The 72,089-nt window shown below is 37.7% G+C and overlaps 2 protein-coding genes and 1 long non-coding RNA gene across 4 annotated transcripts; 1 reads left to right on the forward strand and 2 right to left on the reverse strand.

Moving 5' to 3' along the window:
- Positions 1 to 8,720: 8,720 nt before the first annotated feature.
- On the reverse strand, positions 8,721 to 10,188 carry LOC146588752 (uncharacterized). The gene is made up of 3 exons (XR_014897381.1): positions 9,508 to 10,188; positions 9,032 to 9,074; positions 8,721 to 8,928 (listed from the first exon to the last, which is right to left on the reverse strand). It is a non-coding gene; the product is annotated as an uncharacterized LOC146588752 (long non-coding RNA).
- Positions 10,103 to 42,853, forward strand: NRDE2 (NRDE-2, necessary for RNA interference, domain containing). Of its 2 annotated transcripts, none has more exons than XM_085317558.1 (14): positions 10,103 to 10,257; positions 17,100 to 17,208; positions 19,240 to 19,461; positions 21,108 to 21,257; positions 22,767 to 23,226; positions 23,427 to 23,829; positions 27,318 to 27,451; positions 29,954 to 30,077; positions 32,602 to 32,798; positions 33,442 to 33,828; positions 34,979 to 35,907; positions 38,271 to 38,409; positions 40,552 to 40,623; positions 41,884 to 42,853. In XM_085317558.1, exons 1-14 carry the CDS (start codon positions 10,179 to 10,181, stop codon positions 42,007 to 42,009), a joined length of 3,531 nt encoding a protein of 1,176 aa, XP_085173684.1. In that variant the 5' UTR covers positions 10,103 to 10,178; the 3' UTR covers positions 42,010 to 42,853. The 2 variants fall into 2 exon arrangements, with proteins under 2 accessions (XP_085173684.1, XP_085173685.1); XM_085317559.1 differs by having other exon boundaries at positions 32,623 to 32,798.
- A 1,603-nt stretch (positions 42,854 to 44,456) lies between these two features.
- On the reverse strand, positions 44,457 to 53,206 carry PSMC1 (proteasome 26S subunit, ATPase 1; the record flags this gene model as incomplete). Its single annotated transcript, XM_085317639.1, has 11 exons — positions 44,457 to 44,777; positions 45,513 to 45,667; positions 47,014 to 47,165; positions 48,770 to 48,959; positions 49,108 to 49,204; positions 49,325 to 49,453; positions 49,662 to 49,847; positions 50,453 to 50,577; positions 51,895 to 51,991; positions 52,826 to 52,879; positions 53,171 to 53,206. Coding segments are annotated over 11 exons (1,356 nt in total), but the record flags the coding sequence as incomplete, so codon positions are not given.
- Positions 53,207 to 72,089: the final 18,883 nt, after the last annotated feature.

Below are 72,089 nucleotides of genomic sequence, written 5' to 3' on the forward strand. Positions count from 1 at the left end.
AAATGAAATGGAAGTTGTGAAAATGGTCCTAGGGCTCATAAAAACCCAGCAGCTTTGAACAAAATTGACGAGTCAAGAGAAATTATATATATGTATATATATATATAAATAAAATTATAAAATAGGATATGTTTTATACATATATGCATATATACATATATATCTTTCCGTTCACACCCTGAAGAAGGTACCTGGGCATTCAAATTATTCAGGTCTAGCCTATTTTATTGCACTAAGAACTAAGTATGAATTACCATCACCCTTGCTGCTTGTCCTAATACATTTTATGCATGTACAGCAATTTTACCAGCTGTCTGAGCCAAAAGAACTGGCTTTTATACAATTTGATGGGTGTAGAAATACACTGAGGAACAAGTGAGGTGAGAGGTAAGTGTATGGAAGAAGCATGGTAGTGCCTTTGAGGAAAGATCATAAACATAAAATTAATGTCCTGTCTTATCTACATGAAAATTAAATTTCATGGTGCTATTATACTGCTTACCAAATGTACTTGTCTATACAATCTCCTCTTCTCAAGGTTGTGCAACATATTGTTGACTGTCCACAAAGTGGCTGCTCTTTAGAAGAATAATTGCAGTGTATAAAAGGACTTTCACTGCTAATCAGATAAAGAGTGTTTCTTTTTAATAAATACATAATTGATTAGTCTTAATACCTTATTATAACTTAATTATAACTTAATGGTGCCATCCATAATTTAGGTATGTTAAGTTGGTATTCTTATAGGCATCATAATCCTCTGTGTGCTGAAAGGAGAGTAATAGTTCAGGATAGCAGTATGCCCATTCATGATATTGCAGATTTTTTTTTACTGCATGTATATCAACTGGTTTTAATTCCTGTCAGATCGATGTGACATCAATCGGCATTCTGTCAAGGAGATGACACTGCATACAACTCAAGCATTATTCAAATTATCCAATATTAAAACTTATCACTACCAGTAATGGATACCTATGTGATATTACTTACAAAAGTGAAACTTTMTAGCAAATTCTGGAGGAAGGTTTGCTATCTTGCTCGCAGCTAAACTAATGAAATGAGTTTAATGGAATTAGTTTTGCAGTGCAAAAAGACATAGTACAAATTATAATCTCCCACAAGTATTTCAGCTTGGTTGTTGGTAAAACATGGGGATGAAGGAGATTTCTGAGGTTTAAAAGAGATTCAGAAATACACATATACAGATATACAGTAGAAAACTAATACCAGTAGAGCCCAGATAGTTGTGCAAGTGGTAAACAAAGCATTTTTTTTCACTGAGCACAAACTGATGCTATTTTAGACTAGTTTTAGGTAGGTAGCAATGGTGGGGAAAGACCTGGTTGCATATATATATAWAAAAAAGAGCAGTTACCCTTTTATTTCCGTTTGGATAAGTCCAAATGAAATGGGAGTATAAACAAAGCAGCTTCAATAATTAGAACTTTGGAGGATTTTTTCATTCCAGAATAAAAAATTTTGGTAGACATAGTAATTGATGTAGTCAAATGGACTGAATATATCAGAGACTTAAACATGACAGAGATATGGAATTTATCTCAGAGGTACAAAAAATATCTGGAATTTACATTCCGAGTATAGAAGTGAGTAATCACCTCAACGGTGAGAGTAGAAACAATAAAAGGGCCTATAAGGAGTGGAGAAGGGAAATGAATGATGGAATGAATGAATGAAATGAAGAAAGCTATGACTTGGAGGCTTGGAGGTGCAGGTATCAAGGAACATTTTGCCAAACCTAAACTTGATCTTGCAAGAGTAAGACAAAAAAATAGCAATATAGGTAAAATACAGGTAAAAATATATATATAGATAAAAAAATAAAGGAAGGTCAAAGGTGAGTTTTTTGTTAGAAAAGAATATATACATTCAGAAATGAAAAGAACCATGACTTGGAAGCTAAAGTAGAAGAGCTCAGCTTGCTCAAATGGGGGAGCATTACTGAYTAATGAAAGCAGTAATGCATGAAGTTTTATGTGGCAGAGATTTTAATCCATCTCTTACATTGCAGTGAAGCTATATAACAAGAAAGAGCCATCCTGTTCAATCTTTTTTTTATAAACATTTAATATATTTGCAATTATTCTATCTAGTCTACAATAATACACAAAGCTTTAAAACAATTTTGAAGAAAATGAACAATATGGATATAAACGGAAGATAGGATAACTCTCAATACAAGTTTATTAAAGGTAGATCACGAGTATACTTTAATAGTAACAGAACTTTTATAGATGGAAACCTGGTAGATCCAACTGATTTTATCTCAGTAAAGCTCTTGACAATGTAGTACTTGTGAAATTGTTCGTTGAAATGGGAAGTAGTACAAGAAATGTTGGGTAAATTACAGACTAAAAGAGAGATGAGAGTGGGTCTGTACAGAAAAGAGAACTATGAAGCTGGAGAAAGGTTTCAAGTGGAGCTCTTTATACCAGCATTTAGACCAATCTTATTTAATAATGGCAAAGGAAAAAAAATGGAAAAAAAGAATGTGCTAATTAAACTTGCCAACGACAAAAACTGAGGCGCCTTGTCCACAAATAGCTGTATTAAGAATGTCCTTCCTAGAGAAGGACTGGTGACCTAGCAGCCTGGAGTCATAGAAGTAAATTTAATAGAAAACACAGGACCATGTCCTTAGTGGTTGATAACAAGATTTTCTGATAAAATAGGGGTTTCATTCAGGGGAAGTGATAGACTGGAAATGGCAGAGTGTAATAAATGATCAGAGTCATTATAAGTTGCTAGATAAATGCAATCCTGTGGAAGATTTTCAGTAGAGATTGAGAAGTATGATGCCTTTCTGTAAAGTATCACTGAGTCTGGAATACAGTGTACAATTCTACTTCTGATTGTGAACTGAAAAAAAGTACAAAAGGTTCAGTGGATTGGACAACAAATCTTATGAGAAGAAGTTTTAAAATTGCTTAATGAAAGAAAGGCTAAGTGGCATATAATTACCGAATGTGCGCAGAGTACATGCAGGTAAACACTCTGGGGAAGGAAGAGCTATTTTAAGCCACAGGAAAATGCTGGCAGAGATATAAATGGATACAAACAGAGCATGAACAAAATTAAACAGGAAATCAGGATGCTTCTGACCATCAGAAATCTGAGGTACTGGAAGTCTTTTACAATACAAGAAAAGTCCAATAGATTTCAAAATTTTGCCTGAGCACAGGCTAATGAGAAAACAGAACGGATTTCTCCCAGAATAAATGAAACCCATGGGAAATGCAGAAGGATTTCTGATTGCTTCCAAAGGAATGKATGGATAACAGAACACTGAAAATCCTTTCGTTGTTGACAATGCTCATTTATTTAAAAATGCCGATTATTTAAGCATGCTAAATATTTTTCATAGGCTGCATTCTGGAAGTCTTATCAGGGAGAGTATTACCTCTCCCCCATATTAAAACATCTGATTCTACAATCCCAGTACGGAAAAAAAAATACAATAACTGGAAGCTTCACCTGTGGCTTCTAATGAAGCCACAAAGCCATCTCAAAAGGGTGCAATGAGTTAAATGTTTTCTGTCTGAATGGCATGCAACATTTATTTGTTTGGATTTGTGAATAAAAGGAGTATGTCAAGTGTATTTTTCTTACAGGAAGATCTATTCCTGTGTTATTTTAAAAGGAAGGATTGTGGGCCTCCTGGGTACAAAATAGAAAGGTGAGAAAGATGGGATGTTTTTATTGCAGGAATCAAATTAAAACTTCTTGCCTCTGTTTCTCTACAAAGAGCAACTAGATAAAATTGCATTTTGGATCTATGGGGAGTTCTTATCATTCAGAATTTTTTAAAATTGGATCTATAGTCTTCACTCTGAGAAAGCTTGTATAAAATGCTAGCGGGGACTTTTAGGAAACAGAACGTTCTCCCTGTGTCTACAAAATACCTCCTTTCTCTGCTGGGCTTGATTGTGTTCCCACTGAGCAGCAAAATTCTCAGTAAATGCAGTGGCAACAACATCTAGACCTTTGTTTTTTGTCATCTACTTACAAATATAATTTATATTCACATTTTCATTCATACACATGCAGTACATCTAAAAATAGAAGTCTGAGGTTTATGCCTAAAACCCTAACAGGCCTATCCAGAGCATGTCCTAGAAGCTGAGGTTTCTCATATTCATTTGATTATTTCTGTTTTATTTTATTGAAAGGTATACATATATTTCATATACAAATACAGAGTCAATCTGACTATAAGTTTAATTCAGAGTTAAAGGCCAGCACTGCCTTGCAGCTTGAATAATACAATGAAAAAATCTTCCTTAGGGATTTTGAGTGTAGAATCAGAATGTCTATCTGAACTGAACCAATTATCTTTATTGCATATGTCCATCACAAAAATACCTGTAACACTTCAGCTACCCAGAAAGCATTTGATACAATGCTTATCATAACTGAAAATTTTACAGACAGAACTTGGAACAGTAAATGAGTCACCAGGTTTGTTAAAATAAAAAATTAGAAAGATCACTTATAAACTGGCCTGATAGCCTTTACAAAAACAGTAGCAATACTGCATATATGAAGATCAACTTACATAGGCTTATTTTCTGTTTAATTTTTCCTTTTGAAGGAAAATGTATGTACCACTTCCATGTAATTTTATATCCCTGTTTTATTAATGATTTAGAGTGCAAAGATTTTATTCATGTACTATTTAATATATTGTAAGAAGAAAAAGGCAACAGAATTCTGTATTTTCAATGAGCAATAAGATTTTCAAAATCTCTGCATAAAACACTCTAGAAATTACATACAAATTGACCTGCACAATGGGATTACTTTGAGGGTAAAATATGACACATTGAATTTAATAGCAGTAGTATACAGTAGTATACAATATCCTCATCTAGGATACTAAATGTATATATAATATAATATATAATTAAAATATGAAGAGAAAGTCTTTGAATTGTGTTGCTAAACATGAGTCACTTCCCTTCCCTTTAGAAATACAATAGAAGCATTTTGAAAAACAGATTTAAAATTATTACACTTTTGCATTAAACTATGTTCAGTTTTGACCTGTCAGTTTTGGAGACTGAARGAACAATATTAAAACATTTAAGAAGAAAATTTTTTTAAGAGATCTTCTTGAGCTTCACCTGTCAAAAAATAACAAAAGCATGAGATGATGGTGAGCTCCTCTCCACCCTACGAAACATTCCAGCTGCGTTATGCTTGATGCTGGCAGCATGAATCTGCCTGGGGAGGGACGAGAGCTCACTATTTGGGAGCTGTGATTGTTGGTTCACTTCTGAGCTCCGTCAGTTCTAGTCCTCTTCCTCACTGGGGAGCAAAGGCAGGGGTGGGAAGCAGAACCATTCCTCTTTGAAGAGGAATGGACTGGGGTGAATAGCTACATGGACCATCAGGGCATCATTAAAGATCGAAACCTGTGATGTCCTGTGTGTTCCTGCAAGGGATCCTCTCTTCCTGACTGTTCTGGTAACGAGGCCTGCTGCARGGTGGTGCTGGGTTTACCAGTCTGACGGCAATGTGTAGCACCTGGCAGAGCTGAAACTAGAGCTGTCACATTTCTGCTTGYTGAATGGGTCTCAATAAAAGAATTGCCCCTAGTAAAATTACTCCRTGGACTTCAATATGTCTGAGTAGCATTGGCACAAACAAAAGGGTTTCTCGGTGAAAGAAACCTGGTAAGACAAAGGCTGGAAACTTGGCACACTATCAGAAAAGGAACTTGTGTTATTAGAAACCTCATTGTGTCTCACAAGTCTCACTGCAGAGACCTATGTAATGTTATACAATTATAACATCCTCCTTTTACATTTCCCTATTTCTCTTACTGTTGGAACATCACAGAAGAGTCATATTAAAAACACGTGTTTTCCTATTAGAATAAGCTGCATAAACATTCTTACAATAAAAGTGCATCACACTATGCTAGTAGATTGGTACATGAGACTTGATAAGGCTGGTGGAACAAAGTGGAAGCCTGCTAATCTATCCCATAGAAGCGGTTCAGAAAAGCCAAAGATAATGCATATAAATAAACCCAGTCACCCCTCTAGCTCTGTAGTCTACATTAATTTCCTGTCCTCCTTCATGCAACTTATACTTACAGTCTTATAAATTTTTACAGTATTTTAAGGACAGTTTTTTCTTTATATCTGTTCAACGCAGCCTTTACTCAAAATTGTTGCATTTAGTGCTTTTAGTGTTTAGTGCTTTTGTTCAAGATAACCATGGTATGTGCTGTAAATTACAATGTTTACAGCACTTTCACTGTAAGGCTTGTGCTGCAAGCCTTTGCATATGAAAACAGGCCCTCCTTTGTAAAGAGGATGGTCTCTTTGTATCTTCTAGTGAGATAAACCTCATCCTAACACAGACTCCTAGATCATCAGAGTGGAAGAAAGAACTTCACTACAGGATGTACATAGAAATAGAAAATAGAGAAAGCCACAAAAATATGAAAGAAATGAAGACGTGGTATCATGGGCTGCTGGTAGCATGGGCTCATGGAGTGAGGGTGTGGAGAGCATGAGGAAGGAAAATTTAAGTGTCTGAATCCAAGACAAATGKCCTGCTGTGGCCCTTCAGGCCCTAGTGATGGAGCCCAAACTGCTCCAAGTGGCACCTATATCCTGAAGTCTGACTCACAAATATCTATTAAAAATTTTTAATAGTATAATGGTTTGATGAGAGATTTTTTGCCTCCAAAGAGAATGTTATGATTTTTGTCAAAAAATACAAAATAATTCAGGCTCCAAATCAACTAAAAATTATCACCAGCATTTAAAATTTCAGTAAATTTTTCACAAGTAGCAGGGTGACTTAGATAACAACATCTTTTAGCAGCTATGTACATTAGCCAAAAATAAGGCTTTTCAAAGAAAAGAAATTCTTGAAAAGCTTTAATATTAATTACACCAGAGTTGAATACCCTAAATAGGTAGATACAATACTAAGAACAAACTCAGGTGTTTTGAATAATACGTTATAAAGCTTGCCTTGTTAATAGGAGAAAGTCACATATACAGCTGCTGTGTATCTCTATAGCTATTGTAAAAGGCTTGAAGATTTGCCATAATTAGGATAGAACTGAAGTAACAAAGCTGTGTGTTTCATCTAACTTCTTTATTTTAGGTGGCAGATACCAAAAGGTATTCTGGTCGGGATCTTTAGTAGACTGAAAAAAAAAAAAAAAGGTTTGGCTCAACTCAGCTGAGGCAAACAATATTTTCATTAACATATTTATAATAGCACTTTTTGCCTATCTTCCTGTGAAATTATTGAAATGCACTGTGCAGGGTTTTATGACAAAACCTGCAAAATAAAGCTTGCTATATATGGAGCTAAATATTTTAAAGACAACTATTTTATCAGGATGGGCATTGCTCACTCAGTAAGTCAGAAGAATGTCAACACATAAGATTTTATAAAGCTGATTTTCACTAATGATAAATAATAAACAGTAAATATAAAATCAAGTTTCACACAAATTTAACTTCCACTTCCAATAATAGGAAATATTGCCTTCATGAAGTCAGTAGTAGTGCTCACTATACATTTTTTTGATATCATAATAATATGAGCATAGCAACAACAAAAAAGCCCTTAATTCCTCTTTTTTATTTAATAATTATGGCTAATGTCCAGGGATGCAGGACCTGAGTCTTTATTTAGGATTATTAAAAACTGTTCGGTCATTTTACTCACAAAAAGCATATTTTCTCTTTCCGTATTTTCTTTGTTGAGAAATTGTCAGATACCATCATTATGAATAGCTGAGACAATATGAATAATGACATTTCAACAAATAAACTGAATGGTTTTATCATGAAATCCACTTAGTTTATCCAGCATCTAGAGTATCAGTATCTTTAAAGGGCTTTTGAGTCTGGTTCGAACATGATTTTCTATAGACTGGTGGTAGTTTTCCTAGTGCTGAGGTTTATAGAATAAACACACATTTCAGTACTTATTCAAATAGGATTATAACAAATAGTTCCGTGAGCAGGAGTAATGAAGCTTGTTCTGACTGAACCTTTCCAGTTGTTTAGGCTCCTGTATTTTGGTTTTATATTGTTCAGTAAGAACTGCACTCACTTTGGAGTTTTCCCCTCATTGAAAACGGTGTTTTACGTTGCCAATTGTTTTCATGGAAGTTGTAGGAATGTAACAAATTAACCTCCTGTTAAATCTGCCTGAAACTGTTAATGAGTTTTAAAACTATTGGAAGAAATTAAGACAGGCAGCAAGGAGGACAAAAATTCACTCAGGTAGATAATAATTTAAGTTTTCTCAGGAAAAAAGCTAAAAATTGCATATAACAAGATAAGGTTTAAATACTTTTTCTGAAATTGTCTCTTTAGAGTTTAGCTATATATTTATTGTTAATGTGATTATTTTAGAATTTTCGGTATCAGCTTTAAGCAGATATTTATTTCTGCATATTATGTATTTTCACATTCTAATATTTTATTTCAAGGTTGACAGATGTTAACAGACTTGAACAAAAACAATGCTATCAGAATGTAAACCTGAATTTTAAAGCAAATTCTTTCCAATTTGGTTATTAGGCCCTTTTCCTTTAACCACACCCTTTTTTGTGACTTCCAGTCTATCAGTATTGATGACTCCTCTTTTCTTCTGAATCCTCTCTTTTGTCCTTATCTTCTTCTCTCCTGCTGATAAAAATGAATAATCTTTTCTAGATTAATAATAGATTAAGTTAGGAAACACAGATTAAGAAATAGTTTTCTAAAGGAAGGAGGTTACCAGCAGAATTGTACAGGATGTGACTGTTCAAGCTGTACAAATAGTTTGTGGCAGTGAACGGAGATTTGACAAAGTTTGCGAATGGTACTAAAGTACTCAGGATGATCGAGTGGAAAGCTGACTGAAGAAGGGTCTCACAGTATTCTGCAAGCAAATTATAAAATGACTGAAAAACCAACTTGCTAAATGCGAAGTGCGTACACGAAAAAATAATACAATAACAATACAAGTAACAATAGTTACTTACTATCTTTTGCCACTCAGGAATGAGCTCTTAAGAGACATCGTAGCTGAGGAGAAATACAAACAGAATCACCAGAAGGTATTATGAAAGGAATGGAGAACACGCTAGGGTCATTATAATTCCCTGTCATACATAAATCCATTGTACACCTATACCTTGATTGCTGCATGAAATTCTGGTCACATAATAGTATTAATGTAGGAGTTAGAAACTCCAGATAAACTTGACAAGGACAACGGAATGGCTTTGATACACACACACACACACACACACANAAAAAAAAAAAAAAAAAAAAAAAAAAAAAGGCAGATTTTTCAGCCCAGGAAAAAACCTAAAGTGGACACATATAAAACTACGTGGAAAAAGTGAACAGGGGCTTTAGCTTTTACGCACAATGCAGTAATTAGGCACTGGGCTTGAGACAATTCATACAATCCAATCGCAATTCATACAATGTGCAATTAAAACGTGGAACATACYGTGAAAGAAGGCCATTAGTATAAAAGTGATTATTATTTTTCCAGTTCCTTTATGGAGGGCGGGCTCMGCGATGCTATTAAGCACAATGAAAGTGCGGTGGCTGTCGCCTCTGGTCAGGAAATACTAGAGCACTGACTGCGAGAGGTGAGAGGGATCACCAGKAGGAGTTGCCCCGCCATTTGTTCCCTCTGCCCTCGCTTTTGAGGCAGGTTGTCTGGCTAATTGACCTTCAAACTTATGTGGGAATAGAGGAAACAGAGATAAATGGAGTATGACCGAATGGAATATTCTCTTCTTTAAAAATCTGAGCAATCTGCTCCCGTGGGAAGTTTCCCTGGGGAGTCGCATGAGGAAAACTGGGTGGGCACAAGGCAGGCCCACTCTGGCTGTGGAGTCCCAGTCTCCCTTCTCTTCTCCGAGGGCTGAAAAGGAGTTTCCTCCCCCAGTCCTGGAAACCCCTCAGGGATCGCGGTGGAAGGAGCAAGGTGCCTGGAGGCCCGGGACAGGGCACCGCGCCCCCCGCCCTAGCAGGCAGCCGCCCTGCCCGCCGCCATTTTGGGAGCTGGGGCGGAGGGACTACACCTCCCAGCGTGCTCGGCGCCGCGGCGCCATCTTGCACGGCCGACCGGCAGGGTAGGAAGCGCAAGTGGAAGTGGCGGCAAGCCGGGACATGGCCCTCTTCCCGGCTTTTGCCGGTGCAGCCGAGCTGGGAGAGAACCCAGCCAGCAGCAGCGAAGGCTCCCGGAGAGGTAAGGTCCTCGGAAGGCCCTCTTTCCTCCAGCAGCGCTCCGCGGGCCGACACTCGGGAAGTCGTTTCGCAGCCGCTCGCCTCCACGCGGAGCCCCCTTCCCCGCGCCAGACCTTCCGCGAGCCTTTCGCCTTCTTGCTGGGCGCGCTGACGGGCCTGCTCCGGCAGCAGCCGGCTCGCCCGCCCTCCGCGGGGACGGCCCGGCCCGCTCCGCCCCCGCGCTGAGCGTGATGATGATGATGATGATGATGATGATGATGATGATGATGATGATGATGATGATGCGGGCGCGGCAGCAGGCCCGTGGGCAATTCCTGCGGAGCGCGGCGGGCGCTGCCGTTGGGGCGCAGCCGTGAGGGCATCGCGCACCCGCCGGCAACGGTGCTTTATTTGAGATGCCGTTGAAGGCTTGGGAACTCGGTGCATGTCCGGGTCGCTTTTCTGCTTGGCCAGATCCGTACAGTTTTGCCTCTGAGTCTTAGAAGTGTTATGTAGGGTGCTGTATGCTTCATTTCAGTCCCTTAGCTGCTCCTCCCMCATATCCAGTGTGCAGTCATATACGTGCGTGTGCATGTATGTGTACACTAGCACATGTTWGATATTCATGTATAAGCACGATCCTTTTGTGTTCTCTAGTAAGGTGGGCAAATCTGAAATAGAACTTGGAATGTATTTGTTATTCTGCAGTACATGCTACTTTCCATATGAATAAAGATAYAGCTCAGGATAAAGTTACTTTTTGTGATGTAAATTTTGGAAATAGGKATATCTCTGTCAAAGTGGTGTTGGGTGCATACTAACTTTGAAAACAAAGATAACTCATAGTTGTTATTTATGTGGTGGAGAAGGTTTAATTATTTTATGCAGAAAAGAGTTTTTTTCCACTAGCCTTGCATAACTTAGAAAATACTGGGTTTTCTTAACTACCTTACTTGCTTAATAATTACTAAGCCAAATTTCAGTTGTAAAGGATATTTTTTAGAAGGTTATGAGCAAGATTATGATTCAGTTTGTTTTGGCTATCATGTTTGCTTTCTAGCAAGCTATACTGTATTAAATGAAGAACCCTGTTTGCACTCTTACCAAACTCTAAGGTCTCCACTCAGTCATAACATTTATTTCTGTTGGGAGATGGCTTTTGGTTTGCAGTCCTCTAGCACCCTTATGTCTGTTTGTCATCTAGACCCCACAGCAAACAAAAATTACAATAGAACTATTTGTGTAAGCTGAATTTCCTGTGTATGTGGTCTGCTATCAGTACTGTGAGTTTTTGAAGCCTTAGGAGTACAGGATGGTGGTTGCTTCTTCCCATGTCCTAACTAACCAGTTCTGGATTTTCCCCCAGATAGTATTGTAGCTGTTGGTACTCACCCTGCCAGTACAGTCATTTTAGCYATATTGGGGAACCTTTCTGGTAATGACACTTGGTGCAAGGAATAGTGGACGTAATAAGATCATACACCACAGCTTTTAGGAAGAGAGGAGCTGCTGTGCCAAGCAGAGGTACAGTAAGACTTCTATAGCAGTGGAGACTTTTGCTTATAATTTAAAACTCTGGGAATTAAGCCTTTAGATTTGTTATGCAAATTCTATGTCACAGAAAAGAGGTTAAGACTGACTTCCAGATAGAGGTTCCAATTATTAGCTCTGTTTCTTGAGTTATTTTTTGGGTCCACTGGAGGCTCTTCATAAGAGTATTATTGACAGAACTTTAGGGAACATCACTTGTTCATTTTATGTTTTAGCCAATATTGTGCTTTGTTTTTAACTACCACATTTCCTTGTAAGTTATAAAAATTAAGTATTAACTTAGAACTGCATTTGTGGTGGCATATATCAAATTTCACACATTCAGCTTGTGAGAACTTGAGAACTTGACTGGCAATTCTGGTATTTCTCTCTGATAGATGATTCTCAGAGCTGATATGAAGCCAAAGTCCACAAGAGACAGAGATTATGTTGTTTTTAACGTGATATGCAAAATTGAGGTGCCTTTTTCAATCATTCAGGGCTGTTTTGTAGTGTTATAAAATCTGAAGTAATAACATTCTGGCCAGATTTCATTCTTTTTATGTCTGTTCCTCTTAYAAACTTTCCTAAACTATTTATAAATTAAGTGGTATCTGAAACAGAAGTACTGCWGCACACTTGCTATCTTAGTAGATTGCTGAGTTGCAGCCACCTCTAGAGTACAAAATAATCTCACATATGTTTCCTTACAATGACATTGTCAAGCTTAATTTGTTTTTGATGAGATAAATTACAAATTTATTAGTAGCGCTGATGAACAGAGCGATGGTAATAACTAGCTTCATTGATGGTAAGCATTATGCACAGCATTATTTACAGTCTGAACTATTCTATAGTTAGGATGTCAGAATGGTTTTTACTGAAAGGAGATTTTCAGGATCCTGAAGAGCAGGAGAAGGTATTGCCTAACTCTTAAAAATTGCCTTTGTGGATGTACACTGTAAATCTTTTTGGGCTTGGGAAGGTATACAAAGAATGCCACTGGACTGCTTCTGCTGTTGTACTCATGAATGCAGACAGTAGAGTAGAAATAAAGAATGCAGGCATTTTATTGCAAAAGATCTTTAAGAAYGTAAATCTTGTCTCTGCAAATATTAAACTCTTCAGACATTTGACACGAAAAAATAGTTGAAAACAAAGTAGAAAATTTTAAAATTAAGAATGCATTTTAATGTTTGAAATATTTGTATCCAGCTAACTGATTCACTGGAGATTATTTACCAGGAAGTTTTGACTTGCCTGTTGTGTAATGGAGAAAAATGTTCAGCTCTTTCCAGAGTATTAAGTCACTTTGATTAAATTGTTCAGAAAATACTGTAGTTGGAGGATTCTAAACATTTCCCTGGTGTGTCCACAGAGGCATATTGACTGTGCTACAGGGGTTTGGCTCTTGCAGTATGATTCTTCAGTATTTTAAAAAGGCAATTTGATTTCATCTGCTCAGGTAGAACCAAGCTGCAGGCACAGCCGGAGGATTAATGTTTGACTCTGTTTCTCAAGGTCAGTTTTCCTTTGTTGAGGACCTAACAGTAATTGAGAATATCAAAAATATGCTTATGCTTACTGTTGTAAGCATATCGTACTAAGGTTAGCGGATGACTTCACCTGTGTAAGGAAATAACAAACTTTCAGGTAAACTTAAGCCAGAAACGTATTTTAAAAGTTTGTTAATAGCAATTTATGCTGACAATACATGTTATTTTCCTATTTTTAAKACCAATTTCCTCTGGAAGTGAATCTGGCACGTGCTTGCTGTGTATCCCTCTGCCAGTCAACTTTCCAACATCTCTCCCTCAGGAGTTTTAGCTCTTCCATCAAATTTGTTGTGAGTGGGAGAGAGGAGTGGCAAAACTAAAGGAGGTCTGTGAAAATCTCCATTTGTTTAGAAAAAACAAATCTAAATAGCTTTTTTTTTCATAATTTTCCAATTTTTAAAGACTGAAATTTCTAGTCCTGCTAAGGATCTATTTCTTCCTGTGGAAGTTCTTTGGAATTACAGTGCCTCAAGGTTAAGGCTTAAGGTTAAAAAATTTAACATATACTTTGGTATGCAAAATTTTCTCCCTAATTTTTTTCTGCCCTGTCTCTTAAGTGTTTAAACTGTCAAGTAAAATAGAAAAATACACTTGTATGCATTAATCTTTGCAGGACCTAATATTATGCTCTTGAAATCAATGAAAAGCCTATTTTGGCACCTACTGTGTTTTATAAGACTTTAAATCAAGGTCCTAAATGTTAGGCATATCTTTGAAGTTTTTTTGTAATGGTTTTGAAATTTTCAACTTTTGAATTCTGAATTTTGTCACCAACAACTTTGTATAATTTAATTATTTAACTTCGTTCTACTTTTGCTTAGTTTTTTTAAAAACATGTAAAGTAGTGTTTTATTAAAAAGTGTTATTAGTATTAATGTGTATAGGGTCCATTTGAGCTGTAATTCTTCATTCAAATCATATAAAAATATAAAACCTACCTTACAATACATACTTGTATTTCAGCCAAAATAAATGTTACTGAGAAATGAGTTATTACACATTACATAGGGAAACCATAATTTATTAAGAATAAAAAGTAGCTCTGAGGCTACAAGGAATACTTCTGTATCTGAAGGTTGTTATTAGAGATCTGGTCAAATACAAATTAAATATGTATAATACATYTTTGGAATAGATGCAATGATTTTAAGGAGGTCTGTCTGGCTAATAAGTTCTAGTTTTGTTCTGTCAGGTCATATACTTTTACTTTAGTGACCCTGCCAAGCAATAAGTATTTCTGTTTTGTTGTATATCTGAGTGATATTACACAAATCAGAAGGAAATCTTCTCTCTCTTTTTTTAAGAGTATTAAAGTTCTTTATTTCTATAAATAAACAAAAGGTCGTATGCACAGATTGCTCTAGATTTACATATGTGCAACTAAACTCAATACTGGGTAATCTGGACCAATGTACTTGCTCTGACTTCATCTATATTTAAGGAAGACTAGAGTGCAACCAATGAAAAAATATTTCAGACATACAGTTTGCTCCTGTGTTCCTTTACACCACCACTTCATTATGAAAATGATTAGAAATAATTATATATATGGAAGATATATATATATATTTAAATCAGAATCACATTAGTCTCAGGTATAAGGCAGAACTCTGCGGAGTGACATTTGTTGAATTAATAACTTGAAATGATTATGCAGTTACCAAGTGTATGAATTTTTTGAATTTGTGTGTATTTTGAATTGGAATTGCTGCAGAATTACCTGTGAAAAATATTTTGATATCTCCTGGAAAGTACTAAATACAGTTCTTCTTAGAAATAATTCTGATTGTAGGTTGGTTCTTAATATATTCCTTACAGGAACTAAATAAGAAATTAGCACAACACTTCATTCCCCAATAGAGTGAATAATTCTTTTGACAGGTGAATCAGATATTGCCTGGAAATTATCCAGCATAAATCTCTTACCTTTAAGCTCACTGAATGCTTTGGAAAAATGCTCTGTGGTAGATTTACAGATTAAAAATCAAAGACACTTACTTAAAATGAGGGGTTCTGTGATAGGATAGATTATTTTACATTAAATTCAATTAAATAATGGATTTTTTAAATGCTTTTAAATAGACAAGTAAGGATCATGGTTTTAAGTTCAATTTTAATCTAATTTTGCATTAATATCCTTAAAGTGTTTTCCTAGAGAACAAAATGATTATTGTGATGATCTGCAGTGAAGTATAGCGTTTGCCTTAGATATGTCCATTCTGGTTGCTGGGCAGAGGGATACAGAAACTATGCAGCTGAATTTTTATTTACTAGACTATATTATATGTTTTGATGAGTTGAAGAGTAATGCATGACAGTGTCCTATAGCATACTGGTTGGAGTACTTCTGGGAAGTGTCTTTTGGTCCTTGCCACTTCTCGTTCCTTGAATTGTGAGCTCTTTGCTGCACGCAGATCCAAGTTCACATGAGACGGGGAAGGTCACCCCCACCAAGGGCCCTGTATTCTCCGACAGCTAGGCCAGTCCCTTGGGAGACGAGGACTGGAGCTTTGCTTGGTGATTCTTACTACTTGATGAGTTTAATGTACGGTAACAAACTGTTTTGCAGCCTGCTTCATTTTAAGTCCATTTGTGGAAAACGATTCAGGGACATGAGACGGAATTTCTGAAAGAAATACTTCCAAAGGAGGAGAGAGATTTGGCTTGGCAGACAGTGAGTCCATGCTGTCTAAGGATTAGAGGTCAGTGTAGTCAAAAGCATGACAGGAAGATCACTGAGGCAAAGATGATTGTAAAGAACATGAGGAACAGGCAGGGAGACAGTTTATTCCTGTTGTTGTCTCCAGTGGTGTGGCACCTGAAGGGCTGCAGTTGAATTCTGTGCCTATGCTAAATAACCTTTCTTGTGACTGCAGAAAGCTTATTATAAACTATTCTAGAAGTGAAATCTCTGTGAAAATTTTTGTAGATGTTTTAATATCAGTAAAATTATCAAAATCAAATTAGCAAAAAATACCCCTTCCATGCCCTATCAACATTTAGATGATGACCTAAAGGCTTCAGGTGTAGAAGTAAAATGTTAAATGCTAACTAATATATCAAAATTAATGTCAGTTAGTTTTTTTTTTCTTTTTYGTGCTATGTAAAAAGATTAATGATATTTCAGTGGTTAGAGAACTGAGAATCTAGTGATATATTGTAACCTTGTAACCTTATATTAAAAAAATGATAGGGATACCCATTACTTATACGAATTCTCAATAAAATTGTGTTAAATATTTTCCATACAGGGAGTGAAGTATATTTTGTAATTTTTGTATATTTTTGTAATTTATTACATTATTAATGTAATAAGGTATAATGCATTCACTAACTACGTTTCTCCATTAATTAAGTCCTTCTGTAATTTCTTCAATTCTGTTGTCCAGATTGGGGTCTTTAAAAAAAAAACAAAATCTCCTCAGTATTCATGTTTACCATGTAAACTATGGCAGCAAATGAATCATCCTATCTCTTTCTGGTATGAACTTCTAAATATTATGGTTTAGGGGGTTGTTTGTTTTWWTTTYYTTTTTTTTCATTTAAAGCTTAGATTGATGTCATGGGATGATTCTAATCTCCCAGTGTTTTACTTTGTTGAAATTCAGTAATTTGCTAAATTGGAAATTTCATGGGAATTTCCAAAATGCTAATCTATCACAAATGACTTAGTGACGTTTGCTGTGAATTTAGCTGTCTGCTAACTAGATGAATTTCCACCTTTTAGACAGCACAGCAGGCTACTTTGTATTTATCTCACATTTTTCTTTATCTGCAGAATTGGACTGGCTTAGTAACCCAAGCTTCTCAACAGAAGATGCACTATTAYTGCATCAGCGCACTACAGAAGCTGCAAAACTCACCCCTGAAAAATCACCACTAATAAGGTAGAATATATTTTATTATCTTTCTAAATAGCCTCGTTCTTATTACCTGCTTATCTTTTGTTATATGTGATCAAATTCAGGAACTTTCAGTGCTGCTTTTCATTTCACTGTTCACTATTTAAAAGGCCCGAACTCAGTCATGTATAACAGTATGAATAATGCTTCCATGTCCTTTAACTTAAAATAATGAGAGATTATACTTACATAATTACATTCCCATTTTCTTTTTTGCACAGCTGCATTTAAATCATTGTTAGTTTGACAGGGAGAGGGAACTGAATGATCATGATTCTTCATCACTTTTGAATGTCCTAAGTGACCCTTGAAATAACATAAAGATTAAGTATCATCTTTGTGATTTCTCTCTGAAAACCAGTTCAATCGGCCATTTTGCAGTCAAGTATAGGAAATTTTTTACTTTTCTAAAACTAGCTGAATATGTGAATTAATGAAATATTGCATATATAAAGTTGTGCAGCAGCACAGAACATACTGATCACTGAAGTGGCTGGTTATATTCTTTTACAAAAATGAGCTTTAAGCAGGCAAGCTAACTGAAGAACTGGTTGTATTATGCAACCTTCACTAGGTGTTATACTCTACATATCTAGACTATAACCAAGACTTAATAATTAATGGCATCAAGTTTCAGCTGCAAAGTTTGGAACCTTAATTAGATAAATTTGTATCAAATAAAGCCTATTTATGTTGACTGTTGCTTGTAGTGAGAGAAAATATTTTTGTAATAAAAATCACAACTGAATACAACTTCCATATGCCTCTTGTGTTTACATATACATATACTGTGTGAATGAATTTTTTTAATCAGTCATTTTTCTTTAAATATATTCAAGTTTTTAGTATTATAAAACTAAGAAATTCAAAAATTACGCTTTAAGTGGAATGTTATATAAAAACACTTCAATCTTTGAAAAGGAATTTGTCAAAAGTGTACAGAGAAATGTTTGATTTCTCTTTTTGTCTATTACTAGCATACACTCTCAGTTCAATTAAAAGTAGTAATTCCACAATGTTGGGTATAGGGCAATGTTGTTCATTTATTGTAAGACATGCTGATCGCTTCTCCTGTGGCATCTTTATTCCTAGTACATTTAAACAAAGACACTGGTTTATGCAAGACTGTCTGTGGATGTGCTGAAACACAGCACAGCTTCTGAAACAATGCATTTTCTTTTGCTAGTGTATTACAAATGTTGAGCCTTGCCACTCCTTTTCTTTACTGAAATATTCCCGAAAATTTCAGACACTGTTTAAAATGAGTTTCTGTCTTAGTTAATGGGTTAGTTATATTGACTCTTAAGCAAAGACATCCATCATTCCAGCTGATCATTATTATGAGAGTGTAGGTAGCGCATACAATGAAATGCATACTTTTTTGCGAAAAGTAACTGTTCTTTTTCTTTGACTTTTTGATAAGTTAGTTGTCTGTTATGTAATGTTTGTTATTACATTATTATATGATAGCATGAATGCTGTAGTCACTCAAACTGGTTCCTTGAGAGATAAGAGTTGAATATTTAGTCTGAAAATGGTTTTAAAATACATTTTCAGTATTTCTTAGTAAATCATGAAGAATCAGGGAAAAAGAATGCAGACACTTGCATTTTTTCTTTTGCAGGTTACCCTCAAAGATTTCTGATCTTTCTAACTTGGCCAGACTTGGCTTAGCAAAGTTGTTAGGAACTCCTACCAGCTCAGGTTGAAAATCAAGTTGTCCTCTAATTTGGTGACAATAACAGCTGGATATTTATGCAGTTCACACATCAAAATGTCTTCAACAGTTAGAACTTTTTAGTACTGGTAGTCAATAATTCCAGAATCTGAAAAAATAAAGATGATTTTCATTTAATGCAGTTTTATATCCCATATGTAGTATGTGTTACTGTTAACTCTCCAAAAATATAGGGAGAATCAAGGTAAAGGGTAAAATGACTGCAAGCTTTCTTAAGGTGATTTTTTTAATAGTTTTACTACTTAAGTATTTAAGGATTTCTTTTTTTTTCCAAGCAGGAATACTTCAAGATCAGATCTGTCAGGGGAAAGTGATACAGATGAGACTGTAAACAAGACAAGTAAGAGAAGAAAAAAGAAGAAAAAGCATCACCAACATAGGAAAACAAAAAGGAAAACCAGAGGGGATTCCAGTAGCAGTGAATCAGACCTTGACTCTAAGTGCATCAAGGACAAAGCCACAGGACGTGGCAGAAATCGTGAAAAAGAAGCAGCAGTAAAGTATGTACTTATTAGTATAGTGCCAGATGTAAATCCAGTGTGTTCTTCTATCGGTCTCTTCAACTTAGTGAATTAATTTTTTCTAAGCTTTGTGTTAGTAAACCTGTGTTCAAAGCAATAAAACTGAAACTAGAAACACTTGTTCAGTCATTTCTGAAAAATTATGACTAAAATATGCTGTGAAGTATTGTTCTTCAGGACAAAACAGGGAATGGCAATAATGAAAAAAATTTTAAAGACCTATAGAGTCTTGTTTTGAGTATTTTGTAAGCTTCTGGTTTGCTTTCATGGGCCTTTGATTAGCTGAAAGAGTTTGGAGAGGGATTGTATTTAATATTGTTCTTCATTAATATGAAAGACTTAAAAGGCAACTATATTTGCCTTGTAATAAATAACAACTTCCTCTTCACAGTTAGTTTCCTTTTTCTTCCATATTAAGACAAACTTACATGAATTTAACATTATTTTCTATTACATCCAACCTTTAGCCATTTTTTTGATATATGCTGTGTGCTTCGTACGTTGTATTCATGTGACATGTAAATGGCTATTTGAGTGTCTGAAATTGTTTTATTTGATTTATTTTGTTAATTCCAGGAACTCTAAAATATATAATTAGTGGAGATGTCATTTTTATATGGAATAAGGAAATAGATTTCTAGTGACCAGTGAGGTCTTTGAGCAAAAAAAGAGGTTGTATGAATGCACTGAGTGTTCCAATTTCCCATATGTAACTCTGCATTTTTTTTTTCCTTCTCTTGAATTTTGATCATCTCATTCAAAGTGTCCCAGTCTAGATGCAGATTCATGGAAATTCTCATCCACTTTCCATATAGGTCACCTTTCCCTGTTTTTCATCATTTTGCGTATTTTAGCAGCCATTTTGCCTTTCTCTGGTTCCCTGGTTCTTGATATTTGTTTAGTATCAGCAGCTTTGGCTGTGATTCACAGCACTGCTGCTGCTCCTGGGGAAGGAGTGAGAATTTAGTGGCACTGAGAAGTTGTTGTTACAGCTGGGAGTACTTCAGGCTGGCCTGGACTTCACCCTGGTTTTGTGCTTTTCCCAAGGTAGATTCACGAGGAGTTGAGACTACAGGCTCACAGGAAGGTATTTATGCCCAGGGCTGATAACATTGTTTCCCTGTGGAACAGGGAAGCTGTAGTACTCTTTGGAACCTGAGCCACAAATCTCTGTAAGTGCAGTATGTCATGTGAAATTTTAGAAAGCTTCTCAAAACTATAAAACTCGACTGCATATTTGGAACATGAATTCAGATGAGGAGTTCAAAGTATCCTATAGTTCTTAGGCAGATGGCAAGTTCTGCTTAAATAATTTCTTTAACTATAATCTATAACCACTTTCTACTTTATACCTGTGCATTTGATAAAAAGATTAGGCTTACCATTTTAGATTATAGTTTACCAACCAATTAATTGATTAAACCTGGTTATTGCCTTAATCTTGGAAGTCGTGGAAATGCAAATAGTCTCTTTAGTGTATTTCCAGTTTGTCAACAAGCGAATAACTTTGCAAAAATAGTTCATGTACAATGACTTTGAGTAAATTACTATGAACTACAGAAATGCAATACTTTCTGGTTTTGTAAATGCTGAAATATTTACAAAATATTTCTCCTTTTCTTCAGTCTAGATGACAAAACATCAAATCTTACTAGCAATCGCTTTATTTGGCTTGATGATATCCAGGCTTTCACAGCAGAAACGTTCAGAATAGACAAGAAATCAGATCCTGCAAACTGGGCCTACAAATCTCTGTATCGAGGGGACATAGCAAGGTATAATATGTTGGTTTGTACTTGGACTCAAGCTATCTCAGGATTCATTAACTTCAGTCTGATTGTGAAAAGTTTAAAATTCAGATTTTTATGTTGAAGATGAGAGAATAAGAGCGACGATAACAAATATCTGAGTAGCTTAGGTCAGAATGTAACTTTATATTAGATGGAAATACTTTGAAAGTCAAAAGATCCCATGAAATAATAAAGTGCATCACCTTCATTTTTCTAGAAGTATTTTCTATGTAGTAGCCTGTGGGTGTGTGAACTTACAGAACTGCCATTTGGAGATGGCAGTATGGGACAGATCAGAAAGCATGGATTTGAGGTCAGAAATCTCAGATTCTGTTCTAGCTAATATCTGGGCAACTATACTTTCTGATCTCTTTATTGAGCTATTTGTGTCTAAAAGGGAAAATGAAGATAAATGTTTCACACTGTATTTGTGAGATTTAATAACTTAAGCGGTTAAAGATCCTTGCGTGAAGGTGCAAATACTTTTTTAGCAAATGGTTTGGTGTTAGATCACTCGAAGTGTTTACTCAAAAAGTATATTTCTTGCATAAGTTGCTCTATTTCAATTGATAATAGATGAAATTACGTATTTAACATCCTTGGTGGGATACAGTATTATTATTCTTCAGAGCACATATCCATGCAGTAACAGAGAAGCCCATCTAAGGGAACRTGCACTTGGCTTATGTATTATTTGTGCCCACCTTTTTCTTGATATTCTTAAGGAAAAAATGTTTTGTTTATGTTTAAAATGTAATTACTTGAGGAGGGGATATTTATGGGGCTTACTTTTAGTAGTGTATATACCTTTGCAGTGAAATAGCCTGGTTACAGTTCATTCCAATTTCATGCCACCTTCAGATTCACCTATTGTTTGAGATAGAAAGTGTTACTTTAGAATTGCACRTCACTGTTTCGGTCACTGAAATTACATTTTTGGTGGTATTTTCATTTGTCAGTCCTTAGGATTACTGTGGACTTTCTCTTCGCTCTTATTCTGAACTCTCTCTCTTTGTCTTCCTCTCAGTTCCCCTTTCTCCCCCCCTTATTGGCATATAAGATAGATAGACGCTTAGGGATATAAAAATGTATTACAGGACTGAACTACTAGTGTCTGATCAATCAATTTAAGCTAATTTATCTAAATAGAAGCCCTAAATGATATTATGTCTATTGTGCTTTCTCCAAGTTTATCTAAATGACAAGAATGGCTTATAATGATAGGAAGAAAAAAATAYTTTTCCTATGCTAACATATTGTTTAAGTCAGAGGAAACATACTATGATACTAAAAATTCTGATGATACTTAAAAAAAAAAATATTTGGTGCATGTCTTAAGAAAAAGATACGACATTGTTCTTCCATTCTAAAGCTCTATGTGTACATTATGCGGGTCAATTTGAATTTAAATACTCCATTCAATCTTTCTTTTGAAAAGAAGGTATCTTTTCTAAGGTGTATTTTAAAAGATTTAACTGTATTTTTCCATATAAGATATAAAAGGAAAGGAGAGTCCTGTCTTGGCATAGATGTGAAGAAACAGTGTATAACTTGGGCCAGTTCTGCGTCAGAAAAGAAGCGATCACAGAGGCAACCTGAGCGCTATTTCACAAAGAACAATGTGAAGATGCTGAACACAGATGGGATTCCTGTTTACAATAAAAGTTCTCCATCTGACCCCGCTGCTTATATACCAGTTTCCCAAATAGAAACTGATGATCCTCCTGACACAACAGAAGTAAATCCTCTTGGAGTTTATGATCCATCTACTACAATGTGGCTGCAAGGAAAAGGGTGCAAGAGTACAGACCTTGAGCCTGTGAAGGAGCAGGTGTTCCAAGAGCCTGGGCTAAATACTAACTCCATTCTAATGTCAAAAGTAGAAGAGCATAACAAGAAGGTCAGAGAAAACCCAAGAGATATTCATGCTTGGATGGAGTTTGTTTCCTTTCAGGTATGTTTCTGATAGACCTGGTTACTCATGATGTCCTAATAAATGCAAGAACGTTCTATTGTACTTTCCTTTGTTTAGAACTATGTATCTTTATGGGTAAAGAATGAGCTGTTGATTCATTTTCACAAGTAACAACGTTCTTCTAGTGATCCTACTAATGATTCTTCCTAATGCTGTCATAATTTTTGTTTTATTTTAAGGATGAATTAATGAGAGGACCTAGCCCTTATGTGAGTAAGGGAGAACAGGAAGTAAGAAGAAAATCACTGAAGTTAATCTTGGAAAAGAAACTAGCTATTTTAGAGAGGGCTATTGAAAGCAATCCAAGTAATGTTGATCTGAAACTCGCCAGGCTGAAGCTTTGCACCGAGTTCTGGGAACCACCAGCTTTGATCAAAGAATGGCAGAAGCTAATTTTCTTACATCCCAATAATCCAGACCTGTGGAAGAAGTATCTCCTGTTCTGTCAAAGTCAGTTCAGTACCTTTTCTGTTTCAAAAATCAATAGTCTCTATGGAAAATGTTTGACTACATTGGCAGCTGTACGTGATGGTAGTATGGTATCACATCCACTGCTGCCTGGCACAGAAGAAGCTATGTTAGGTAAGATTCTTTTTATTTATTTCATATTAGGATCAAAAAGCTCTTCATAGGAGTTGACTGCCTTCTCTATAAGAAAAGATTTTCCTCTGTATTATGTGAGATTTTTATTCTCAAGATGTTTGGCATCCTGATTATTTAGCTGAGAGTTAAAGCAATTATTCCAACCAAATAGCAGATGCTTTCCTTCCCCAGGAGAGTTTGTGATATAACATTTGGTAAAGTCTAATGTGGTGCTGCACCATTTACAGTACAAATATCAAGGCTAGAGAATTGTAGCCAACACCAGGGAGAGGTGCTTTTATCTTTGAAAAATTTTTAATAAATAATGATTGGCTTGTGAAAGAAACAATTATCTCTTGTTCAGAAGTTTAATACTTAATCTGGAAAAGAGAAGGGTAATGGAAAGTCTGATGTGAAATTTCCTTGAAAATCTCTGTCAGTAGATTCAGAGTTCTAAACTGTAGTACTGTGTGATGATCTCTTTTGTATTTATTGCATACGTGTATTTACAATTTATATTTTATTATATAATTATCCCTGGAAGGAAAATAAGTCAGATGGTTAGGATGCTGGACTGCATCCAGGGAAGAAATGGGTTCGTGCTCAGTTCTGGTACAAGTTTTAGATTGATTTGAAACCAAACAACTTAAGTTAAATGAACTGAAATAGAATAGGTTATCTACCTCAAAGGATCATTGTGATTATTAATCTATAAAAACACTAAGGGGGAAAACATTGGTGTCACCATGAGTATGGATTTTTTTGGAGTATGGGTATAGTTCACCTTTCTTCATATGTGCTGTGCAGTTTGAGCTATAATATCTATTATGCAATATCCAGTCTGGACTTAAAGACTGAGTTGCTGGGTTACCAGTTAATTTCAAGTCAGATCTCTTACGGTGTTCATTCAATTCATCTTGGATCAAATACTGAAAAACGTGCTATAAAGGAAAAATCTTGTGCTTGCAGGGAGAGATTGGACTGCCTCTAACTAATTCTACCTTCTCTGATTTCTGACACTTAAGCCACTCCCTACACCAACCACAGTGAACGTTTCTCAAGACAAATGTATTATTGAGCCTTTATTTCTCAGACAAGAAGGATATTCGCGTGCGTTTGTTTTTCTCTTCACAGAACATAGTTGGCTTACTTAAATACTGATTTTCTGTAGGATCCATATTTGATAGAGTTTTCAGAAAACTTGTTTTGTTTCTTAACAGTGTATAGGTTGAAATGTACATGTACTTTTGTTTCTGTTCACTCTTACTTTCTTGTTGTATGTTAACACTACAATGATTTATTTACACACATTTTTGGTTTTTTGTTTAGAATTCAAATAGTAGGAATGGGGAAACTTCTGTTGGTCTGGTATTTTTTTTTTTTTTTAATACCTCAACTATCTATAATTCTTGGGCTAAATTTGAACTGATCGTGTCCTTTTACTGATTAGGAAAATTACCAAATTTTCTACTCAAATATATGATGTGTTTCACAAATTAATTATGAAGGGAGTAGTATTGTAAATGCATGGTAGGCTTGTATCTTCAATCTTTAACAAAGTGTAAGAGCCAATTTTAAGTAGTGGTGGACTATGCCATCTAGTGTTTGATACACTATTATATTCTTGGAAACTTATGGATGGTTTTAAAAACATGAAATTTGAGAAAGCAAGTAAAWATTGTTTAAAAAGTCTAGATCAGTTTTTATTTCATAATTTTTGATATCAATTTTAATATTTTAAATTTACTAGGTTCTGTTATTGTAAAGTAAATAGCAAAATTTGAGAATGATTATTTTTCTATGGAAAAGCATTGTACTTTTCAAATTAGAGCTACTGCTTGGGGATAAAAATCCTTATCTGTTAGGTCAGTTCAGCTGTAGAAGTGTCACAGCATTGTGGACTGAATGAACTATGCATTCATGCTGTTTTCAGCTTCTGCCATCAATTAAATGCTGATTTTTACATTTCTTCAAATGTAGCTGTGTTCAGTTYTATCATGTGGAAGATCAGTTGCTTCAATTATTTTTAATTTCAGTTTGGGAGCAAGTACTGAGAGGATATTATATTCATTCACACTAATTAACATTATCTATTGGAAGGTAAGAAACTAGGAGAGGACAAAATTTTCAATGGCAAGTAGATACTGAAATTGATGGGGAAGGTGTCTAAACTGGTTAAAACACTTTGCAAGATTGTGTTAACACTTATGTCTACTTTTTGTTATTTAAATATCTTTGAAAATCTCCCTGATTCTTGGTAATCAGAAGAAAAACAGTTCGTTTTTAGGAAATGCTAGCAAAATGCCTAGTTCATATGTTCCAGTTGAATTCAAACTGTTATGCCTATAAGTCTGACCTAAATCTGAGTACAGAGTAAAAGGAGTAGAAGATTTGCCATTTGCTGTATAAACAATAAAATGATCATCACAATCAGTTGATGCTAACTTATGTATGTTGTTACATGTGTGTACCTATGCACTTAAATTTTCCTGGTTGGCAAAAATAAGCCTCAAAACACAAAGCATTTTGTAAAGAAACAATAGCTTCCAAATAAATATTTTCAAAACTATTAAAATTAAATGAATTATTTTTATCTTAACTTTAAAGAAATTGTTTTTACAAATCAGTTATGATTTAAAGTACTTTGCTTCTAAAACAAACAATTTTTTCTTTAAGACTTGAATGTAATTTGAAGTGGTGGAATATCTCTGAAGTTTTCTTCAATTGCCTAATAGAGGTTCTTATAGTATTTTTATTTCTGCACCTTTTTTGTTTGAAATGAAATTGGAAATATAGGAATTTACATATGAATATATAAATAAATAAACTGAGGCTGTGTTTCTCTTTGTAAATTGGACCTTGTGACTCAGTGTATAGTAGGGATATAGCAGTGATTACAGAAGTACTTTGTTGAAGAACAGGGATAGGGCTCTCCTCTACTCTCAAACGTTAATACTTTGGCCAAAAGAGCAGACTTCTCTTAACTGAAGTCTTGCATAAAGGAAAAGGGAATGACAATTGGAAGGAGAATGCTTTATTGCCAAATATATTGCCAATATAACCATCTCATGCAAAAGTAAAGCAAAAAGTATTTGTTGTACTGACTTACTGTTTGAATTGTAATAAGGCCCAGCATCTCCAAAGATGCTGTGACTCCCTATGACAGAGGCTGGATAAAATGAAGTTGAGAGTCCTACATATAACTTGTATTCATCAACAAGTGCAATACATGTGTGCCATGAATTGGGCACATATATAAAAAGTGGAAGATCTGAAAGTTGATTAAACTGCAACAATTCTGACATGCATTTGTGACAATTACTCCATGTTTAGTCCTGGGTTTTGGTAACGTTCCAGAACGGCTAAGCTCCACAGCAGTTCTTGCCAGAGCATGTATGTTGTTTGTATATTTATGAACTGTAACAAAACACTTTGCAACAAAATTTCTGGTGAAATATTGAAATTTTAATATCTCCTTTATTTTACAGCGATATTTCTTCAGCAGTGCCATTTTCTGAGACAGGCTGGCCATTCTGAGAAAGCAGTGTCTTTGTTTCAGGCTCTGATTGACTTCACCTTCTTTAAACCTGACAGTGTAAAAGATCTGTCAACAAGGGGACAGGTAGCAATTTCCATTTAAATGGCTTTATGTCCTTGTGCATTACAAAGAGTGTTACTAAAAAAAAAAAAACTGTTGATGAACTTTTAAGGACAAGAGATAAGATTTTTTGAATTGTAACTTACTTTGTGGTTCTTTGAGGTAGTCCCAGCATTTTTCCATTGCAGAGAAATGCTTCTGTAGTGCCAAAAGGCCATTTCTACTCTATATAATGGAATAATAACCAGTCATGTCATGTCTTGTTTCTTACTAATTAAAGATGGAAAAAATTCTACTGGCTGATTAAAGTCTGTCTCCTACAGTATAGTTTGAACTACTGTCTACTGTGGTATACTAGTATTATCTATATAGTTAGCACTTTCCCTGCATTTTTTTCCATAAAATTGCTGATTTTGTTTTGTTACTGCTGTTGATAGAGAACTGTAATCAATTTCTGCTTCAGACAGTAGTTGCAACCAGTTTTTAGGTTCTCCATTGTCTATTTTCAATAATTCTTTGATAGCTACATTAGGAACACCATCACCCTTTAAAAATGTCTTTTATTTGTCCCGTGAAATTTCATTCAGCTTATTCTGTTGAAGTATTTAATGACTTTTTTCTTGGTTTGCTCAGAAGTTGGAGGTGCACCCCAATAATAGTTATTTAGCATTCAGAAAGCAGACAGTTGCCAGTGTAGCATCATCCATAACCCACTGAATTCTTGGATGCTGTTTCTTAATGAGAGGTAGGGAGGGGAATCGGTTAGGCACTTGAACTACTATATAATACAGAAACTGGGCCGAATTTCCTTTCATTCTCTCACCTTCTTTACAAGTAACCACTTCTGAGACTCAGCAATTCCTTGCTCTTTAGATTAATGCTGCTGCTCACCAGTTGAGTAGTCCTATAGTTTGAATAGTAGTATGTCTTTTTAAAGAGCCAAAGATTCAGAGTTCAATCATAATTATGATGCTGGATGGTAGTTTTGGTAATTACATAAATGCACCTTGAGTTATGGCATGCAATTATTTGAAAGAGTGTAACATCTGTATGTTTAAAAACTCTTAATAAGGCARGATGGCAAAGAACTTTGATTAAAAGGGTATTGTTTAGATTGGAAGGTCCAGTTCTTGAAAATAGGAAATTGCCAATTTTACAGTTGATTGTACAGCTTAATTCTGCCCTTTTACAGAGACTTTATGACTCAGTCTTGAATTACCTGATTCCTTACTGTTTTCACAGTTCACCTTTACACATGGTGTAAAGAATAAATCCATAATGAGCAGATATAGGTTTTTCAGTTGCTGTAAACTTCGCATTTTCTGATGCCTTGATGCTTGATTTTTCTTAATGTAAATTTTGTTGTTAATATTTATGTCTCAGTCATATCTCAATGCTAAAGCCAAGGTCTGTGAGCCAGCAGGAGAGAGAGGTTGTCATTAGATATAAGTATACACAAAGTGGGGGAGGAATTGATTAATCCAAGGATAACAGTTTGCATACAGCTAGTGACATCGTCAGGACTAGAACCCTGAACTTCTGAGTCTCTGGAAAGGGCTGTCAAGCTATTGATGAAATCCCTTACTGATCTGTTCCACTTCTCAGTCCACTCAAAAGTTATGCCCAGCTGTAGCATCTTGATTGACTTTAGGTGTATGATCATCTAAATCATCATTCCATTAGCCAAATTCTTCATAGTTCCATGGAGATCGGGGATGAAGCAAAGGAAAGATTGGGAAGAGGGGAGATCTGAGTTCTGAAAGCTACATCGTGGGGGCTTTGGATGCTTATCTTTGAAGGATCTGCCATGGCATTTGGCACAAAAGTCTTTTGCTTTCTTTAAAGCATCATACCTTTTAAAAATAATCTTTATTTTCGTAAGAAGAGCTGGTGATGATTCTGTTGTGCCACAGCCACAGTTGTTGTTGTTGCAGATTCTTAAGCAGCATCTGACAAGGTCTTTAGATGCAGAAGCTGCACGCAGTTGCAGATTACAATGCACTTAATGGAACAGGAAAATCCCTAAGTGACAAACATGTCTTTTCCTCAGACAGAGCTTGAGAAGAGAGGGACTTTGTGTCATTTTGAGGTTTTTTTCCTTTTTTTTTTTTTTTTAAGCTCAACACTGACATGTTAAACTGCTTACATAGCAGCATAAACCTAATGGGTGTTTTCATTAAATATTTCTTCTGTGTGTTTTAAAAGTCCATTACAGTGCTTCAATTCGCTTTTCTTCACCTCAAAATTTGCACAGTACATTCAAACTCTTCATCTTGAGTAGGTGTTCTCATGTGCACCTGCTTTGGATTCTAATGCCCATAACTACTTACGCTCTTTGATATAACCTGATACGGGACTGAAATACATGACCCAGAATTGTCTGAAATTTGTTAAATGGCCATAGGGTCCCTTACCCAATGTACGGGAAAAATGAAGCACAGTTAGTGTTTGTACAAAATGATTCCTCTCTGTATGTGGCAATTTTGTTTTTTATTTGTTTATTTCCCCCCCCCCCCCCAACAACAGGTGGAATTCTTTGAACCATTTTGGGATAGTGGAGAACCTCGAATTGGAGAGAAAGGAGCAAGAGGCTGGAGCGCATGGATTCATCAACAAGAAAAGGGTGGCTGGATAGCTGTAACCAAGCCTGGTATGTCCATATCAATATGTATAGTTATTTTTCATGTGTCCTTCTAAACAGTTTATTTACAACGATAGAAGCTGTTTTCTCTCATGCTTTTGCATTACAAGTTTTCAAAAATATTTACAAAGATAAATTATATCATAATTGGGAGGAAAAGCATCTGTTTTCTGTGTTCCGTGTGCCATATTGTTCATGGAATATTGTTGCCCTTTCCAGTGATTAAATTTGAGAGAAGGGATGGCGTAATCCCCACTTTGTTCTGGAAAGACTAGAGATATGAGCACTGCATTGAGACCTGTGCCTGTCTGTGGCGAAAGAAAGCTACTATCCCTTAGATCCTTTTTATCATATTGATGGAACAGTTGGGATTACAGTCTTAGATGATAGTGGCCTCAAGGATTCATAGTTTCACAGAATCAGTAAGGTTGGAAGGGGCCTCTGGAGATCATCTATTCCAATCCCCCTGCTCAAGCAGGGTCACCTAGAGCACGTTAAGGTTGCATCTAGGTGGGCTTTGAATATCTCCAGAGAAGGAGACTCCACAACCTCTTTGGGCAGCCTGTTCCAGTGCTCTGTCACTCTCACAGTGAAGAAATTCCTCCTCAYMTTCAGGCAGAACTTTCTGTGKTTTAGTTTGTGCCCGTTGCCTCTAGTTCTTCCGCACGGGAATACTGAAAAGAGTTTGTCCTCATCTCCTTGACACCCTCCCTTTAAATACTTAAAGACATTGATAAGATCCCCCCTTCAGTCTTSTCTTCTCCAATGCTAAAGAGGCCCAGCTCTCACAGCCTTTTCTCATAGGGCAGATGCTCCAGCCCTCTGATCATCTTTGTAGGCCTATGCTGGACTTTCTCCAATAGGTCCGTGTCTCTCTTGTACTGGGGAGCCCAGAACTGGATGTGGTTTGTCTCTGTTTCTAAGAATAAATATCTAAAGAGTTCAGTTTCTTACAGCAAACAGCACAGTAGAAATAGGAAGAAAACCTTTCCTTTCTCTGTGTGACACAGAGAACAAAGTAGTTGCTTCTCCACCTGGCTGGACTGCTGCTGGCATAGGGGAATGTGCAGAAATGAAGGCTCTTGCCTCAGCAAGGAAAATGGAAAATGCCTCCTGGCTGCTTAGTTCCACCCTGCCGTATGGTCTGCAGGTGTCTGACCTTCCCTTGACCTCAAAGACTATTTCTCAAACAGATATGTCTTGAAGGGGTGCAAGGGGCTGGAACACATCTGACCAAAGATAAGCCAGTGTTGCTTTTGCTGCTCCTGCTGCAGTAGCAACTCCAAAGGAGTTAAGTTCTGCTCTGCTTCTAGTAAAGCAAGGAAATGAGAAATGCTTCTCTGCTTCCCTTTCCCTGGGCCAAGATGGAATTTTCTTGCCACTAAACTGGAGCTGAACAGCAGTTCCAGTGTTGATGGGTATGGACTCTTGGGCAGATCCAGTGTATATGATATCAATACTTTTCCCATTGGTATGCAGTGGTATGGTTCCTGAAAGTTTGAAAGATTTGACAGTCTTAGAGATCTGATTAGAGATTACAGCTGATTATTGGTTAGAAATTGTAGAAATATTCCTATTTTTCTTAGCAGAGCCGGCTGAAGGAGAGGGTATAGATCACAGAAGACATACAGAAATAAAAAATGTTGCCACCATCTGTTTGTCTTTGTTTTATGTGAAATTTGGGGAGCGTGAGTGTTTCATCTCTGTTTATTGCAAGTGTGAAGAAAAAGAATTTGGAAGTGGTGCAGAAATGGCTTAGTTAGAAGAATAATTTTTTTTTCAAAAAATAGTGTAGGTAACCATAAATCTTGAGGACTTTTTCTGAATAGCAAGAAAAAAGAATGTGAAAAATCTCTACCAGCCTTCCATTAGCATACACACTTTTTCAGTAAGTGGTCCTCATGTTTCAGCACAGAATTAATATATTACTGTCTCAGGAAAAATACGCTAATTGCATCTAACAGTTTAAAATGATTATCATAAAAGTGGAATGTAGTTAACACTTTTGTTTGTTTTGTGTTTAACTACATTGGTTGGTTCTATTGCACATTAATTAAAATGTTGCTGAAAATATTAGGTAGTGTAAAGCAACATTATCAATCTTAGTTTGTGATATTTAATATCATAGTATAACTTTTTACTTACAATACTTTTCTCCAAAATGCTTTATGCATGTTAATATTCATGAAGCACATATAGGTTCTTTATTTAATGCCTGAGCAAGCTAAGTTGCACGAAAAGATGACAAACTCTTGGCTGTTGCTTGCAAACTGCAGTTGATAAAGTGGCCTGCAGCTGGTCAGTGCCTTATTTTCTAGTTTGTGAGGAGGTTTGAGTGCTGACACTGATCCAGTGGTTCAGAAAGCTTGGAAACCTCCTGTTCTTACAGAGTTAATGTCAAAACCCAAAACTCTAATATGAAAATTTTTAGCTCTGTCTCATGTCTATTACAATAACATTGTATAAATGTTACTTAGACCAAAGTCTGGTCTTTGGATTTGATGGATTAGTTTTTCTTCAATAATTGTGGTAGGGGCTCTTAATTTGTTTACAGATGATGATGATGATGATGATCTAGATGAGGATCAAGAAATAAAGAATAAAACTCTACCAAAATGGCAAATTTGGCTGGATATTGAATATTCTCGTGAAGCAAGACAGTGGTTACCTTGGAGGCCAGACAAAACCAAAAAGCAGACTGAAGAAGACTGTGAAGATCCAGAAAGACAGGTCATTGTTATATAACAAAACAGTGGGAGACAGTAAGAAAAATTATCCTTATGTATGACTTCACCAACAGTGGATGTTTTAGAAGAATTATTCTTTTCTTCTGTTTGGAATTCCCATTTCACTTGTGAAATGCTGAGACTGCTGAAATCCATGGGAAGCTCATGATGAACTTTGGAAAGGGCTGTAGCAAATAGTCTGTCCTTGCTGTTATGTGATTTTCCCCTCATCTGTATGTAGAAATGTAGAAATCTGTGTTTAAAATGATACCTGCTTTAAATAAGCAAAGGTTTTGTTGCCATTTTTTTCTTCTTGGGAAATAGGTCAAATCAGACATTGATTTTCAAATAAAAATGAGTTAAATAGCATAAACAATGGTATATTTTTAGACCTTATTGTGTAAGTTTCCTTTGGAGGTCCTCGATAATCCAGAAGAAAGAAATAATCTTGTTAGCAAACTTAGAATCTGACTGGAAGAATGCATTGATTGTTCAAATTGCCTGTTGTTAATTTGAATGAAATTCTCTTACCATTTAATAGTAACTGTAAATTTTTATTGACTTGAAACTTCTTCAATTGATTACATAAATTAAAGGCTTGATTTTTATCTAATTGCATAAATTAATGGAGTTTATTTTGGGTTTAGGTATTATTTGATGATCTTGGACCATCTTTAATCCAGCTTTCTAATCCAGATCTTCAGCGTCAACTACTGTACTCGTTTTTGCAATTCCTGGGAGTACCATGTACAAGTAGACTCTTTCCTTCAAGCCTCTATATTGCCATGGATAAAGACAATATTTTTGACAGCGTGCTTTCTGATGAAAAGCCATTGACTTCTATTGATTTGCAACTCTCTGGATTCAACAGCATTGGTCATATGGATACAATGCTGGGAGGGAGACATCATGTAGGCCACTATAAGGAAGGAGAGGAGTTCATACAGAATGTTTTTCATGTTCTATTCCCACTGTTTTCTGGAAAGGAACAATCCAGTTTGTCCATTTGTTGGTTACAGTATGAAATATCTAAGGTAATGAAGAATCTGTATTTAATCCTTTTTGTGATATGTGGCTTTCTTATGTATTAATGTTTATAWTTAACTAAAATAGATACTGAGAAAGTTAAGCCTTGTAGGACTGAGTATTTAAATTGGGAAATGCTAGTTAATATTATACTAGGAAAAAACCTGCAACCATTTTCCTTAGTATGTGTTACACAATAGCATATGTTTTTTTTTTTTCATATAACAAAATATTTGTTGCAGTCTTAGATAAATGTAATAATATTGTCTACTGCCATAGGATGCTTTGTATGCCAGATAGGATGAATGCAAGTAATTTTTTGCAAGCCAAAGTAAATGAGTAATTCATGAAAATACTCTACAAAATGCATAATCTCCAATGCCATGATATGAGCACATTATCAAGAAACTTATTGCTTCCTGTAAAAATTACATTTACAGTGTTGTTGAAGGAAATAACACCTCATCACTTGAATATGCATTTCTTTAAGTTAAAACTCTTTTAATAGATGCCACAAAAGGATCACACAGCTAAGGTTGTCTTCCTGATTTGAACATTTCAGAAATTTTAGTATTGTATTATTATTATGGATAAGTTCCCTGTCTCTTACCCAAACTCTGCCTAACCAGAGGGTCGCCTGTAATTTTCCCACTCAATCTGCAGGTTTGTCAGCGCATTTTGTGCTCTGAAAAGCTACTCGGAGTTGTAATTGTGCTAGCCATAAATTGCATCTGACCAGACGGGATTGTTTATTTTTCTCAAACATTTCAGGTTAGCAGCTCCTTATGGGAGGAATTAGTCTCTTTTAAAGAGTAAAATTTTATATTTAATGGTAGTTTTAGGAGTGAAATTGATAAACTTGTATAATTTGGATATGTTGGAAGAAGTTGACAGACAGTATTTCAGGAGAAAGTAAACATTTCTTTGTAATATCTCTTGGAAATCTGCTGCAGTGGCTTATGGCTGATAACAGGCAGCACTGACAACTTGCGCAGTACTCAGTAGCAGCAGATCTGACCAGTGGTGAAATGTGGAAAGATATGAAGACAAACACAGTAATGAAATCAAATAATGCTGTGATTTTTTTTTCCCCCTCTCTGTCTCTCTCTCTCTCCTCTTACACTTCTCAAAATTTGTTCCATTTATTTGCCTCTTCAGGTAGTTCAATGTCTCCAAACAAAAAACAAGAAGAAGTTGAAAGTACAAGGGAAGAAAAGTAAAAAATTGGCCAAGAATCTCCTTAAAGCACCTGACAACAGAAATCACCTTTCCCTCTGGAAACTGTATGCCTACCTAGAATGGCTGCTTGGTAACATTGACGATGCTAGAAAAGTATTTGATACAGCTCTTAGCACGGCAGCGACAGGAGGAATGAAGAATCCCCAGCTCTGCAGTTTGGGTCTGCTCTATGCTCAGCTGGAAGTGGAACTGCTGGAAAGTCTAGAAGGAGCTGTCATGTCACGTGCTGTTCATATATTGACCAAACTGGCTGAAAGTGGACCATACATGCCTTACAGTGGACAAATACTGTCTATTAATATCTTGAAAGCTAGGAAGACATATGACCACATATTGCAAGATTATTTAAGTAAAACCCCAGTTTCTAATCAGGATCAGGTCAGTGACTCTAATCAGCTGGTTAACTTGGTTGGTTGTTATGCAATTTTCCAGTATTTAACTGTTGGGATTGATGCTGCAGTATTAATATATACAGAAGCTTTGGAAAAGCTTGAAGTTCCTGACTCAAAGAAATGTGAAAATACTGGAGAGAATCTTGGCATTCAAAATTTCCCTACAGCTCTTGAAGCTATCACACTGCTGCATACAAACTTGCTCAGGTTCCACATGAAAATTAGTGTTTATCCTTTGAATCCTCTGCGAGAGGCACTAACAGAGGCTCTGAAACGGTATCCTAGCAACCAGTCTCTTTGGAGGTCGTATATCCAGATCCAAAGGAAGTCTCACAATGCTAGCAAAGCACGAAGATTTTTTGATGGTGTCACAAGGTCTACTGACTCTTTAGAGCCATGGCTGTTTGCAATCCAAGCAGAGCAGATGAGAAAAAAACTCATTGAGAATGTCCAAAGGTAATACCTTAGAGCTCCTTTTAGAGATTATGCTTTGGGGGGTTTTCGTTTGTTTGGTTTTTTTTGGTCTATCTAATCACTTAGCAGAGGAAGGGAAATGATAACATTATTCTCATTCTGCAGATGAAACTGCAGCTAGGGAAATTTATTTTATTTTATTTTTTTTCAAGACTGGACAGTGACTCAGTGGAGAGTCCTGAATGGAATTAAAGATCTAGATTGTAGTCTCATGTCCTTTCTCCTGGTTCAGATTGCGTGTTGATTTGGTTATTTGACACTGATACTAAAATATAATTTCTTTAATTTTTTCAAAAACAAGTCTGCTTAGATGACCAAAGTGGACATTATTAGCTTAGAAATTGCTAAATCTTAGTACCACAGAAATAAGGAGTATAACATAGAGCTACATTCCAGTTTCTTGCTGARCTTGCTGCCCTGCTTTACTCCTGGATCACAGAATACAGTTGTGGCAGATTTATCTGTTTCCATAGTGATTACTTGAGAGTTTAATCTTTATATGGAGTTGTTGCTATGTAGAAGAGGCTGGAAATTTCCTGAAATCACAGTGTAGTCTGCCCTCAGCAGATCTTTTGCTCCTGGGCAAGGAGGAAAATGTGAGTAGGAAATGTGAGTAGCAAAGGTATGTGTTCATTCTTAAAGTGTAGTCTCTCTAACTCTTGCCTAGCCATTGCTTGGAGCTACCTGTCTCCTGATATGACCTACATATCTCTACCTAACCATGGCAGCTTTGTTCTTTGTGTCTGCATATAGCAACAGAGATTTCTAGAAAAATGTTATGAAGCTTTATTAGCTGTAAGCTTACAATATTAGCACTTTATGAAACTATCAGTGTATACTTTAAAATGATGGTGTGCTGCTCCGATTACCACAGTCTGGCAGTAGGCGCGCACAACACGATAGATTGTGACATTCCTGACTTGTCAGTGTAATGTGATCCTAGATTGTAATAAGAATGCTGCAGCCACCAAATGTTAAGGAGGATTGACACGGAGCAGTTTGTTTTGCTGTTAGTTATACACTGACACTGTGTTAAGTTTTCATTATTGTTTCTAGAATTTTATGTAAAATTCTGATGGGATGATTTTCTCTGCAGCATTTGGTTCTTTTCCAGTTGTCTTCTGCTAGCATAGCTTTTCCTGTAGATTATATTTGTACTGGCATGGGTCGAATATTGCAAGAGCTGAGAACTACACTGCTGCAAAAGAAAGATAAATTGCTTGTCAGTCATGCATAAAGATAATGTTTTATAATGTGACAAGCTAAGAAAATGTCTGTAATATGTGTGACTTTTTACTGTTTTCTATTTTTGCTTGTTTCAATGCATGGTCTTAGTTTTAAGACATAAACATAAAAGGTAAAACAGTAGTATAAAAAAAACAATGTGAGGTACAGTGCTTTAAATGCCTGATTTCATGCAGACTAGATTACATCATTTTTCCTCATGGTCTAAGGTTGGGATGAGAGAAAACATAACCTCGAAGGCCCTTGGGAAAAAAAAAAAAAAAAAAAAAAAAAAAAGGCAAGTTAGGACAAAGTGTCAAGTGTGATTGGAACAAGCTGTCAGGCTAGGAGAATGCATGCAGACAGAGGTGATACTGCCATGAGCACTGCAGGCTTTTTCTTCTGACTCAAGCATCAAAATTAAGCTAGTCTGCTTCAGTTGTAGACAGAAAGCAATGCTTCGGTAAAAAATATGTACTTAAGATCCTCCTTTTGTATTGTGCATGGAACCTGTGCGATTTATATTACTGGATGAAAAAGAAAATGGCTCTCTATTGTAATCACAGTTGAGATCTAGCGCTGTAATTTAGGCCTTTATCCAGGACCTACATAGTGTGGAATACTTTGCCATGCAAAGGTGCCAAGGATAAATTTGAACAGGCTTGCTTGGGCACCAGAAGGAGGCTTGCTGAACTAGACAAGAATTTTGTCTGGGTGGCTGTGCCGAGCTTTTCATGATACACCACCTTGGATGAAGACCGAGATAAGTGTTTTCAGATTATATGATAATGGGTTATTATAATCAAAGAGAAATAATCTTCTCCAGTTGGACAGCATTGATGTTTCAACATACTGAAAGTAATTTTCACAAAAATATCAAATTTATTTTCTTTTAACTGATTTTTACTATTTAGAGGACTTGACTAAGTTTGTGGGTRCAACAAATCCATTTTATAACATTCTGAGTTTGTAGTATGGGGCTGAGTGCACATAGCRCTGTGTGAATAGTGACTGTACTCAATCTTCACCCACTTTCATCTGGATGTGGTACTTTAGCTCATGTTTAAGAGTTTTTTTGTTGTTGTTGTTTTTGTTTTGTTTTCTCTCTGTCTGTGTTTCAGGGCAGATGTTGGTGAAGTACATTATACCATTCCCGAAACTGGATTAACAAATCGGATTATAGCTTTATTTGAACATGCAGTTCAGAGTGAGAATGGTACCCATTGTCCACTGCTGTGGAGAATGTACTTGAACTTTCTGGTAAGAGGAGAGCATCAATTTATCACATAATATTTGAATTTTCTCACGACCACAAATACAGTACTGTATAACAAATTTAGCTCAGTTGGTTAAGAGTGTGATRCTAATAATGCCAAGGTCGTGGGTTTGATCTCCGTATGGGMCACTCATTTGAGGGTTGGACTAGATAATCTGCAGAGGTCCCTTCCAACCTTACCAATTCTATGGTTCTATGAAGTGAATACTAAATGCTGTGTGCCTATATGGTTTGGAAGGTGATATATTTGCAAGTCATAATGCTCCTTATGGTTTGGAATATTAGARAAAATATAATTCACATGGATTAGGAGTGACAGTTCTTGACACTATAGTTTTAGCATAGATACATGGAAGTTATTGTGGCTGGAGTTTGATATAGGTAAAAATTACCTAGTAAGAGTTTCTCAAGACATCTTGAGGATGGATGGATTCTGCCCAGTATCGTTCACAATGTAGAGACAAATAGGGGAGCAAAATTTAAGAAAGAGAAAGCAAATTGTAGGGATGTAGGATTTTTTTTTGTTTAAGCAAAATGAACACAGATGGCTTGTATTTGTGTTAGTCTCAGACATACTATAAGGTCTGTAAGGAAATTTCAAGAACTTTGATTTTTTCAGTCAAATTCAGATCTGGATTTTTATATCACTTAGATCTGAATTAGAAAAATAAAATGCATGAAGATCCTCCTTTTTAWTTATYTATTTTTTAATTTCTTTTTAATTTACCTATGGTAGAATAAGGAATATGGTATAAAGGACTATTTTATGTGAACTCTTCAAATATTTTCTTCTCTGTTATTTTATCCATACTATAAAATCTTTCCCAGCTCAGGCTTTTTGATTGGTTAACTTCAGTGCAAGAAAGGTAGTCCACCTCTTGAATGTTAGGGAAAATGTAGTGTCTGGCAGGAAAATAAAAACTATAGGAAATTAGGGKGTTGGATTTTTTGGGGCGTTTTTTTCCCCCCCTTGTTTTTGGGGGAGTGCTGGACAGGAGGCAGAATATGAACTTTTTTGTGAACAAACACCAAGCAGAGTTTTGGGTGGCTGGTAAAGACGTGTTTCTTACAGAGAGGAAAAAACTGAATCACTAAGAGGTGATGTTTAGTAGACAATGCCCTAGTAGACAACTTGCCTTAAAGTTTCACTACCTTTTTGAACCTTAAAAAGTTGTACAGCTGCATTTAAGAGTTATACTAAATGGCTCACTGCAGAATAACATCAGAAAGCAATAATTTTGGTTTCTTCCATAGTTYGCCATGGAAATACGTAAACAAAGTCAACTTCACATAGGCAGTTTTGTCATCTTGATTCTTTTCACACTTCTCTAAGTTACAATGTGGAAGATGAGAGCACAGAAGAAATGCTTAGAATATAAGGGGATCCAGCCTTAACTAGCTTCTGAGTAAGACATGACATACACACATGGTCCCTTCAATGCACAAAAATTCATATTCATAATATCATCACCTTCATTGTTAGATTTTGTTTGTATATACAAGCATTCGAGAGAGAAATAATGGCCTGTAAATATTTATTTTACCTGTATAAATATATGTAATAGCAGCTTACTAAAATTGTATGTGCAAATGGAGGATGCTTTATTGAAAAATGCAGTTGAAGAAGAAAAAGGTGATAGCAACTTGATGACCAAGAATACCTGGCTATTTATGTCTTTCAGGAAAACAAACAAACAAACAAAAAAAAATAACAAAAAAAAAAGAGGAGGATTTCATCACACTGTCAGAAGATCTTGTGCAAAAGATGTTCTTGTGTAGTATTCTAAATTCAGGGTTAAAATTTGCAGTTTTGCCCACTGCAATAATACTGTCAAATATAAGCAAATGGACTGATTTTAAATGAAATACACACCTGAGATGCTTTCTGCTAGTCTTTAYTCCACTATATGTCCTGCAACCCTAAAAACCCATAAATACACCTCTTCTATTACATAGATAAYCACCAGTGTAAGCAATCAAATTGCATAGCTATCACAGTATRTAGTAATAAAGACTCTTCAGCAGAGGAGCATTGAACTTTTTCGGTGCTAATTTCTCTGTCTTGGAGATAATTGTTTATTTCAGCTGTTGCTGTTTGTTGAAATATGAACATTTCTTTCACACAGGCTTCACTAGGAAAAACAGAAAAAAGTAAAGGATTATTTTACAGAGCCCTTCAAAACTGTCCTTGGGCAAAGGTAAGCAGAAAAGATATAAACCTACAGTCAATACTCAATTTTCTGTAGTTCTCTAATATATATATATATATATATATATATATAAAATTATATATATATAAAAATATAAATATATATATTTAATATATATAAAATACATATATATATATAAGAACTACAGAAAATATATATATATATATAGAGAGAGAGAGAGAGAGAGAGAGAGAGTAGTTACCACCATAATCAGTTGCATGCAAATGAAAGGAGAACTTTTCAAAGGAAAAATAAGATTGTTTGCAAACAAGAGGTATATCCAAAAGGGAGACAAGCATAGTAATCAATACATTTCAGAACAGAAAGGTGTTATACTGTATCAAACAAGGTAGTAAATTCGTGCCTGTGTGATCTGGCAGTGACCGAGTCCTGCAGAACATATATTATTATTATAAGCATGTAGGTAGCAAAAATAAGTAGGCAAATTAGAATRTATTTAGGTAATAGTTAAAAGAAATTATTCAGGAGCCCTTCATAGTGAAGGGCTACAAAGGTGATCAGAGGACTGGAGCATCTCCCCTATGAGACGTGAGACTGCGAGAGCTGGGACTGTTCAGCCTGCAGAAGAGAAGACTGAGAGGAGATCTTATCAATATAGACAAATACCTTAAAGGGGGGGTGTCAARAGGATGGGGCCGGACTCTTTTCAGTAGTGCCCAGTGACGGGGCAAGAGGCAACGGGCACAAACTGAACCACAGGACGTTCTGCCTGAACGTGAGGGGGAATTTCTTCACTGTGAGAGGGACAGAGCACTGGAACAGGTTGCCCAGAGAGGTTGTGGACYCTCCTCCTCTGGAGATATTCATGGCCCACCTGAATGTGATGCTGTCTAGCATGCTCTAGGTGACCCTGCTTGAGCAGGGGGTTGGGCTAGATGATCTCCAGAGGTCCCTTCCAACCTCAACCATTCTGTAATTCTATGAGGAGCACCTGCAGTTGTGCAAGAGATGTCTGTGTAAGCTGCAAATGCTCTAGCACCTCTTGACCTACATTTGATTGTTTTGAATGAAGAAATTCAGTGAGAGTTGGAAAAGACTTAGTTGGACATCTGTATCGCTGTCACTGTAGAAATACTAATGATTGTATTATTTTTAAGAAATGTATGACACTTTCTTGCATTCATGCTGCAGAGTTGTCTGCATGTRTACATACTCCTTTTTGCTAAGTATCTGGCTATGGTAGAAAGATAGAGAAAAATGTTTTAATTTTTAACATTATCCTTCTAGGTACTCTATATGGATGCAATAGAGTACTTCCCTGATCAGCTGCAAGAGGCACTTGATCTAATGACTGAAAAAGAATTAAGAGTGCGAGTACCTATGGAAGAGCTGGATCTACTTTTAGAAGTTTAAAAGAAGAGACTAGAAGAATGGAAAAAGTACAGAAGCTAGTGACAAAACTGGCAATTAAAACTATCTCTGTTGGGACTTGGGTACTATGTACTTAAACTTACTATATATATACATTGCTATCAAAATGGAGTTCTACTAACTGCAAGTATACTGCAATCAAGTACTGCATTTTGCCCACAAAAATGCATCGGTTTTCCCTGAAGTATTGCGGGCTTCCACAGAAGGATCCCTCTGATAAATATTCTCCTGTTGAACATTGACCACATTTGTTATTCTGTTGTTTGAAATTACATTCCCTAGAGTTCAGTGGAGATTCAGTACGCACCAACTATGGTTTGGTGAGCAGCACAGGAAATAAACATCTGCCAAATGGATGCTCCACTGTCCTCCAGCTGGCAGACTTCAGTAATTTCCTTCTGCTTGGTATGCGTGTGTGTATATATAACTACCAAGCCAAGTAGCAGTTACATCTGTTCTTAAACTGTTAGTAAAAGCCAAATCTTTGCTTGAGCAGCACCTATTTTGGACTTGTATTTGTATGTTTTGACAAATGACCATTTTAATATGAATATTTATGGAAAATATACCAGAATATTTTTAAATTTGGCTGGAATTTTTTATTAAAACTGAAGTTGTATCTATAGTATCTCTCTAAGCAGCATATTTTTAAACAAGATGTAGTAATTGATTATTCCCATTTGCCCAAATATAGGTAATCTTCATGAGAGAAGTAGAGAGCAGTTATGTATGTATTCGTCATCAAAAAAACCAGAATAGTCAACAGTTGACTGTTTGGTAGTAGCTCTTATCCAAGAATCAGAAAGTTTCTTACAGGCAAGCCTCTAGAGAAATAGTAAGAAATGTGGCAGCAATTTAACAATATATTGTTAACAATATATTGATGTTATATATTTATTTTGTAAGGCAGAAGATGCTGAAATATGTTAAAGACTGGGTTTAAGACTGGAGCTTTGCCTTTGAAAGAGGGCTGCAGTTGCTGAATGCCTTCAACACTTTCAGAGGTTTTTCAGGAGAAAACTAACAACAGGTACTAAAAAAGTGGTTGTTGTGGTAAAGCTCTTGGACCTGTTGAGCAGTAATGAAGCCAACTGTCATGATTTAACAGTGCTAGCCTAAAACATTCAATGACATCTGTGAGCTTTCCAAAGACCACTCTTTGTTTCAGGGTTCTGGTCATCCAGATTAAATACAATGGCTCCACTCATATGTGGTTTGTTTCTTTGACAATGATAAGCCACATCATAGTTTTAACATGAAAAAGATTTCTTGACCTTGCTGCTACCATTGTTGTTAGAATGCTGGCAGTTAGCAAAGGGATTGCTGTATGAGTAACTCAAATTTCTGTCACTCTCCAGCATTTACTGGTGCAGAAAGTTTCCAGATCAGACGTGTATACTGATTTACTGCTATCTATATATGGAATTTATAGTGTTCCACAGCAGTTGGACCCACTGTTTCTTTATTTGGTGGGCAGTATCAGTTCATACAGGCTTGGAATTAAGTTAAATTCTTCTTTTCAACAGTAACTAAGAAATGGTCTATTTTATGACTGAGGTATAATCTTTGCTCAGATGATTGCTATTCACTGGAATTTGTTTTAAGCAGCTACAGTGACCCTACAACAAAATATAAAGTCTGAATAGCAGCAGATTTCTTTAGAGAGAAAGACTTAACTGTAAAAGTATACTGAAGAACTGAAAACTGTGTGACCTGTAGTTTAAATTTCTTTTGGCATGTATTCAACAGATCTAGCTAAGCACGCATCTCTTTATGAAATGGGATGGTCAATACCTGAACAGTAGATACATCTTGCCTTGCATACTACAGTGCTTTTTTTTTAAAAAAAGACATACAAGAATACAGAAAATACACTTAAATATATTTTTCCATCCACTCCACTCTATTTGGAACTATTTGGGAAAAGACAAATCTGTAAATGTTTTAGTGGTAAAACCAGTTTATCTGAACATGTTTAGATCTTTAAACTAACGCTATCAATACAAAAAGTCCATCCTGGTTTAAGTGTTAATACTTATAATGGTAAAAGCATCCGTCTGTGTAACATTTGGATATATTTTATGCTATTTATCTATTTAAGTGCCCCAGCGCCTTAAATCACATATAAAGTTGACTTTTGTACTAGTTAGTCCCCAACAATTAAAGTTATAGAAGAGTAACTGCTTTTCTAAGAAGAAGGGCAGTTGCACAACTACTGTGTAAGATATCACAGATGTTGTTAGGCCTAACAGGTGGGGAACCAGCTTAGGTGCTCCTCACTGCATGCTACGTACACTGCACTTTGAGGAATGGGTTTGGATCACCAAGAAAAACACGGTCAGTCATGTCACTAGATACTTCTCTTGTAAGTCTGACTGCAGCACCAGAAAAAAAATTGTGCAAATAACTGGTCTTTGCCAACAACACAATTCAATTCAAACATATTTTATTGGGAAATGAAGTGTTTACACTGACTGAAAACCACAATCCCTCAGGATTTAACCTCTTCAATAATGAGGATTAGCTAGACTGCTTGGTTTTATGCAAGAGGCTGTCCTCGTAACCAGAGAAAACACTGCTGATTGATTGATAGGCCCCAGGCAGATGGAGCTGACTTAAAGATATAGTCCCTCTGGGGTTCCCTCCTGCTTCTTATAGAGAACATTCTCTTTAGATTTCTTGAAGTCTTCATTCGTTACTTTCATTCGTCGTTCCCTCAAAGCCATCAGTCCAGCTTCTGTACAAATCGCCTGCGGAAGAGAAAGAAGCAGCTCTGTGCAGCCCCTCCAAAACATACTCCAAACACAGTTGCCTTTTCATACCGCTTGAACTAATTCTCTGGTAAGGAAAGTGGAGAGTGTTGGTAAAATTAAGATTCTCAAGTTTAATGTTCAGTAGCACTGAAGCACAAGCTGGATTCTTATGTCCTTTTGTAGTGACTGTAATGCTTCCATGACAAATGAAAAGCAGCTTTAAAATAATACTCCACTAAGCAGCAGATTGCAGTGGGTTGCTAAACTTTTGTAAGGAGGTGACAGAGGAAAGTGATGTTACATTTGGTTAAGCTCACTCATGTGACAGTTGTAGCAAAATCTGTCTCATTTAGAAATTTTACATTATGTATATCTGAAACTTCCTCATAAATAATTTCATCTTACTTCTGCTCATAACATTATCTTTAAAATGCTTCATATCCTGCAGTTTCCTGAACAGTGATTTAACACTCTCTTGCACAAATATTCCACATTTAAAATTTCATATTCAAGTAGCATAGGTAAAKACTCCTGTCAACAGAAGCTAAAAGTTTCCCATTTGTAAAGCCAAGTAGATGTGGCATTTACATAAAAGATATTTTAAAGCCATCCAACTGTCCCTCAGTGATGTAACAACAGGAAATGAGTGAAGTTCAAAATAAGGTGTTTGGGGGATAGCAAAAAGGGAACTTACTTTGTGTTTTGAAGTGTAAATAATGGTGATATACAGACCTTAATATCTGCCCCAGAGAGATCATCTTTTGCCATAATCAGCTCATCCAAAGTCACATCATCTGCCAAAGTCATCCTGCTTGTGTGAATCTGAAAGATGCGCTTCTTGGTCTTTTCATCAGGTAGAGGGAACTCTATTTTCCTATCAATACGTCCTATGCAAAAGAAAAGTTTGCACACAGTTTTTTTGCATGTAGTGATTGGAAACAGCAGAAAGTACATTTCAAGTTTGGATTGGCTGTAGCTGTTTCTACATACCACGATCAATCATATTTTAGAGTGGGAAGTGGGATCAAAGACAATTCTATTTGTAATTAACATGGAGTTATTACAGCTGAAACACAGATATGCTGCTGCTCTGTAAAGAAAAGGAACCTCATCTAGGAGGCACAAAAAGCCACAACTTTGAGTCACATTTAAATATAAAACTAATTTGTTATACCACAGAAAAGTATGCAAGTACTTACATTCCTGTAAAAACATTCATTCTGCTATGAGATTAGGTTTAGCTCTGAAGCATGGAGTTTAATATTTATGCCACAAAGAAGAGTTATTGTGGCAGCATGAAGAGTCCTTCCTCCCTGAAAATAACCCCCTTTTAAACAGGTTCTGTGTAGTACTGTTAAATTTAACTGAAGAACTGTTTCATGTAAAAGGCTCCATTGGAAGTTCCTGCCAGAGGTTTCCTTTTTTTTATGTAGGGACATCAGTTGTTCCAGCCATTAAGGTTCCAAATTAATGATCTGTCTTTTCAGAATTAATGATCTGTCTGTTTCCACCTCCAGATCATTCATGATTCTCTCTAGTTCCACACTAACTTTTCCAAAAGAGATGAATAGGACTATATAAAATACTCTAGACTAACATACACAATGGTAAACCAGCCTAGTGAGCAGCTAAAATTGGCCTAGTTGCTCAAGCAATAGCTATAATTTAACTATATGTGGTAGGTGCATGAAGCTTCCTTCCTATTTCAGATTATCCTAGCCTGTTTTTTAATATTGATATTGATATTTACTGCTTTGTACTCTAACAGCAGACATTTTGACTTGGAGGGGCAAACCTAAACAGATGAAAAGAAACAAGAGATTCTGTAAAAGAACTCAGTTACTTCACACCATGGAGTGTGACTGTTCAGAGGAAGATGATTTGCTCCAGAAGCAAGTTTGTTCTTTGACAAATTTATCTTAGACTATCTTTACTCTGAAACTTTACAAGTAAGACAGAGAGGTATCTTTACAACCTCTTTGATACTTCAGATTTACTTGAGGACACTAATAGGAAGCTTAGCCGATTTGTTTGATGTGTTACCTTTTAACTTCCGATTTAGCAAACCCCACACAATTCTGCAGGCTGTCTGTCCTGCTGCATCTTTTAGTGGCCATTTTAAAATACTGCCTTGCCCATTCAAGCTCCTGGCTAAGTATTTTATATAAATATACACATACACACATATGTAGAATAAAAGGAATTTGGTAAGTGTATCCAGTGGAAATCTTACCTGGCCTGATTAAAGCTGGATCCAGTGTTTCTATTCTGTTTGTGGCCATAATAACTTTAACATCACCACGAGAGTCAAATCCATCCAGCTGGTTCAACAGCTCCAGCATTGTACGCTGGATCTCCCTCTCACCACCTGAATTTGAGTCATACCTTGGAGAAAAAGCAATATGATCAGAAAATAAGGTATGTGAATTCAAGAATATACTTCACAAATACTGCCACAAATATATAAGCAAAATAATCTATTTTCTTTCTAAAGCATCTATGTTATACTGGAYTTTTTTTAATGTGTACCTATAGAAGACAAAAAGTAGGTTTTCATAATCTGATTATGACAATAGGTAAGTAAAAAGACAATGAATTATTATTTTTACTATGGAAAATAACAGCAATTACATGAAGGAAATYTGTCCCTTTTCCCTGTTCTATGGGGAAATGTTTTCCCTGTTCTATGATTTCCCTGTTCTATGCATTCTATAATCATTCCCAGTCTTGCACAATCAACYGATTTATTCCTAACAACAAAAATCTAATTCTTAAGAAGAACTTGGAAATGCATCCACTTGAAAAAATAAAACGACTGCATTTCAATAAATGTGTCCTTTAGCCTTACTAACATGAATCCCAGTTTTACGCTGTACACTAACCAGAGATAACAGTGGTTGTATTTCTTTGTGGTTTAGTTCTTTCTTTTGGCAAATATCAGACTATACAATCTGCATCCAAAAAGCTCACACACTTTTTAAAGTTTGAATCAACACAACATTTATGAAGAATTCACCTGCATTATGCACTTTACCATCAGTTCAATCCCTCCTCCTATATACTGAAATTTATGGAGCAGAAGCTGCCTTTACACTAGAGCTTTAGTATTATTGGCCGTGCAGTAATACGCATGAATACCTTTTTATTTTGTGATAAAGGTATTTTTTCTTTTTCTAAAAGTTTAAAAGCACTTTCAATGTCATTACCTTTGGTATTAAAAATGCTTGGTGTTTCCAAACTGAATGCTAACAATGTCAGTGTCTAGAAACAACTCAATGGGCCTACACTTAAGACAATCATTTAATCCATCATAAAAAAAAGTTGATTAAAAAAAAAAAAAAACTTCATCATTCAATTTGCATAAATAATTTTTTAAGAGTATTAATAGACTACTTTAAGGATTACTTGAATTGTACAGTTCCAACCAGCCTAATGATTTTCCAGAGCAATACACCTTTGATATAGGCTGAACTATAGTTTAGTGTGACATAAGCAACATTTACCAGCTTCCACATCCGTGACATTATACTTTCCAACTTAAAACAACTGCTAAAAACTTAGTTATGAGTAGTTAGCCACACACTAAGAGACACAATACATATTATATGTCTACTTACACTGTAAATATATTGCTTTAATGTTCAATCACTAAAGCAATCAAATTGCTTTATATTTGGATTTGTACTGAAGGTATATAAACTTACACACTGTCTCTGTTTAACACATTCTACCATATATCCATTACAAGTTGCTAAGAGAACAGAGGTTAAGACTCTGGACATATCTTTGCTAGTAAGAAAAGGCTGTGATATATTTTAGTTTCAAAGAAATGATCTGAAGTTTTACTTGYTAAAAAAACAAAAACCAGCTTACATCAAGAATAATGTTGTCAGAATGGCAGTAAAGGAGTTGAATATCAATTTGGTTACAAAAGAAGTGTTTCTAGTAGAGCAATAACTCTATGTGCAACAGAAGCTAGAATGCTGTACCTCTTTGTACCGATGGCATCAATTTCATCAATGAAGACAATCGACGGAGCRTGCTCTTCAGCCACACGGAAGAGTTCACGCACGAGCTTTGGACCATCACCCAAATATTTCTGTATAAGTTCTGAACCAACAACTCTCAGGAAGGTTGCTGAAGTTTGGTTTGCCACTGCTTTGGCTAGTAAAGTCTTTCCTATTTTCAATTGCAAAGAAATAATGTAGTTAGCTTGCAGGCCAAAATGTCTGTTTCAAAAACAAGATTAATGACAGACTTGGCAATGGAAGCGTAACTTATTTTAACAGTGCTAGCTCAGAATGTATGTTACTGTAATATAAGATACCTGTGCCAGGTGGGCCATAGAGAATGACTCCTTTGGGTGGCTTTATACCCATCTCTTCATAATATTCAGGATGGGTGAGAGGAAGCTCCACAGATTCCTGGATCATAAGAAAACAAATGAAACGGTATTTTTAAAAACACTGAGCACTCTCCACAGAAGTTTTTGGCCCAAGAGCTACATGGATAGCTTAACAGTGTTAATTAGTACATCTGAATACCTTGATTTCTTGGATCTGGTTGTCAAGGCCACCGATGTCAGCATATGTCTCCTGAGGAGCTTTCTCAACTTTCATCACAGTAACTAAAGGGTCTGTGTCATCCATAAGAACTCCTATCACAGCATGAACCTAATTCAAGCATTAGGAGTTGTCAGAGAAAGCAAGCAGCATTTCTAATACAACCTAAAACTAATGCTCATTTGTACAGGTTCATTAAATACGCAGTATTAATTGTCAGAGCCTACATGCCTGAGATTCTCAGAACAAAGGCCAGTTAAAAAACAGTTACAAGAACCTGTACTTCATGTTCTCATCTCATTTTACAAAGACAACTCACCTTATGATTTAACAAAACAGAGCAGCCTGGCTCTAGTAGATCCTTGTCCACAAAAGACAGAATACTGACATAGTGTTCTGATCCTACTGACGTGGACACAATAGCGTGATTATCATCAATGATCTCCTCCAAGGTACCCACAGACATTGGTGTTCCTCTCAAATCATCCACCTTTGATCTCTCTTCCTGTTGTCAAAAAAAACCAAGAAACCACTCAAAAACTCAGGCTACCAGTTTTGGCAGAGTTTATATATTACCTTAGGCTTAAATACAACAGAGTTAAAAACTCCCTACACATTTAGGAGATTCACTTTATTGTCCAATTAATTTCAAAAGCACTTAAAAAAAAGGTCTTATTCCTATACAACATTGGCTCAGCAGTTCACACAAAGTACAGAAACAGTTTTTGCTACTGTTGTTTTAAGTTTCTGGGGGTAGCAAAAGCATAGGCTGTTAACAAAATCTTCTATTATTTTAGGCTTAGGGACACTACTATAGGGCTGTGCTAGAGATCTGGGAGCTCCACTTTGACAGAACACTGAAAAACAAAAAACACCACAGCTGCCTTATCTGTAGTAACATATGCTTGAACTAAACACACTAATCCGTAAGAAAAAAAAAAATCTTGTCTTCTGTACAGTAACTGAGACTTAATGACTAGTCATAATAAGCTTAATCTGTTCAGACTAGCTTACACATTCATGGTACTATTTGCATTACTTTTTTTATCAAGTGGTATACATTCCAGCACCTATTTTAATGTTAGAAGTAACAATTTACTCAAAACTCACCTCTTGTTTTTCTTCCAAAGGTTTCATTTGTTCTTGATTTCTGATAAATTCTTCTTCCATTAACAAGTAATCTTTAATTCTCTCTAATTTTAATAATTTGAGTCTGCATTGCGTGTGAGGAGTCACTGTAATCAAAGCAGAATCACAGTATTCCAGACAGACTTTGATATGGTCTAGTGAGTCATTAATTCCTTACCAAAAAAAATACTTTAATTTTTCTGAATGAGTATAATTTCTATACAAGCTGCAAAGGAAGAGAAGCTTTAGTAGGGGATTTCAAAGCACTACGTATTTAAACCTCAGTTTTATATTTATTCCAAGTCAGTTATAAAAATATATTATCTAATTAAACATAGCAGATTTTAGATACATTTGGTGGAAAACAATCACATTGTTGGTGTTATCTGTGGGGAAAAAGAAGCTTTGGTTTGTGTTAACCAATAGCTAGGAGAGCTGCCAATTGCTAGAGTTTTCAATGAACAGGTCAGTGCCATGACAAGGGAAAATGTCACAATGTTGCAAAGACTGCTGTCAATCATTACATTCTTTAGCTAACTCTGGAATCTGTAACCACTCCTGTAACAACATATCCTTATATTATTTCCCTTTCATGAGTCTATAGTATAGCAAGAGGTTCTCAGGAGGAATCTGGAAGCAGTCTGCCAAGACAATGAGACAGAAAAGGCAGGGGAGAACCACAACCTAAGCCTGAGAAATCTACTGATCAGAATCAGAAATATTTTTTTTAAAGAAATTACTCCCRGTTAACAAAGCATATGCAATTGCACAGTAAATGTAAAAGCAAAGCCCGTGAAAAATGTAAATTCTATAGCTAAAGCTAAAAATCAGTAAGAATGCCACACTTGAGGCAGATTTATGACTCCCAGTGCCTTGCTGAATTCCCTGAAATTAGGGTAAGGCTGGAGCAAAACAAAAGCTTACCATTCCTTGGCAAGTTTATTCAAATACATAGGGAATACAGTAAGGGAATAAACTCAAAATATGCAACTCCATTTCCAGAGGAAAGTCTACTAATTCTAATTTATCAGGTTAAATATTTATTGTTTCCTGATAGCTCATATGGATACCAGAAACTATTGTTTATACATGTCAGTGAAATGACTTGTCATTATTTTACTTATCCCACCATAATTCTCCATCAAAAGCATTTTTTAAAAATAAGGTTTCTCCTACTTTTATTCTCATTTCAGCTTTTCTCTCTCTTATATGGGAAWCCATATGTATGAAATGCATCTTGTACAACAATAATCTTATTTTCTACRCTAACAAATTGTGTATGTTTTAAAATTATATTCGGCTTCGTGGTTGAAACATTTGAGGCTTAGGCCCTATATACAGGCACGTCTAGGGAAGAGGACTGTTCTGCTGTTCTTGAAGGCCAGACAGTCCACAGAACTGCTGGGGACAAGGCAAGTGCTCACCCAGTGGGAGTTTGCTGGCAGCATCTGGTCCCTTTGTTTTCTTCTTCTTTTTCCCCACTCTGGTTGGAACTGGAGGTTCATATTTCTTCTTCTTGTCCTTTTAAATAATATAAAGAAAATGCCATAAAAAAATCAGGACATCAACCAAAAAATGCACATAGGTATCAGGCACTAAGACGAAGAGAGAGTTCAGCTTAAGCTGAATGGCTACATACACAAAACCAAGTTTTGTTTCCATCTTCTTTATGATATACACTGAAAYGGCCCAAAAGAATATTCTTAAGAAGGTTCTTCAAAAATTTTCTCCTGCTTGTTCTACATCCCTTTTTTAAAGTAAAGATTTCTGCCAACGAACAAAGAACATAGAAGGCTGAAACCTGAATTAAATTACAACCAAAAAAAACCATGCATGGAAGTCAGACCTGAGGATGAGGAAAACATTAAAATGCACCAAAAGTGCTAGTGTTGAGATTCAATCTGCATGTAACATGCATTCAGTTTCCCACCTCRTACACTGTTGGCAGTACACAGTATTATACTTCTGTCTCCAAAGGAAAACAAAAGGGCTTCTAAGGATCCACAATAGGAAGGAACACTTCTTGCAGATGCAAATATAGTGTCATTTTTGTATAAAAAAGTTACTCAAAGACACATTGAAGATATCTAATCTTTTCTAATCCAGATAGATTTATATTTTTATTTTGTTAAATAAATCAGTACTGTCAAGTACTTTTTCTTTACTTTTTTTTAAGCAGCAACCTATTTTCTTCAACGTGCATCTGGCAGAAACGTGACATTTCAACAAAACAATTAGCAAAATTTTATTTTCATGCAGCTCAGAGTACACAAAAAAAACGTAAAAGAAACCTACGTAGCAAGCCTCTGAAAGATGCCTGTAATAAGAAAAGGCATTGGTTTTCTTGTTAATTACCTTATCATCCTTCTTGCCCCCACCAGGACCATGTCCACCACTCTGACTTTGACCCTAAGTAAAAGATGACAACAAAGTCAATATAAAAACACTACTATGAATCCTGAAACCTAAGACCTGACCCACATAAAAGGAAACTGTAACTAAAAGAAAATCATACTAACATATTTCAAATAGTAGCCCAAAATCAGTGAATAGACAGAAGAAGTGGGGACTTCTGAGGTATGGAAGGGCATTTTTATTGGCATGTTTTGGACTGATATGCATTGTACTGTGTTGTTACATTATAGTTTTAGCTCATTCCTCCCTAGCATAAAAGGGCAAGCACCACTAAATAAAACACACCACGAAACGTTGTTTTTTCACTCTCCTGTAAACCAGTTACCCTGTTCCACCTCCCACCAACAGCAGCAAGTAGCGTTCCAGTCTGCGGGAACGTAAACCTGCTCCGATCCCCGCGCGAGGCCGAACTGCCCTCTGCAGCGGCGGTGCCCAGACGTGCTACGTGGCTGGGCGCAGCCTCGCAGCAGGGACCCTGCGGCCTCTCAGCGCAAACAGCCGGCTCGCTCTTGCGCGGCAGCAGCCAGCAGCCAGGAGAGCCGCGGCAGACAACGCTGCCCGCCCCGAGGGCGGCGGGGCTGCTCCCCGGGGCCGGGCCGGCCAGCGCCGGGAGCGCCGCCCCCTCGCCGAGCGGCCGTTAAACGGTCGGCGCGCGCCGGCAGCCCTGCGGCCGCCRGGGGAGCGCCCCCGGCCGCCGAGGCCCAGCGCGGGCGAGCGGGCGGTGACTCCGCAAAACGCCGGGCGGTGGCGGCAAGATGCCTGAGGAAGCGGCAGCCCCGCCGCCGGCAGTCCCGGAGCGCAGCCCGCAGCCCCCAGTCCCCGGCCCCCGCGCAGCCCCGCGCCGCGCCGCGCCGCAAGCCCAGAGCCGCTGCCGCCCGCTCACCATCTCCCTGCGCCCCGCACCGGAAATGCTGCTGCGGCGGTGCCGGAAACGGGCACGGCGGCGGCAGTGGCGTCACTACGGCGTGCGGCAAGGGCCAGACGTGCCGGGGCGCGGACGGGGCGGGAGGCGCGCGGCCCGCGGGCTGGGCGCGCGAGGCGGCGGGTGGCGCGGGCGCGAGCGCCGCAGCGCGGCCGTTGGCGGCCGTTGGCGGCCGGCCGGCCGTTGCCCGGCGCGCGCGGCGGGGGCCGCCCCGCGGGTCCGTGCCCTCCGGCGCGGCGCGTTGGTGCGCCGGGGCGGCCGTCGGGGGAGGCGGGGCTGCGCACCGCGAGGCCGCTCGTTTGGCCGCTTGCGGTGTCGCGTAGCCAGCGGGCAGCAGAGGGCCCCGCGGCCCCACCGTTCCCCGGCGGCTGAGGGGCCGCGCCGCGGGCGGCGCCTCCTGCCGCAGCGGCGGCCGGGGGCACCTTGGCCGGAGGGGTCGATGTTCGCTTTAAACGCGGTTCGGCAGACTCCCTTCATTTTGTTCTGCATAGCGGATAGTTGTTTCCTCCGTAACGTTACGAGTGAAAGCCATCAGGTTTGCTGTTACTACTGACAACAAATGTATCTTGGTTCAAAACAGCTGTATTACTCCTCCTGAGTGCACGGAACTGTTTACTGAAGGGAGATGAAGCGGTTTCTGTTCCCTTTGGCAGACAATTAGTGGTCMCATTTTTATGGGATGGAATACCATTTCAGATGAATATCAGTTTTCATCTTCTTGAATTATAATGGCTAAGTGGAGAAGAAATGCCATCCGTTCACAATCTGATAACAGCAGCTTTTGTTTGAAAAGTGTAAATTTGTCTGCTCGGCTCTAGAAAGCTAGAAGAAAACAAAGTTCTTTTCTCCGTGAGATATTTCTCAGATATTCTTGCAGTTTAGTATGCATTGTTCACATTAAAACAATAAGCTTGTGATACATGCTAAAGCTCACAATAAATCAGCCACTACAATGTTGCTACCCATAAAAAATAAGTTGAAAGTTCTGAATACACTGAAAAAAAATATGTCTTAATCCTGTTAGTTCAAGCTACTCCCCTTAAGCACTACAGTAAGAGATGAGTTTTCCCTGACAGACCAAAACAATTTGGCTCCTTAAAAGGAGGCCTTAATGTCTGACTTCCAAAAGAATTAGAAATTCACATTTTCTCTGCATGGTTAGGAATAACATGGGTGAACTCTGTCCTTGAATACAAAGTCTTCCATTCGCACAATTTGAGTTGGCATTTTTTGTATTCATAAACATGCTCAGTTTTCTGTTCTGAAATTTTATTTYTTGATTACAACCACATCTAAGTAATACTTAGATATATTAAAAATTAAATGTCTTGACAGCATTCCATATAGACTCAGTTTGAAGCTWTGATTACTAAAGTTTTGTTTAGAAGAAAGATAAAGGTTACTGGAAGTGTTCTTTAAAAGCAGGTAATAAAGTTTTATATACTTGTTTTTCAATAATCAACTTAGAGGTTTATTATTTAAGAATGAAGTATTCTATAAAATTTTCCGTGATGAAAAATAAGTTTTTTTTTTTAAAAAAAAAATCTTCATGGAAAGGAGATATCTTACTGAGTACACGAACCTTAAAATCTAGACCTAAAGGCTGCAGTGTCAATAACCTGAGACAAAGCTAGCTTAACAGACTGTCTATTAAACTTAAAACATCCATCTCATCTGCTTGTGTAAAAATAGTAATAGTGTTTTTCTGTGGTATTGTTTGCCACACATTTTGCACCAAACTGCCATTCAGTTGGTATACACAGGTCTATGGAAGGCTGTGGGGGGCAGAGGTGCAAGTGGAAGCTGGAAGTGGGGTATTCCCTAAAAATGGTGCTTCYGCATGGAGTGGACAGAGATGCTGTTAGCAGGGAATTAACTTGTGTGCTTCAGAGTGCTAAACTGCAGCAGACATCACTGCATTCCCCAGGATCTGCCGGTTCTTCTTGAATGGGCTGCGGTTGCCCTTGCACTTACAGGCTGTTACCTTGTCCTGACCCACTGCTGTTTGCAGCGTGGTTGTGTTAAAGTAACTGCCAGACTGACTTGTCCTCCCTCCTAAGTTGAGCTGGCAAGACAGGTACACATACAGAAAAACTTTCTAGCTGAGGATTTCAAACTCATGAAAATTATTTCCACTGTCACCATGAAATTCCATTTGACAATCTTTCATTTGTAATTCACAAAAGCTTTTTGTGCTATGAAAAACGGCTGATAGGCTGCCTTACCCTGTCCCATTCTTTTCAATTAAGAGGTTGCCAGCTAATCAAAAATTCCTCTTCAGTAAGGAGTTGTAGATCTCTCTTAAAATGCACAATTTTTGTTAGTCAGAGGAAACCTATTTTTTTGTCGTGATGTCTAAGGACCCAAATAATGATTTAGATTTCCAGGTTGCTTATTAAAAGTTTTTGAAATATGAGAGGTTTTAGATTATTTCCCCTTTCTAATCAAATGGATGATAAAAAATAAAAAAGGTAAGTTGAATGAAATCTTAAAAAAATATGAAGCATAATAAAAAAGTATAATTATACTATAGCTGGTGTAGGAAAATGGAAAGACGTTGTCTGAGACATCGAAAAAATAAGCGGAATAATCCTAATGTCTCTTACATCTAGGAGTCAATAATTTCACCACCTTGCCATTGTAATTAAGCTGAAAGTATGTTGGTTTTAATTGCTTCTCACTGAGATACTATAATTTTAATAAAATACTCTTTCTTTAAAAAAGCCAGGTAGAAGGGTTGACGATGTYGATATTTTTCTCAGGTTTTTCTTAAGTATAGAAATTAATTGAAACAAACTTCTTCTACAGTCTTACTTCTGAAAAATATTACTTTCCAAAGCAAAATGTCTAACCAGACATTCCTAACTAGCTCCAGGAAGAAGTGACTAGTTTGTTAATTTTTCCAGATCAACAATACGTTTAAAGATAGGCAAAGCTGGTGTTTTTCTTGTACCAAAAAGGCAACTGAATACATTAAAGATTTATTTGAAGGGCAGCATCTACTTGATAGCAGGTAGAATAGAATAAAGCAGAACAATTTCTAATCTGCAAAGGTCACAGTTCATTCCAATCATGCTGTTACATATGGAAGGAAGTATTCCACTTACATGTGTATATTCGAGAGAAAAAACAGGAATAAAAGGAATGATTATCAGTGACTGAACAACAAGATTCTTAAGGAAATATAAATGTATTTCATTTTTAGCTTAATAATTATCAAGGGGACAGCTGAACATTAGAGCAAATGTTCACTCTCAGGAACTGGATTAATTACATTGCACCTACTGCAGGATGCCGTAATTTTAATTTCCCCTTTCTGTTCTAGGAGTTGAACTGTGATGTCATGTGTAAAATATCTGTCCCTTTCCATTTCCATGCTGTTTGCACTGGGGGTTGCAGCTGATATTTTTAAGCCTATTTTTCTGAAGTATCTACTAATTAGAATAGCTCATCTACATCATTTTATCTCAAATACCTCTTCCACAAAACAGTTCCCGTTGATATCTGTTGGTGTTGTGAAGTCTAAATATCACTGGAAACTGAATTTCTTGGAGCAGGAATTATCTGAAACTAGAACAGCAGAAATCAAAACATCCAAAGCAAATGAATAGTTTAGAAAATGTTGGTAGTGAAATCCTTTGGAATCTTTCAGTGCAGTAGGAAAGCCYGGCACCTTGAACACTTGCTCGTATGTGCTTTTAGAATACAGGAGAATCATTATATTAAAATAATGATTGTAATATACTTTGTTTTTATATGGTCTCATTTGACAGCCTCAAAGCAACACACAGTTGTCCAAAGTTAAAACTCATAGTGTCATAGAAGGCAGATCAGTGAAGGAGATTACCTCGATCTTATCATCAGACACCTGAAGTGAAATTACATTCCACTTAGTGTAAATGATAGCAGAATTACCCCATTGACTCTGGTGGCAAATGCATTCCCAAAAGTGATGGCAAAATTTGGCCCTAAGGGTTCCAATGAGTGAAATCAGTGCAAGATCAAAGTAGCATCTTAAATCCAACTACAAGTGAGTGTAAAAATAAAATGTCTTTATGTTTTTGAAACAGTCATTGGCAAAATACTAGGTATTCTGTGACTTATTAGCTCTTTTTTTTTCTGTAAGAAAAAGTTCTTTAGTACTTCAGCAGCAAGCAAAGAACTATGTGCTATGGTGACTTTTTGTACTATGGCAGGCAAATGTAATAATCAGTTGATTTGTTCATAAGTTCTAACATACTTGCCAATCTATATTTTGAAGGGGTTTTGGTAGCTTCATGAAAGGTAATACAAAGAACTATTGGCAGAGGAAATTAATAAATCTGGGGAAAGGAGAAAAGAGAACTGATGAAATAAGAAGGTAAGAAAACTAAGCAGAACACAGAGTTCCTCTCCTGGCCTATTGCTGGTGTTGGAAAGGTGCCAGCACCCCACACTGTTCAGATTCAACCCCTTGATACACTATTAGTCTAGGGTGATTTTAACAAACTGAATACTTCTTCATTAATTACTTCAACATCCACAAAAACTGAGTTTGTTCCAGAGCCACTTTGCATGAAACAGTCAATTGATGAACTGAGACACTGAATTTTCGTGGAAAGAGGAAAACAGGAAATCTTCTTTTCCCTTGTTTCTCAGAATGTAGCATTTCTAAAGACACATACAAATGCTTTCTAAAAACTACACTGACTACTCAGACTGTGAGTATGAAATTCTTAGACAGTAATAGCTGTTTGCCAAGTCTGTGTGCTCCATTTACTTATTAACTACTAATGATGTGTATGTTTTTTTTCTGTGAAAGGGCAAAGTTATTCTAATTACTTATCGAATGTGATAAGTGCTCCCGTTTTGTAAAATTCAAGTAAGGCATTGGGCCTACTCCATAGGGCTTATATCCTCACAGTCTGTACAATTACAGGAGGGAGGACGGAGGGCAAAGCACAGAGACACCAGTAAAGGATTCATTAAAGACAGTAGTTTTGAGAAGAAGCTTGAAGTCAGAGAGCACTTACGGACAGTCCCAAAGCTCACTGAAGCAGATGGAAAGAAAGGCTGAATCTAATAATGAGTAGCGTAAGTGGACTGAATGCGCCAGGGTATTAAAGAGAAGGAGAAAGAGGAGAGAAAGCGGAGAGCTATAGCTGGTGTAGGAAAATGGAAGGGCATTGTCTGAGACATCGAAAAATAAGCGGAATAATCCTAATGTCTCTTACATCTAGAAGTCAGTAATTTCACCACCTTACCATTGTAATTAAGCTGAAAGTATGTTGGTTTTAATTGCTTCTCACTGAGACACTAGTTCTACACTAATCTGCAGGCTATATTGTAATCACTCCTGTTTATCATTTCCTGCAACATTGTAATCTAATAGTATGCAATTAGTATTGAATACTAATACTATGCAAGCATCTCACCATGTTCACATCATCCATTGACTAATTGAGGCTTCAGTTTCATGATGCATAGTCTGTTCAATCAGCCTCTAATTGCAGCGCTATCCGAAGCTATGTTTGATACACCTATGTAATTATGTTGACTSTTAATAATGCAAATGGAATCTGTTGAGTTAGTCAAATCATTTATGTTCACTTACTAACAGCGGTTTCTACAGCTGATTTTTTCAGCTTCTGGGAAACTCTTTTTTCTACTTCTACTTTGTTCACTCACACAAAGGATACTCTTATTGAAGGAAATCTCTGAACACACGAGCTAAAAACCCATTGTGGAAATGTCAGCACTTACTGTAGAGGCTGCACAGAACTTCTTGCCTACCCAAAACAGCTGGAGAAGGCCCTGAATTCAGTGAAATGAATGTGGTCCTGCTGTGTGTGGTGGGAGATGTGGTGAGGTGCATGAATTCCTGTTTGCCTTGGATATTGCTTCATTTGGGCTTTCCTAATAATGGGCAGGATGATTAATCCAAGACTCTGTGGAGATGCCAGTCTACTCTTGAAAAGTTTAAGAGAAACAGAAGTAGGCAGGGTGCTGTGGCTCTGAAGCTGGACTATCTTTTACAAAGAGGCCTGTTGAAAAAGCTTTGTCCCTCCCTGATGCAGACTCTCTCCTGTACCAATCCCATTTAAAGTTAGCATTGGCAAAGGATTTCAGATATAGGTTTGTAACTAGTGAAATTGTCCTTATTTTGTCCTGTAAAAATAGCTTCCCATGTCACAGCAGTTTCCTTTATACTGTATTACTCAAATATTACATCTGTCATGATATAATTATATACTCTAAATCAGTGTGAAGTATTTAAAGACATAYGTAAGTTTGCTTTTTAAGATTTTCATTTTCACTGGTTTTCATTAACATCAAACTATGCTGGGGTCATATTACAGCACTTTGTGTATCATCCTTTTCTTTCACAATATTTTGCTTTGGAAGCTGTACAACTTATTCTTAACTTTATTTGAAACATGTAAAATTGTTTGTGTTGTGTTAATGACTTGTTGAATGGCAACATGAAGAGGTTGTAGGGCTTTGACAACAGGCTAATGTGCATATTTCTTCATGTCCGAAAGTATTACACTATATCCATGCAAGAAATGCAATAGTTTGTGCTGTAGTCATTTTGTAGGATTTGTGTATTTCTCCTCTAGCAGAAGAGAGGGTTTAAGCCAGAGATATATAGAATTATACAAGTTAGAGGTAGAAGAGACCTCACTTTTTGCAGAACAAGTTTCTTAATTTGCAGAAAGAGCTAAATATGGCTGGTAATGTATTAGCAGTAGGTATGGTGTAACCTGTGAGAGTGCCCAGGCTGAAGTGATCAATCTCACTGGAGCCTGGAGGCTACTCTTAGTACTCCAGTTACAACCTGTTGCAGCAGGCTATTGCTTTTATTATCTGGACACAGGGARAAGTATATTACAATTAATTTCAAACCAGCATCTTTTTGTGAAATCTTTCACCTCTTRTTGACATAAGCTTAATGTGGATCAACAGCAAGATACAAAGTTCTCTAGTCTGTCATCCTGCTCCTTTCATCACTCTCTTAACACCAAAAGACAACTTTCTGCAGCTACTGAATGTTACTGGGGGGGGTCTGATGTCCAAATATTGATCTTGCCCAGGCACATTTACATGAGAAATGTGATAGGATCATAGCACAACCATAGCTGCAGACACCTCATGGAAAGATTCCAGTTAATTTAATATGAACCAAGGATAATAGTTTATAACAATGTCAACATATTCTGCTGTCAGCTCTCAAAGGGAGAGCTCTTTAGCCCTTGGTAAACCAAGCCTCCCCAGCCTGAGAATGGAAAAAGCAAACGCCYGCCCGGAGGAACAGTGGGCCTTTGCAGAGCTAAAAGCATACTGGCTCAAATGGTTAAACACAAAGTGTTGCAGCATTGGCAATAATTATACAGGACTGTATCTATCATTGGCTCTAAGAGTGTAATTTAATTTGGAAAAATAATGTCTCTTCCTCTCCAATTTATCAATATCTGTCTTTATGAGTGTGTGTGCTCCATCCACCTCTGCTTCCCCGTGATTAGTTTTAGAGATAACATGGTGTTTACCATACATCATCAGCCTAGTGATGAAGGATTTGGAGTAGAAAAGCATTTTGCCATTTTGAAAACTGTCTGGTTTTGAATGTCAGATTTAATTAAGTTGTTTCTGTTGAATTTCCTGAAGGTCTGGCTCCAAATTCAGCTCAGGGCCAAACGTAAAATAAGTATCATGTCTCTCCCAARTCCAGTCTGTCACAAAAGCCTTAATTAACTCCAAATACATTTTTCAGTTTGTGCTGTAGGGAAAAAAAAAAAAAAACATACACACAAGATCTGGAAGTATCAAGGAYGCGGTCTGCCTGTAATATTAATTTTCTGCTTTCACCAGATGGAGTTGAAAGACAGCAATATTTTATACTTAGCATAGTAAAGACAATTCTGACAGAAGAAACAAATACTTGATTTGAAGAAAGATTAATAATTCATATAGATATGCCAAATGTGTACATGCACATGCAAAGGATAAGGTAACCATGCAACTGTGAGTGCAGGGATGGAATTTGAGAAGGGGCTCATAGCAGGCAAGTAGGGGGGAAAATGGTAGCGATGAGTATTGCTACCAAATGTATTGCCAGGGAAGCAGTGGGAAACAGCTGTCTAGACTTTTAAAATTYGATTAGAAGTATATTATGGTAGAAAAACAACATTAAGACCGAATCATACACTGTTAGAAAGAGTACCATGACAACCTGACAATATTCCTCCAACACAGACAGACACACAGGTGAGATTTTTTTTTTTCTTTTTTTGTTTAGAGCTAAAATTCATTAAATGGTTTAAAAGTTTTAGGCTCTCATTCTAATTTCAGTGATTCTCAAGTAGAGCTTACCAGCAGAGACTTTGTGTGTATGTGTGTCTTTGTCCTCATGAAGAGATGCATTTTCCTCTAGGTTGTCATGCATTKCCCCATTATTACTCTTTTATTGTTTGATGTGCTCTTCCTGACAGTGCAGACCTATGCAGCAAAGTCACAGCTGCACAGGAAAGGAAGYGAGACCCTTATAAAATATAGGTAGCTTTGGACTGTCCTAGCTTCATGATAAAGTGAGAGAGACTAAACAATGCCAGGAGATGTGGTAATACAAATCAACAAGGAGGAAATACTTAACCTTGCAAAACCCAATAACAGAGAAATATAAAAGAAAAAATGTCTAGTTGTGTGTCTGGGTATCTGTACAGCAGGAGCTTGGGCAGGGCAGAATAATTGTAAACACTTGAAAAATATAACCACGAAGATGGAAGAGGTAATATGTAATTAGGAATACTGGCATAACAGATAGAAGAACATGATCTTACTATCTTACTCCCCCCCAAAAAAAAAAAAAGCTAAGTCTTATAAACAGAGTATTGGAAATCTATATCATAAAGGCATTTAAAAGGATAATGAGCCAAATTTTGGGGCACATGCTATTAGTCACATTCTTGATGTGGCAGTGAATGGCTCAGGGTGTGAGGTAGGTGCTTTCTGCCTTCCAAGAGGTACATGATACATCGCTTCATCCCACAGAAGCCTGCTTGGTTGGTGCTTCCACATTTAGAAGACTCCCACTTTAGGGTCTTTTTAGCTAAGAATTTTCTCTTCTAAATGCAGAGTTGGTTGTAAAGTATGAATAACACTTGAAAATAGATCTCTCAAGAGCACATTTAACTGAGTCTGAATACAGCACSATTACAGTAACACAAAGTCAGTTTTGCCTCCGATAGCAGTCAACACCGCATGCTTTATGATAAACAGTCTTAGAGTTCTCCTCCCTTTTCTGTATTTAGGTGGTTGTAGGAAACTGTCAATACTGTATTTTAGTTATTTCTGGGCAATTGTATAGTCTATGACTCTGTATAGTCCCTGGAAACAATTATTAACCACTCTCAGTATAGTTATTTGCGAAATGACTGCAGAGTTTTCTCAAGAACTGCCCTTTGAATATGCAAATCTCTCCTTATGGTGGCTATATGATCCCCCTGCTCTGACTGACTCCAGATACTGTTTCTCATGTGAAGCAAAACTACATAAAGGAAGAACTGCTAGAAATGTAGCTTTCAAGGAATAATGTTTTCCTTTTTAGACAAAATTTGTAAGCACCCCTCACGCCACCTTCTCTCCATCCTCCAATTTCACTGCAAGCTAGCAAGGTCCACATGTTTAGGACTGTGGCCAAAGCGAAAACTGATGCAGTTGTCCCTGGCCATACAGCAGCTCCTCCAGGAAGAAAAGCTGTGATGGCTTGAATGGAGCAGGAGAAGGTCAAAGAACAACAGTCAACAGCAACCTATTGGATTTTGTATTTGTTGCTTATTAACACTGTCAACCTGTTTCATACTTCATTCTTCTGTCCAATATAAGCTTTGAAGCTTCACTGTACTAGTAAGAACTACTCTGTAAATTAGAAGTACTTTCAAGTTAGTATTATAACAATTAAATGGGAACTCTCTGAAGCTAGACAAGAGCCCCCTCCAACCATTTCTGAKTTCCACCTCCACTCTGCTCTGAAAGTGGGCTTCCTGTGGAATGAACTGTTTTTCTCTACAATATAGGTAACAAACAACATTCAGTTATCTCTTCATTACATCTCCTTGATAATGAGGCATTGTTTGCCTTTATTCTTCTAACATGAATGTAACTCCTCTGGAGCAATACTGGATTTCCAGGTCCATGGAAGCAACCATCTAGCAGAGGAGAAATCCCCATGTTAGGGCCTGGGTAAGTGCATATCATATAATCTACAAACAAAAAAAACCAAACTCCACAATAGAGGTGGCTAAGCAGGGCACTTCTCTGAAAACTAAACACCAAAGGTGTGTTTCCAGAAAGTCAGTAAGCCCCAGGAATCAGCTCTGATCAGAGAGTAAAAGCTTTTGCCTTTTATGTACTAATCTGTCATTTGAAGATGTGTAACCTATTCTATCATACACAGTATGTCTTCTTAAACACAGCCAGACATCTGTGAACTCTGTTCTGAAGGTCCTGGCTTCTCTATGCATTACCTAGGCGAATCCACACACCTAATTCAAGGTCATGATTTCCAGTAGATGAGAAAAAAAGGATGTCATAATCATGTTGTACCTGAAGATTTTGGTGGATATCTGAACCCCAACTTGGCATTTCCTTCTGTGCTCCTCTGTGGTTCTAGGTTTATGGCCTTCATCTCTACAGTGACTACAAATTGCCCTTTACTTGTAAGAACAATATCCAGGCAGAGGAGAATTGAAATGTTATTGTAGGTAATTATGATAATCAGCTAAAATTGTTACTGCAGAATGTGTGCTCTTTAGTTAGAATAAGCTGTAGCTTGTATAGCCACAGTCCTTTTCACTGATACGTGATCCCCAACCACTAATATGCGCTCTTTAAAATATAAGATTTTTTTTTTCAGAATCTGACATAATTCATTGCTTTGGAAGGAGACTGTGTATGTTTTTATTAACCAACTGCACTTCATGTCTCTCCAAGACAATTGGCAGCTGATTTGTCTTTGACCTCATGACTAAATTTACAAAGATTATTGGTTATATCACAACTGGATAAATGGTGTCCAAATAAATAGTATACAAATGATAAATTTGTATAGTGAATGGTAGCACTGCCAACTATGGCTTGAATGGATTTCATTGAAAGTCTGGAAAGTCTGGAAACATCACACAAGACAAACTAGAAGCAGGAATCTAGAGGGGGTGGATTTACTCCCCCAGCCAGATGCATTTTTTAAGAGATCCTATTGCCAGTTAAAAAGTTATTGGCTTACGTAATTACAGATATGATTACAAATATTAAATCAAAGGGCTGACAACAATCATGRTAGCCAGATTTCAGTCTCTGGCACAAATGAGATTAACAACTGAAAAGTCCACTCATGGAGACTAACCAGATTTCCTGTACAACATAAGCTTTCCTATTAAGCTTGTCAAATGAAAAGGCCACAAGGCATCCCAAAATAGCAGCTCCAATAAAACCGTAATTTCACCTATTTTTCTTTCTCTGAATAGGTCAGTGTCTGCTCTTCCCTTGTCAGTCTGTTCTGTACTCTGCTATGTGGAGAGAGTCAGACTTGGTGAACAGTCCAGACCCGGCAGGTAAGGTAGCAGAGCTGGATTATTGCTAAGTGAGGTGTCTAGCCTGAATCTGGAGTAAAATAACTCWGTTACCGGACAAGCAGCAGGAGGCTGGTGCAATGGATGTTCTGGGCAGCAACTAGACTTGAACTGCAGTATCCAGAAATCACTGATGTCCCACGCCAAACAGATAAAAGTTTTGGCCAAGGGCAGCGCAGTCCTTAGTGAGGGCAGCCAGCAGCACTTGCTCCAGACTCTACAGGATCATATAGCACGAGGTACTTTCCCTTCCTGCCAATTTGCAGAGTCCCCACTCCCTGCCCTTAGGCAAGCTAGCACGGGGCTCTTCCCAGAGTCTTCTGTTCCCTCCTCCTGATGATTTGTCTGCGGAGGCTGCTGATAGCCCAACTTCACACTAATAACTGCAGGCTACAGTGCCTTGGGTGTAACATTCACAGCTCTGCCAAGCAAAAATCCCAAAGTAAGGCCGTAAAAACCAAAATTAGAATCCTGATTTTTTTCTATGACTTAAAAACATATTTTAATGGTCTCTCTGCCTTCTGCTTTGTGACCCTACAGAGTGCACCGGAGCCTTATGTTCAAGCTTTTCTTTGCGTGAGAGCATACATTCTTCTATAAAGAAAGCTGAGATGCTACTGGATCACAGTAATGCAGGGGCTGGGAGTTCCAAGGAAAGTGTTCAATATCCTCAATACATAATAAAATCAATGGAGGTGACAGCAGTGATGACTACTGATCACTCCAGGAGAAAATTGGTGAGCTTGCAAAGCATGGATGAAACAATACGTACGGTGAGACCCAAGGTAGTAATAGCTGAAGTGATGAAATGAGAGGCAGGAGCAGAGCTTTAGGGCAGCATGCTGCCTGGCTGCTGACTGAAGCAGGAGTGGGTTTCGACATAGCCCTGTCAGCAACTGCCAGAGAAGGAATTGCCAGAAGAAAATGATGGTCTGGACATGATGCATAACATCAAATGAAACAAACATTGTTTCTTTTCCATCACTGGCGTTTGGAGGGAACCTTGGAAAGATACAGTTCACATTTACCCTAAATAAAAAAGGAGTATTGGGCAGGCAGAGATCTGACTTGTCCTAAATAACAATAATAATAAAAAAAAATAGAGATATGATGTCTCTGTCTGGCTATGCTGACAGACTCCTTGGAGGAGGATAAAATTGCTGGGAGGAGCTTTAACCTTTAACTAGTGTTATAATGTCTTGAGTCTACAAACAATTTTATTCCTGCTCTGGTGAAACAGATGTTAAAGGAGGAGAAGGAGCCACCAGGTTTCAGTTCTGAGGTGAGCTGCCCAGACGACAGCACACGCCTGTCTGAGGCCAACAGCAACAACCCCTCTGGGGCCAGCCCAGGCACCACTGCAGAGTCACAGGCCCTCTGAGGAGCTCTGACACTCACTTCTRGCAGCTGAAAGACAGAATTATACAAAAAAAGTGAGTGGCCAGATGAGTAGAAAGACCAGGAAGAACTTCTTTACTGTGAGGGTGATAGAGCACTGGAACAGGTTGCCCGGAGAGGTTGTGGAGTCCCCTTCTCTGGAGATATTGAAAGCCCGCCTGAACGTGCTCTAGGTGACCCTGCTTTAGCAGGGTGGTTGGGCTACATGATCTCCAGAGGTCCCTTCCAACCTCAACCATTCTGTGATTCGGTGAAGGCTTCTTTCTTYCTCCATTTCATTCTGTATGCATCATTACTGAACATATTCACTGATCTGAGGACTTGATGACTAACGATTTCTGTGCATGCAGCCTGGATTTCATCCCTACTTGTGCTACCTGGAAGCTAAGCTACATCTCCAAACATGAGGAAGAGTTTGGTTTTCATGACCCAATCCCTCTTTAACCTTTCTGCTCAGCTCATGTGGTGGACAAGCATCCCAGCTGCAAAATAGCCTGTAGTAGGAATATCAGCCCCAGAGTGACAGTTCTCTGCACAGAAAGGCACGACCTAGGAACAGCAGCCATGTGGAAACTTGTAGTGATTGGCCCAGAGGGAAAGTCACCAGCTCCCACCCTTGTGCTCCCAGCCCTCCAAAATGGATAAGCAATAACAAGTAATGCAAATGCACACAGTACAACATAGGAAACTCCCTGTGCACATTTGTACAATAATGCACCCATGTTTATACAGTTGGACCATTTGCTGCACAAAAGCACCAGCTCACTGATTCACATTTTAATGGATGCAAGGTGCAGAAATAAGAGATGAGCTTTCCTCCTGATATCAAATCCCATGTAAATTGTTAAAACGGACTATTGCAGCCCCTAACTGTGAGACCACRGAAAGTGTCAGATTTATATCTTTTTTGTATTTAAACATGATAACTGCTTGGAATGTGTGATCTGTTTGTCAGTTTTCTTTTCTGCTACCTCCAGATTACCCCAGGCACTGTGGAGAGGCTCTCAAGCCTTTCTCTATACAGGATAATTGAAAATAAGCTACCACTGAGCATGAACAAAACACGCAGGACCAGAGTTGTTTTTAGCCATTAGGAAAAATTAAACTTGCTTAGAGCAAATCTAAACCTGGGCTAACTATAAGAACCCTGTCTGCAAGTTGTGGCCAGGGCTAAGAGCTCAGATGAAAGTCCAGAAGCAGCACTAATACAAATATTTGAAGTTTCCTCACTTAAAAAATTAGACATTCATTACACGCCTGTATATTGCTTTTGCTAGGCTTAGGTGCATGGGACCAGAAGCATTTCATGCTGTTTGAAGACTGTGTTTTTGAACAGGTATTGTTACAATTAGTCTTAACAGAAGAATTCTCTAAAGCTTATTTCAGTTCATCATCGGAACTCTGCCTTTGGCTCAGTTATTCATTTCCTATCTAATTATGAAGTCATATTTCCTCTTTGTTACAAACCTGCTGCTATTTTATCCCTGATAGAGAGCTAGTATGAACTTTCACTTCCTTACTGCTAAATACTTAATGTGTAAATTGCTTCAGGAATTCACCTGGGGCATTTTGTTAAGGAAAGCTCATAAATTTACTTTCTTGGATTGTCTGCGTACTATTTTGCAGCTGGGAGTAGAGGTGCAAGCAAACCACCAGTAACATTGATGACCACAAGCCTATAAGATGCAARATACTATTTTCCAGCACACAGCCCTTGCTTTCATTGAATCCAACCTGGTGCCACTCAGTAAACACCAGCACACTGAACACCTGTATTAGCAGCCTCTTCAGAGAAGGAAAATACCAAGTTAGCTTTGAGATGGGATCTATCTAGCAGTGATACAAGTGTCTCCTGACTGCAAGATGCTACAATGTTGGGAACTACAGGAGGATTTGCAGGGCTGACTTCAATCTGCAGGCCAACAAAAATATCATCTGACACTCTCCCTTCCTTCCATTGCTCATCCTCCCCATAACTTATGCTGTTGGATTCCATTTAATTGCAGCTTTTCTGAATAATGTGGACACATGGTGTTTCTTTGTGGTTTCTTGTCTCTCGCAGTCACCATAGGACATCCTTAAGTAGAAAAATCGTGGGAGGCTGAAAGGCTGTACAGGGGAGACACTACTAGCATGACCTCTAGGCTTCTGCTGTTGATTGCTATTGGAAACAGCAGTGAATCTTTGACTTGATCTGGTATAGCTTCTTTAGGACATCTTTCATGAGTGAGTTTCCCTTAGTTTTTAGTGCACTGTCATATGGAAGCTGTTTTTTGTATTGGGAACTGTTGAAATTAGTATGTATTGCTACCACAGGACACTTGCATGTGTTGCTTGGTGCTCCAAGAGGAACAAAAGCTCATTTCTAGCCATAGAAAAGCACAGCACTGTGCAAGGAAGGAGCCTTTTTGGTTTGTTAGGAACTTGGTCTTAGGAAGGCTACTAGGGATAAATGTTTGAGTGAAACCTCTTTAGTGAAGGCATGCCAAGGAAGACTTGAGGAGGTCTTTGGTTTGCAAGCTGTCTTTCAAGGTGCAGAAGGCAACTTGTGAGGCAGGAGGCAACAAAGTGGTTTTGTGGAACATGCTCAGTGGCCTGGTTTCATACTAAAAGGTTGTACTTACACAAAAGAAAGGAGGAAAAATAATACCTACTCATACTGTGCAGGTTTACGAGGAGAAGGGGCTAAAGTGATCTAGTTCCTGTTAGCATTCATTGGCCGATGAAGCATGTGCTTCCTTATGTCATGGTAGCATGTGCTCAGAGTAGAGCTTCATTCCTTCTGCACTGGCAGCCATAGCCTGTCCTGTGTGAGATACAGCCAAGACTGACTGCCTCTCTCCTCAAGAAATTTAAATCTAGAATGAATCTCTGATGGAATGACTGGCTGGGTAGATGAGGGGAGAGCAGTGGAYRTTGTGTMCCTTGACTTCARCAAGGCTTTTGACACTGTCTCCCATAACATCCTCCTAGATAAGCTCAGGAAGTGTGGGTTAGACGAGAGGACAGTGAGGTGGATTGAGAACAGGCTGAAAGGCAGAGCTCAGAGGGTCGTCATCAGTGGCGCGGAGTCTAGTTGGAGGCCTGTGGCTGCTGGAGATCCCCAGGGCTCAGTACTGGGTCCCATCCTGTTCAACTTCTTCATCAATGACCTGGATGAGGGGACAGAGTGCCTCCTCAGCAAGTTTGCTGATGATACCAAGCTGGGAGGAGTGGCTGACACACCTGAGGGCTGTGCTGCCATTCAGAGAGACCTGGACAGGCTGGAGAGTTGAGCGGAGAGGAACCTCCTGAGGTTCAACAAGGGCAAGTACAGAGTCCTGCACCTAGGGATAAATAACCCCACGCACCAGTACAAGCTGGGGGCTGACCTGCTGGAGAGCAGCTCTGCAGAGAAGGGCCTGGGAGTGCTGGTGGATGACAAGTTGACCACGAGCCAGCAATGGGCCCTCGTGGCCAGGAAGGCCAATAGTCTCCTGGGCTGCATTAGGAAGAGTGTTGCTAGCAGGTGGAGGGAGGTGATCCTGCCCCTCTCCTCAGCCCTGGGGAGGCCTCATCTCGAGTATTGCGTCCAGTTCTGGGCTCCCCAGTACAAGAGAGACATGGAGCTACTGGAGAGAGTCCAGCGTAGGGCTACAAAGATGATCAGAGGGCTGGAGCACCTGCCCTATGAGGCACGCTGCGAGAGCTGGGCCTCTTCAGCCTGGAGAAGAGAAGATTGAGGGGGGATCTGATCAATGTGTATCCACCTGAAGGGAGGGTGTCAAGGGGATGGGGACAAACTCTTTTCAGTAGTCCCATGTGACAGGACAAGAGGCAATGGGCAAAAACTGAASCACAGGAAGTTCCGCCTGACCGTGAGGGGGAATTTCTTCCCTGTGAGAGTGACGGAGGGATGGAACAGGATGCCCAGAGAAGTTGTGGAGTCTCCTTCTCTGGAGATATTCATGGCCCACCTGCATGCAACCCTGTCTACCATGCTCTAGGTGACCTTGTTTTAACAGGGAGGTTGGACTAGATGATCTCCAGAGGTCCCTTCTAACCTTACTGATTCTATGATTTTATGAATCAACTCTGTGTAATTTTGATACTTTTGTGTATCAAAATCAAAGAGCTACCAAGCAAGTAAAGTATTCCAATGAGCTTAAAAAAGTGAAATGGACTACTTGAGTCATGAAACCTGGTCTGTACAGTCCCAGGCACTATACACATTTAATTCACTGTGTTCTCCAGAGCATCCCTTCCTGCAATTGCTCTGGACTGCAAAACTTCCCCATAGCATGTATAAATTAAACCTTTTTTAGTACAAAAGGCCCAAAGTCCACAGGACTGTAACACGCCATGGCAAAAAGACACAGGAGATACTCAGGGAGTCACTGCAGACTGAGGTTGCTATAGCAGTGAGGCTTGCTCAGGTGAGCCTGCCAGCTTGACCCAAGAAACTGACTGCGGCTCCTGGCATTGACCTTTCAGTTTGGGTTTTCGTCTACATATTCTTCCTTTTATCACTTGAGTGCAAGGAATTCCAGTGATTGTCTTCTCCCTGCACATTGCATCTCTACTGCATACCATATGGTTTTTGTGGCTGTGGCACATCTGGTGCTGCCTTTTTGCCACTGGTTGGTTCTAACAGATTCTTCCCCAAGCACTTTTGATTGTAAACTCCAGATTGTTTACTTACATTTAAGCTGATTTCTCATACAAAGCCACAGCCAGAAACCACATCCACAAGTGAGAGAACAGGGCTGTGTTCCTAATTAATACCCTGCTGATTTATCCTATTCTACTAAGCCTACAGCTCCCAGCACAAGTGCTACATGTTACATGCTGCTCTAAATTTGCCCAGGAGGTCAAATGAGAACTACACTAGTTCTTTTATAAAAACGGAAAAAAAAATTAAAGCAAATGTCAAAAACATTCTGAGGGTCTGTCGCACTTACCAATACTTTACTCCTACTGATTTACCTGGAGCTCATGAGGACATTTAAACCAACGCATGGAGCAAACACCACAACAACTTCTGCTATCTATTCTTGATTCCAAAGAACAACTTCCCACTCCCAGAAAAAAAAAAAAAAAAAAAAAAAAAGAAAAAGAAAGAAACACCACCAGTTCATTGCAATCAGATGACTGGGCTTACAATGTTCCCTCTGCATCTCATACAGTCTGTCAGGAGGGAATTAAAGCGTCCAAGAAAAGTGATGGAAAGATGAACAGCAGTCCCCAGATTCCCCTGCACCGCAAGCAAACCACAGGGGCATCCATTGCACAGACAAAA

The sequence above is a fragment of the Rhea americana genome, unplaced genomic scaffold (assembly GCF_003343005.1).
Source record: "Rhea americana isolate MKP2758 unplaced genomic scaffold, rheAme1 scaffold_5, whole genome shotgun sequence".
In the NCBI taxonomy this organism is placed as follows: Eukaryota; Metazoa; Chordata; class Aves; order Rheiformes; family Rheidae; genus Rhea; species Rhea americana.